Consider the following 72,089-nt stretch of genomic DNA (forward strand, 5'->3'; position numbering starts at 1 on the left):
ATTGATTTTGTATGAATGTCTAGGAGGATATTCTGCCATTGTGCCTATAGAGCATTCTATGTGTAGGTAGGAGTGAAAACTATGGGAACAAATGATATTTTAAGAATAATAAAGACAAGAGCCTAAGCTATTTCATAATTTTGCAGAGAGCACATTCTAATTAAGGAATCTACCTTTGTTACATGTTGGTCATCCATGACATAAATAGTGTCTCCAGCTGTTGCTTGGCTGACACAAATTCACCTGCCTCTCCTTCTAAAAGTCCATGAAGAAAAAAAGAGCTAATACATCACTTAACTACTCAAAAAAAAAGTTCAATGGAAAAATCCTTTTATGAGGCTTAAGACATTCCATCTCTGTGGGTCCAGACTCTACTAAAATGTTTCTTATAAGACATCTTAAAAATAATTTATACAAACTATAAAGTTTAGGGAAGAAGCAAAAATAAGAAAAAGATGTTTATTGTCAAATGCTCCATAGAGGCTTGTTTTTTTTCAGTGACATGTAAAACCTGTTTTGGAAATGTATATTTTGCTATGAATTCAGATTTCAAACAACTGTTTTATGTTAACTGTAAAGATCTTTTTTTTTCTTACTCTTTCACCTGGGGAATAAGTAAAACTGGGCATCATAAAAGTAACAGGAGCATTTGACTTTTATTTTGTTTCCTAATTTCTATTTTCCAGTAAATGCATCTGACTACAATTTATTATAGTGATAGAGCGAGGAGAAGGCTGTGGTGTATGGCACAGGAGCAGGTCGGATGGATAGACACAGGGGCATTTCAAGTCTCCAATATCTTTCTGCAGTAGTAGAATTAGGTCCATTTCTATTCTGGTTTTGTCACAACTAGCTGCATGATATTATTAGTAAAGTTACCTAATTTCTCTAAATCTCACTCGCTTTATCTGTAAAATCAAGGATTGGACTAAAAAGTCCCTTCCAGCTTTATGCTATGTAATTTTAATTTATAATATTTTCTTTGAGGCTTATGTAAATATTGCAGAAATTTGGTTCAGAAAAGAATTTGATTTAAAAAACATACTTAATATTAAGAAGAAGAAATCTTCCCAATTCCTAACATCTTCAGTCAGAACACAGAGCTCTTCCCTACTTAAAACTATGGATTGCATATTTTTTCATATACTAATACTATTAATCTAAAGTACTAGTGACATTCAAAATACCCATCCATTTGCATTTATTCTTAAGCTTCAATGAGCATATTTCTGATGATTATAATTCTTGAAACAGGTGTCTTTCTTAAGCCAGCTATAAAGGTTTTTACAAAGTATTTGGCTATTTTTCCCACCTCTGCCATTAATTCTAATTCTAGTTAAATTAAAACAAACTGATTTACTGTCTGATTCCTAATCTTATCTTAAAATTTCCTTGGTTTACCTTTTGATAGCACCAAGAATCATAACTCTAGCATTAGAAAGTATTACAGACCCATCTCCAAGGGTTTCTTTTTTCTTTTTCTGTTCTCTGTGTACTGCACACTTATTATTTATGGCAGAATGGAAGGCTCACAGTGAAATTCTTGATTGTACTGTATCAATATATAATGGCAGTGAAAATCTGAATGTTCTTAAACTCCTTTGAAATTATGTCTGTCGCATCAAAGGAAAATTACTTGGGAAGACTTCATGGTAGCTATAAATAAGCACCAACATTCGAAGGATTTTACTTCAAAATATCCAAGCAAAATTTGTTCTGATTTTTAATAGCAGAAAATAACTACTGAGTCAGGACAGTGGATGGAGTGGGAAGAAACTCAGTGGGGGAGTGCAAGGAGAGGAAGGGAGAGGAGGAAAATATCTTATAAGTTCTGACTGGCATTTTAACTAGCAAAACAGGTAAAAGTTGGAGAGTTGTGGGAGTGGATTCTGAGAGAAGTGATCATTCTCTTTTCCCAAGAACCCTGGCCAACTGGGTAATAAATGAGTCATTGCTGGTAGCTGGAAGAAATGTTCTCATATATATTTTACTGAGAGAGTTCTGTCTATCTGAGAGAGCATATATTATTGAAAATATTATTTTTATAGAATATGTAGCCCTTACACACATACGTCAATGCTAAGTGGAAAAAAAAAAAAAGAGTCAGTCTTAATCCTGGAAAAGGAAAGACAAAGTAAGAAACAAAATTAAGTTGGAAAAATAATAACTGTCTCTCAGATCACAGTACTTTCCTGTTTTTCTAAGACAGCTTTTACTTGAGGTTAATGGAATTGATTCATGCTCTCTGGTCTGCGAATACTTCTTCCACACAAGCTGAATTTCTCGTTGGTGCTGAACTGCATCAAATATTTAGCCTAAATTCATTTGCTACTTAAGTATCCTCTAGCCACAGTTTTCCTGGACATAATAATGGATGTTGTATACACAGTGGAGATTTTGTAAGGAATTCTTATTCTGAATTTCTATTCTATTTTAGTACCTAATACTCTGTGATTATTTATTTGCTCTTAGTTGGTTGAGAGTTGTTTGAGGGAGGTCCCCTTTCTTAGTCATTCCTTCACCTCCAAGGTCAACCCCAGTGCCTGGCATCTAGGAGAGACTCAGTAGGTGTCAATGCTATTCATGCAATGTAAGAATACTATTCACATCTTTATATTTCTCTCTCTTTCTGTCATGTATAGTATCCATTTATTTCCTTGTATTGGTGACCAAAAATCTATAACTTTGTAGAATTCCCTGAAGAAGTAAAAGAAAGCAAAAAACAGCACCCAAAACATACTGAGCACCTTCTTTGTTAGACTGTGCCAGGTGTTACCAAATAAATAGTTTCTGAAATCCTCACAGCATCCTTGATAGAGAAGTGTTATCAACCCATTTTACAAATGAGGAAAGGTGAATGCTCATAAAGATGGTTTAGCTTGGTCTTTAAATTTGTAAGAGGGCAAATCAAGATACGAATCACATTTGCTTTTCAGACTATGTTGAAGTAGTGTGTGTATATTTAGAGAGACAGAGACAGAGAGAGTACAGCTAAACTTTGTGTAAGTCTTTAAGCAGTTTTGTTCCATGGGGGGCCCATCCCCCAGTGTGTCCTATTACTGATACTCAGCCACTGTGCTTGAAATGAAGTGAGGCCTTTGTAATGTACTTCCAAATAGTCTTTGAGGTCATCTCCTTCTGCTCAATTTCTGTAACACCAGGAAGGAAATGATCAGATGCTACCAGGCAGTGTAGACATGCCTAATAAACAAATGTCTCACTTCCCAGTTAGGGTGTGAGCCCCTCAGCATCAGGGCCATGGTTGTGTAAATTATTTTATACCTATTTTTTCCTCTCCATTTCCCGTAGCCTCAAAGCCCTTCTTTTTGTCCCTTCTAGTATCTTTCTGACATCTGACCTCTTTCCCAACATACACCCAAATACAGACCTAATCATGGCATTATTTTGCCCAAAACACTCACAAGTCTCCTTAGACTGTATGAGAAAATCTGGCCCCTCTAACTTAACATCTGGTTGCATTCAATCCTGCTGTGCCTTCCTCTGCTTTCACATCCACCGCACTTCCTCTAAATCCCACCATAGAGTGCTCCTTACTCAAATCACCCGGTCCCCTCATTGTAGTTCCTTTATTTATGAGTCTTGCTCAACCTGGAATATGTCCTCTTTCCTCCTCATAGTGGAAAAATGCTTACTTATCTTTCAAACTCCACTTTAAATATAACCTTTCCATGATGCCCGTTCCAGCATTCTCATAGAGTTGTTCCCTGAATACTTTATACAGATCTCCACTGTATCACTGATTACATTTACTGAGAATATTTCCTTATTTTTCCCTCTTACTACATGATATCCTGATTTAGTTCTTGACAATATTTATCTGCTCAGTAATGTTTCTGAAAGAAGGAAAAAACCTAAGGAGGACCAGGACCTGATGAGGAATGGTCAGCTGCCAGCATGCCGTTACCTTTTTCCTCAGGTGTGACTAATCCTTATGTAAGTACTCTTCCTTGTTTCTTAAAGAAAAACAGGGAAATAAATATGGAGAATTACAATTCCATTTTCAATGCTAGAAATTAAAGTTTAGATTTTGATATTTGTTTCTTATTCCATGTCTGGAATAAGAAAGGAGCTGAATCAGAGGAGAAATTGTTAATATTAAAGTAAATAGAAGAAAGCGGCTAAAGTGGAATGAGTTCCAGTCCCAGCATCACCATTTAATGCTTTTGAGCCTCTACAGAGTCATTCATAAAAGAAGGAGAATAACAGAAGGACAAAATAATATATTGTCTTTCCAATGGGTTTCAGCCCCAGACAAGTTCACTATAGATTCAGTGTGACCAAAGAAAATGACAGCAAAACGTTCTTGGGGTGAAAGGGTTATACCCAACTTCATTTCCAGGTGGCAGGTCAGTCACTAAAATCCCAGGTGAGAATCCTGGTCACAGAAACTCATTTTATCCACATATATATCTCACTGCAGTGATCAACATTTATGCAAACTACCATATTTAAAAGAGGTTAGCAGAGCATTGGCCTCAAAATTTGAGCTGGATAAATGCTTCTCTTTCCTTTTTTCCTTTCTTTTGATTCATCTCTTCATTCTTTGCCTCAGTTTCTCTGTGATTCTGCTACCCTCTCCTTGTTTAAGTCACAGCTCAAGAATTAACTCCTTCAGAAAGCCTTTCCTATCTGGACAAATAAGGATGGTGTGTTTAAATAGGGATGAGGTGTGTGTGTGTGCTGGGCTTGGGGGAGTTCTCTGTGCTACCATGGACCCTGTGATTCCTTCTATAATAGTATCTTGTGTAATCCTAATAGCATTATATTTTCCCCCAAATCTGTGTATCTTCCTTACTGGAAGTGTAGGGTATGTATCCTAAATGTCTAGCATAGCTCTTAGTGAAAGGTAACTACTTGATATATGTTAGACATAACTAAAATCTGAGCCTCCACAATGTATTTATGTTTATAAGGACATTTACAGACTCTCAATTCCAACCTCTTTTAGGTATCTTGTCCCTCCCCCAGTGCTCCCTGCTTCTTTAGCAAAAGGTTTGTATACAGTAGTTAACTGGACAATGTTTACTGATGGAAAGGAGTCTAAGGACCTATAATAAAATTAGTCAGTTTTTTGAACTACATAACAGATTGCATTAGTAATCATTTTGTGCCATGTCTCTAAATGTTTTCCCATTTTACAAGTAGTAATAGAAGGCTCTGAAAGCCTGCATTTTTCCTCAAAAGGATTGTGATAAACAAGTATGTAAAGATCTTTAGTCCTCCAAACTACATCACATAATTCAACACAAGCACATATTACAGTTACAAGAGGCAATTGCCATTATCCATAATCAAGTATGATTTTAAAGAATTAGGGGTTCTTAACCTAAAATATCAAAAATAAATAATTTATCATAACAGAAACTATTTTTTTCTTCAAAACATCACCTACTGCTTTACTAAGCTTTTATCATGATTAGCATATAATTTTTCTCATATAGATAGTGTGCTGTGATATCCCTCTAATGTCACAATCATTCGCATTTGTGTCCTCAGTTGTCAGCAGAACACTTTTGCATGTATGCAATCTTCGGGGCAAGGCGAGGGATTGCTCTAGCTCCATTTTACAGATGAGGGAAATGAGTCTCAGGTAAAGTTATTTCCAGAAAGTCACAATGAATTTAAAGGGCAAAGTCAGATTGGAAATCTGTCTATAAATAGTCTTGCTGAGGTCACAATTCATTTTGTCAGTAGGTGAGTGCCTGTTGTTTCTTCTGTAGTAATGGGAGCATGGCTTGTGATTTTGAGGTATTTGTCCAGTCTTTCTCTCTGCTTTGGAAGCTTCAAATGTCCTTTTAATGCCTTTACAGAATCATTGGCATATGTGAACAATTAAATTTTTATTTAATCATGCTCTAATACCAGTATTTTATACTCTTATGAAAAAAATTGTTCATATTATAATTATTATATTAACATAATATTCATTTATTTTATAAATATTTAGGTAAAATTTTGCTAATGCAATGCAAATGCAGAGATGAAAATCCAGGGCTATGCTTTCAAGGAAATAAATTGATACCTTGATGGCAAATTGATTTTATCTAGTGTGATCATCTCTCATTATTTAGCAATATCTCCTTTTGCATTGTGTGAAGAATTATGAGGCTGTGTTTAGCCTTGATAAAAAAGGATGTCTGCAGTGGGAAAAGGAGGAGGGATGGTACACTTAATTAAAAAATGACTGGTGTAATGGATAATATTCTCTTGGATTTGTTTACTTAATTTGCTTTGTTTTTCACAATGAAAATGTGTGTACTTTCGATTTTATAAATAAAATGTTTATGGAACAAAATAAAATAATACTGGCCATGTTTAGGAATAAAGTAGAAACATCTTTCTTTGCTTTATGTTGCTTTATTCTGAAATGCTTACCATTGATATTTTGGTTGTCATCCTTACATAGTTCCACATATGTCTATAACATATACACAAATATTTATGCACTATGAGTTTACATAGATGGTATCATACACGTATTTTTGTCTTGGATATAGGCATCTTTAATTAATTAATTTTGTAAGTTTATCGGTTTGTTGAAGCACTACCAACCTCACCACTCCAATACTAAGAGGCTCATATAAGCAAGGTTGATAATATTTATATTTGTCATCACACAAATTTATTACACCCACACATATCTACGCATATACATGGTTTTTGTCATTATTCATTTAAAAAGTGATTGTCTTACACATACTTCCCAAAATCTTGCTTTTTTTTCCATCTACCAAAACAGTCTGGAAATCCCTCCAAGTAAATTGTCCAAGCTGTTTTCTTTAAATGCTTTCCCTAGCTTACAAAGTACTTTGATATCATTTCTAATTCAGTTCCTCTAAGCCACTGAAGTAGTTATACCAGATACTATTTTTTTCATCCTTAAAATGTATAAACTATAGTTCAGAAGATTAAGTGACTTATTCAGTACAGATAAGTATTAAGTAATAAAGAAAAACTTTCACCTGGAACTTCCTATCCCAGACCCAGTGCCCCTCCCACTCTCCTAGTAAGTGCCACGGTTATATGGATTGTCTCTAGGAGGCTTAAAGGAAGGAGGGAAAGGCTCTTCATGAGGAGCGTTACAGTTCACTCATCCAAGGTCACTGTCATGATAAGGTACCTTTAAAGTAGTATCACACCCATTTTTCCAAAGAAGAACGTGAGTTTGAGTTTATAGAACATTCCCAACTTCCCCTGCCTAGACAGAGACAGGAGCCAAGCCCAGTATATGGTAAATGCCAAATCCTATGTTCATTTTTTAAATAATACATTAATTATTATATAATTACAGTTATATTACATATGTTATGAGCATAATGTACTCTTTTTTTAAATTTAAAATTAACCTTCTGAGGACAGTGATTTATCAATCATTATCTCTTTCTAGTAGATGGAGATTTGGGGGACATAAATGCAACAAGAGGAGGGATGTTTCTCTGACTGGCACTTGGTATCAGAGAAACAATAATAAGATTAGGCAGAGTACATCTATCATCACATTGTACCTGTAGTGTATTAATTAAGTAAATATTTTGGGTTTAGAATTTAGACTCTTGTGTCTGAAAAGATTACATTTTATCTGTGGCCTCCTAATGTTCAAGGCAAGGCTGAGTGAGACTGAGGCAAAATCCTTGGGCAATTGCAATCATGTCATCCTTTACAATCTATGAATAATGAAAAAAAGCCACATGTGTTTTATATAATTCTATCCATTACATATGTCAGAGAAAGTGCTACAGGTTTTTCCCAGATAAGTGATACCACTATGTCAGTTTTTCAAGGTCATGTATTTGCATGTGTGTGTGTGTGTGTGTGTGTGTGTGTGTGTGCACGCTTGCTGCGCATTACAAGCTTGGTGTTTGGTTTTGTGTGAGATTTACAAAATCCAGATAAATATTGGATGGGTGGTAAAAATAAATAAGTGCTACTTTGCCAAGAGAAAAAAAATGTTCTGAACCTTAGATATAGATGATAACTTAACATATGTCACTATAAATCTGCATTCTGTTTGACTAGTTGATTTGAGGAGTCATAAGATATTTTAAGACTTACAAAAGCATAAAATGTGCTCATTTGTGTTTACTGCTTACTGTCAACAGAGTACTCTAGTCTGTAAAGAACATAACATTAGAACAAACTGTTCAGGTCTATGCAATACAATGTGAAGCCAGGAATAAGCAACTGTGAACTGTGTTAGGCATTTTGACTGTGAAGTATGTCAACAATATGGTGTCCAAATCTATTGCTTTCTTTACGTATCTATTTGAATATGTAAGCCTATGTCCACAAAAAGATTGAAGGTGGCATGCGTATGTGCATATACTGTTTAAAACAAAGGTTACTCTATTGCTTACTATGTCCGAACCATTTAACTTGGTATTGCCGCATGTAGTATCTCATTCCATGACCATGTTAACTGTATGCAGTGGTCTTTATGACTCTCACATTACCAAAGAGGTAAACTTGCTCTTGCACTAAGTTGTGGCAGTTAGAATAGGAAACCAATTCCATGTGATTGAAAGGCCCATTCTCTGCATTACACCTTAAGCTGCCATTGAAAGAAGTCCTCATTACCACATAACTGTTGATGTGAAATTTTCATGAATTATTCTAAACTATGGGTGGGTCAGCACTCTTTTGATAGAAGTGTACTATAAGTTGCAATTGGTTACACTAGTAGGTCTGATGCTTTATACAACTCATTAGACATAAGAGTCCACAATTACTGGAAAAATTCCAACATGACCCTCATATACTGCTATGTAGAATCAAATTATAAATAATTTTGTACAATTCTGCACAGAAGCTAACATAAGTTGAATCATTGCAGTGTATGGAGTGGTCCAAGTATGTACTCCATGCCTTGAAACATTTTCTTCAATATAGTTTATAAACAATTATCCAAGATCCAGGGATTTAAAAAAAAATTCTATTAGATTTTTCATTAAACCTAATTGATGATGCTAATTAAAAAGGTATCACTTGTTGAACAATTAAAATGTGTTAAATATTACTGTAGTAGATGGATGAGTATGAATTTTTATAATCTTCATACTTACTGCTCAGTGCTGTTGTGTATTATTCACATTTTATAGCTGAGAAGCTTTTGTTGAGAGAAGTTAAGTACTTTCTCCAAGGAAACATACCAATAAATGGCATAGCCTGGATCAGAACTCAGTTTTTTCAGTTCCAAATTCTTGTCTATAGTTCAACAAACTTTGCAACACCTTCCTTTACAATACCAAAATTTGAACTTGATGAAGATAGTCCAAAATGTCCGATGAAGACATTTCTTCCACATAATATGTGTGTGTTTGAAGTGGGGGATTGGGTTGGATTTCATCTCGGTTGCTTAATGGTCTTTTAAATCCTTCACTTCAAAGTGATTACATGGTCAGTACTCTCACTCTGTCATGTCAGAATGTGATTGAAATTTGATATACACCCATAAATAGAAATAAAGCCTGTTTCTTAGTTGCATGATCCATTGCTAACTGTATCTTTCACTAAGATGCATACTCAGTTGTAGAGATAGAATGGAGGTCTTGGCTTCTTTATACTGATCTTTTTGTTGCAGAACTTCACCTCAATGCATTTTAAATTTGGTTAGTCAACCACTTAACTATATATACTTTTCAATATTACTAACATGATGGTTATTGCTAGCCATATGAATATATCTCTTACTTAGTTATTCTGGGACCAAAGTTACAACTTCTAAGGGTTGAACTATTCCTAGATTCTCAGAACCCTGGGGCTGGGAGCAAAATTATGACTATGTACAAACTACACATTTGACACATGAGGAAAATTTAAGCACTTTCAGGATACATTTAGACTCTTCAACATTTCGCTCATGATCTGACCCTGACAATGTTTCTAGTTTCATCTCCCCCACTTCATCATTCCTACCACTTAATTCTGAAATATCAAACTGCATAAAGTCTTTCTGCAAGGCCTTTTTCCACCAGGCTGTCTCTCTCTCCCCCTTACCAGTACTTAGCCCACTTCTCTCTCTTTGGAAATTTCCCTTGGCTGTCCCAGAGCCCCACCTCCATCTATTTCTCCAAGTTGCCATGCTTTCCCTTAACACCTTGTACTAGGCACCTTATAATTATCACAGCTGCCATCATAATACCTTTCAGGCAGTTTGCAGTTTCTAATTACATAGTTTATTTCCTGACACATATATGTCTGTATCTTTTACAGATTGTTATCCCAGCCCAAACACAATGCAACTAATGAACTAATATTAGATAAATATATAGCTCTATCCCAGAATATCACAAATGAGGCAATAAAAGTACGGGGAAGATGTATTAATTTCCTCTAGGGCCTCTAAAACAAAATAACACAGACTTGGTGGCTTAAATTAACAAAAATTTATTGTCCCATAGTTTAGGAGACCAGAAACCCAAAATCAACATGTTGGCAAAGTTCATTCCTATTGAAGATTCTGAGAGAGAAGGTGTCCCATGCCTCCCCCCGCCAGCTTCTGATGGTGGCCAACAATCTTTGGTGTTCCTTGACTTCTAAATGTGTCACTCCTATTTCTGCCTCTGTATTCATATAGCTTTCTCCTCTGCATCTCTTTGTGTCCCCTCTTCTTCTTATAAGGATGCCAATCATGAGTTTAGGGCCCACCCTAATCCTGAATGATTTCATCTCAGGATCCTAAGCTAATTACCTCAGCAAAGACTATTTCCAAATAAGACCATATTCTAAGGTTCTGGGTGTACATGAATGTTGGGGTATACTATTCAACACACTACAGAAGGCCAAATGGTTTCCTTAGTCATTTTTTTTTAATGGCAAAGCAGAGACCAGAGATCCCTATTTCCATAGAACACACTGTCTCTTAAATAATTCATATATTTGATTTAGTAGCTAAAAAACTACCAACCTGTTCACTTTACTTCAGAGATTTGAAAGACAGAGATTTTCTTCCACAAATATTCTACTTTTTAAAAAGAATATAATGGAATTAATTTCCCATGCCTCTATTTTTGTGTTCAGTTCTCAAGACAGGAAAGTTTGTAATTAACCAGGCATATTAGGAGAAAGATGAGTTGAGGTGGAGATGAATCATGCTCTGGAGGTTGTAGATAGCTGTATGTACCTGTTAATGCTGCTAATTCCCTAGGGTGTAATTATCTCAAAATAGGTAAAATTATTTTTTGGAAACATTTTTTTTTCTTTCCTGCTAGAAGCTTTTCTTTCTCCAGACTCTTTGCTAAGCCATGAGACTTGGTATCAGCTCTAATGTCTCCTTTCCTCTCTTTTCCTCTTCTCTTTTGTAACCAGAGTGTAGGAATTGAGTCAGTCTTGCAGTCATTCTCTTATCCTTAAAGAAAAAAAAACTTTTTCAGAAAAAAAACAACTCAACATATCAATAAGACATCTCAAATCAGAATACTTTCTAATGTTTACTCTTGATTCCTTTGTTTTCTGTCATAGAATTTTTTCTCCCTGTGTTCTGGTCACTTTGAATTCTCATTTACATTAGCTTTATTACGTGCCAGCAACATATATATTATCATGTCCATTTTACAGAGGAGAAAAGTGAGATTCAGAGAGTTATCCTCTTGATTCAGAATTGCATAGCTAGGAGGTAGCCGTGCTGGGTTTCCAACAAGTTCCTCTGCTTGCTAGTTCCAAGCTCCTGATCCCCTGTGTCTATGTTGAGCTCGTCTCATTTAGAAGCTACGTTGAGAAGCCTCAATCCTTCTAAATGTTTTATATTAACACATACCCAAGAACAATAGTGAAGAGGTCAGAGTTGGTCTTGGGATGTTCCTGCTGCTTCACTCCTGGACTTTAGGCTTTTCCTTAACCTGATGTAAGAATTATTGATAACAGTAATTAAATGACTGATATGCTTTCAGTGGGCAGCCAGAGAAAGATTCCATGATTTCTTGAGACAAATTCGTTATTGAGAAGAAAATTATGTCAGTCACTTGTACTGGATTAAAAATTTAAGCAAAATATGTCCCTTGCATTTGGATTGAAATTTTTGTTAAAAAAAAAAAAGAGCACGTTTTTTGGCATCATACTCCTGTGAAGTAGGTATAGATGAGTATAATTTTTAGATGAGTAAACTTAGTGTTTCCCTTCTGAAATATTTTTCATTTGAAATAAATTTAGTATTCAGGTAGAAGTCTCTGTATTCTGATACATGAATTCCATTCATTGGTGAACACCTGTAGGAAGGATTTAACAAGTATGAAAGCCCCTAAAATGATAAGAAGTTGGAGCTGCCTATATAATCTATTTTTGTGGCTTCTGTTTATATTGTTAGTAGAATTTTTAAGAAAGAGGAAAGGAAAGAGAAAAAAATGAACCAACAGATGTGAAAATTAAGCTTCACAAAGTAAGTCATTTGTTTGACATGTGTTTATCATTATCTAACTGTATGTCAGATACTGGGTTAGGAACTTGTGTTGCAATGAGTAACAAGATTTTGTTTCTCCTTACACTCTAGGGGGAAATAGAAATACTTTTAACAGTGTATGTGAAAGGATCACAAAGAAAGAAATACATGGACCAGTGGAAATCCTTAGCTGGATATTCAACCCAGACTTGGGAAGTGAGGAGTTATCCCTCCTTTTACAGATGAGGAAATTGTGTTGTAGAGAACAAGGCATTTAGAGAGCTTATCAACAGCATACAATGTCCAGTATTTATGATATTCGACTGTGAACTATATAGATGTTAGAGCTGGAATTTGCACTTACTGTGTATAACTTTTCCTCTGGTGCTTGAAAGTGCAGATCTTACTTCAAGAACATAGTGCAACACTTAAAATTTCTGAGAAATCCCATTAGACTAGCTCTGCTATGACATGCTTTGTTCTCTAAATTCTGACCCTGGTTTAATAAATGTAGAAATACTGGACAAAGCCAGATTACAATTCTAGGTCTTTTTTCTCCCAGACTACTCTCTCTTTTAACTCTATTTCTTCTAACACAGTGATTCTCAACTGGAAGTGATTTTGATGCCCCCCTACCTTCCTCAGCCTGGGAATTTTGACAATGTCTGGTGACACTTTTAATTGTCACAACACTGGGTCAGAATACCTCTGATATGTAGTGGACAGAAGCTAGGGACACTGTCAAACATGCTGCAATGCACAGGACAGCCCCCACAGCAAAGATTTACCAGCCCCAAACAATATAGTTTGTGAAAAGAAATGTAGAAGTTCTACTTGATTAATGTGTATTTTATGACAAGAGCATTTTACCATTTTTTGAATTACATATCTGTTGGAAGATTTAAGAGAAAGCTATTATAGTACTATTTTATATATATGGATTTTGTTTTAATTGTTTTTTTTTCCCTTTTTTTCTCTTACAATATGTATATCCATGGCCAAGCACAATGGCCAGCACTTAGGAGGTACTAATAAATATTTGTTAAATTAAAATAGTATTTTTGGATGGTTGATTAATACTAATTATTATTGAGTGCTAATTATCTTCAGACAATATATACATACTCTCTAACCTTAGAAATAATCCTTTAAAAAAGATGTTATCTCTACATTTTAGATTTAGTTTCATATCCCTAAAAATGTCTAAGTTGTACCTGGAATTCCTCCAAAGCTATGGAAACTGATAAAAGAGTCCCTGCTGATTTCCTGGAAGCTTATTTTGTGTACTTAACCGTTATAAAAATAAGTTGCTATTCCCACAGAACCTAGAAAGGAATGCAACATTGGTAATTTTGTTTTTTACTAAAATATGAGTTTACTGCCATATAAACATTTGTACCTTTTAAAATTTACATTAAATTGAACTTTCACGACACTTACTCTTATTTGGAGATTGTCTCATTGTGATTTGGGCTTCGAGCCTGCCCTAATGAGGATTGTTAAAAAATAAACAGACAAGCAAAACTGCTACAGTTTCTGACCCTTCTTTTTTGAAATACCTTCCTCATTTGCCAAATTTTTATTTATTTAATATTTAGCTTTCTCTTTTTCAAATTAGATGCAAAACATGAATATAATAGGACAATTTAGCTTCAGATTACAGAATCACCTTGGTAAATTGGGTAAATTATGCATGTGTGTGTGTGTGTGTGTGATGTATGTGTATATATATACACACACATATGCTCAAAAAACGTTTATTTGAACAATGCTCTGTTGTGTTTTAAAATATTAAAGGAGGATGTTATTCGTTTTATTTTAATTGTGAGGAAGGTGGGAGCTAAGTATGGTATTGACATGTATTAAATATCAGTTCTGTATCAGAACTTGTGCTAGATATTTTGGTATATATCTGTTTTCATCATTTTAACAAACAGGTATGAAATATTTCACTGAGCTTTAAAGATGAAGTTAAGAAATGTGATTGGAAAATAAACATGTAAAAGTGTGCTCAACTTCACTAGGAAAAAGGTGAACCCACATTACCATAACAATGAAATAACATTCTATTTTATCCACTGGATTTGGAGAAATTAAAATATCCAACTGTTGGCTGGAATGTGGAGCAACAGGATCTGGTAAAAATGTAAATTAGTATTACCATTCTGGAAGAGAATTAACATTAACTAGGAAAGTGGTTGCTTGCATGGACCTTTTTTTAAATAAGTGATTCATTAATCAATGATTAATCCAATATGAGCACCTAATGTCCATCTATATACTTTTGATCCAGCAATAGTCCTCTAAGAAATTACCCTAGAGACACTCACGTATTCTGGAGATATAGATAAGAATATTCATAGAAGCATTGTTTATAATAGCAAAACAAAACTGGGGAAAACTCCCAAAAGGTTGTTGCTATAAAATGGTATAATAAATTGTCTTACTATAGTTTTATAACAATATTGTACAGTAATGGAAACCACTGACCAACACTTAATGTTTCTAAAGGGATGAATCTCAAACATAAAGTTGGGTGAAGAAAATGATTAACAGAAAAACGCATTCAGTATGATTACATGTATATGAATCTCAAAAACAACGACTGAACAATATGTGTTTAGAGATACACATTTATAGGAAAATTCTAAAGAACCATGGGGGAATGGCTGCTCTAAAAATGCAGGAGCTTCATTATTTCTGAGAGTGAGTAGAGAGAAAAGAATAGGTCCTGAAAGAGACATCCAGAGGTCTCCAAAGATTTTGATTACATTTTGTTTCTAAATGTGGGTATATGTGGAATTATTGTTATTTTTCTTTTTCCTTTCAAATGTATTATATATAGTCTTTTGAATTAATTAAATATTAAACACAAATTATTATTACTAAGGTAAATATTGGAAGGTTTCAATCATCTATCCAAATGTACACACAAGAAGGCCCCATTCAGGACGTGTCATCTGGAGCCCATGCTGTGCCATTTCATTTTTGGCTCTTCTCGAGGTAAAATCCTCCTAGTCTAGGTCCCAGGTAAAAACTGCCTTTCTGATGATCATCTTATTTTATTTTATCAGTGAGGGCTGTGAACCACAAAGTGTCTTCCTTTCTTAACTTAGCTACCAGAAAGTTCATCCTAATGTAAATGTCCACCTACAGTAATTAACTTTTCATAAATACTTAGTCCATATATTTTCCTTCTTATGATTTCTGTTTCTCACCTTTAAAACTGCTTCAAATGCAGCAATCCCATTTCATATATAGTTTAATACTGTAAATGATCCAAAAGTTTTGCTTATGAGTAGTGAATTAGAGGTTTTCATATGAAAATAAATAATTTAGAACCATTACATTTTCTTTAGAGATCTAAATTATAACTTGTAAGGAAGAATCCATTAGGTTCTTTTATTTATTTTTTTCCTCAATCTTCCCAACTTGAGTTTAGCATATCTCTAAAACCAATGAGTTCTAAAACCAAAGGAAACAAACAAGAGATTGAAGAGACAACCTATGAAATAGGAGAAAACAGTTGCAAGCAGTACATCTGATAAGGGGCTAACATCCAAAATATAGAAGGACATTTAACAGCTCAATAAGCAAAACAAAACAACCTGATTAAAAAATGGGCAAAGGACCTGAATTGATGGTTCTCCATGGAGACATACAAATAGCCAATGGGTATAGGAAAGGTGCTCGACATCAGTAATCATCAGAGACGTACAAACCAAAACTACAATTCTCACATCTGTTAGAATGGCTACTATCAAAATGATAAAAGATAAGTGTTAGTGAGGAAGTTGAGAAAAGAGACCCCTTGTACACTGTGAGAATGTAAATTGGTGCAGCCGTTATGGAAAACAGTAGGGAGGTTCCTCAAAAAAATTAAAATAGAACTACCACATTATCCATTAATCCTGCTTCTAGATATATATCCAAAGGAAATAAATCAGTATCTCAAAGAGATATCTGCACTCCCATGTTCACTGTAGCGTTATTCATAACAGCCAAGATATGGAAACAATTTAAGTGTGTTTTAACCTAACTGTTGATAGAAGAATGGGCAAAAAACGGTGGTGTATATGTACAATGGAATATTATTTAGCCTTAGAAATGGAGGAAATCCTGGCATTTGTGACAACATAGATGAAGCTAGAGGACATTATACTAAGTGAAATAAAACAGACACAGAAAAACAAGCACTACATGACCTCATTTACATATGGAATCTACAAAAGTAAAACTCATTAAGTGGAGAATGGCATGGTGGTCACCAAAGGCTAGAGCTTGGGAAAAATGGGGAAATGGCCGAAGGGTACAAAGTTTGAGTTATTCAAATTGAATGAAGTCCGAAGATCTAGTATAGAGCATGGTGACTAAAGTAATAATGTTGTGTAGTATGTTTGAAATTTGTAAAGGGTAGATCTTAAGAGTCCTCAACACACACACACACACACACACACACACACACACACACACACACACACACACACAAGGGGAAAGCTATGCTATGTGCGGTGATGGATGTTAATTAGTTTAATTGTGGTTATCATTTCATAATATATTTTATATCAAAACATGTTGTATACCTTAAATATACACAGTTTTTATTTGTAAATGATATCTCAATAAGGTTGGAAAAACTTTAGCTACTAAAATTTTTAAAAAATGAGTTCACTTTTTAGGATAAAGCAAGTATATAAAGTTGTCCTGGGGAAATGTACATAGTCCAGGTGCAGTTTTCTTTTGGAGAACATGTTAAGTTAGTAATCACAAGAAAGCTTCTCCAGAATAAATCACCTTTTGAAAAATATGTTGATCTATAAAGGGTCCTATAAAAATACATGATTATCTTTCTATATATGGAGGAGGTGGCAGGAGGCTAGGAGTGATGAAAGATAACACTAAGTTATTTTAGGGAGAGCATGTGGCTGTATTTCACCATAGCTCTTCAAAAGTCAACTGAGGCCAATTTGGTGAAACATATATGTGACTGAGTATCAGCTTTTCCCATAGTTTTAATTGTTTGCTTTTTTCCAGCATGAGGGTTGGTAACTCCAGTAATATATCTGACCAATAAACCTTGGTGTCATTAAGAAAGTAGGCATTATTGGTTTAAACATTGTAAATCAAATTTGTATAACTTTCAAAGGCATTTTAAAATCCATGTACAAAGAAAAGATCAAGAAATGAAGAGTCAGAATGACATGGCTTGAATCGGAGCTCTGTCTCTTCATAGGTGCTTACCTTCCAATCTCATCAAATACAACGTCTCTGAGCCTTTGTTTAAAATGTGTGAGATGGGACTAAAACACATATATCACATGACTATTATGAGGATTATATGATTTATTGTGCATAAAAGCATGCCATACTACTTGTCACAGAGTCATATTTGGGTAATGAGTGTTACATCCCTTAGCCACAGTGTGAAATAAACATGAGTTAGTAACTGAATTCAGTTTTTACACACAAGATTGATTAAGTGATTGATTGATATTGACCGATTTCTTTATGCATTTATTTTTTGATTGATTCAGTTATTCATATGACAAACATTTATATAACAATATATAGCAAATATAATTTCATTATGATATATAACAACATAAAACAAGCATTCGCCATCTACTCTATGGGAAATCAACCTGCTTTTTGGGGAAATACTACCTCTCAAAGAGCCATATGCATCGTTTGGAAGAATGTATGAGAAATTAAAGCACTACTTAAATGTCAGCAATATTTTTTATAAGCACTCACAGAGATGAAAACTAGTATATATTAACAATAGGTGAAAAGCCTACTGCAGTCACACAAATCAGACTATATTAGCATTCATGAGTAGTTTTATTGGTGTAACACCAGTTGTACCAGTTTTACACCTGGTTGTACTGCCAGGGCAGAGGAGGGGAAACAGACCCAAAAATTTAATCTTATTTCCATGTCAAATGACAAACCTATCTGTAGGATTAGGTCTTTTCATTTATTTTGGTCATTCAGTCAGTCATTTATTCATCCTCCAATGTACCCATTCTTCCTTTCAACCATCTCTTTCCATCTGCTAACCAATCAACCAATCTATCAAATATTTACTAAACTCTTATTAGTTTCTAGGCACTAAGAATATGATTATAGGTCTATTTCCTCAAGGACTTACTACCTACTCACAGAATGGGATAGGTAATTCTAGAAATTGAGCTAAGTTTTTTTTGGTAATATTTTATATAGGTTTTGGGTCTTGAAGTTGTTGAACTTAAGGGTTTTGGGTCATGAAGACCTAGACTAGAATTCCAGTTCTTCTACACAATAAACTTAAGCAAGCTAACCTTTCTTAGCCACCATTTACTTAGCCATAAACCTGGAAGGCTTATTTCACAGGACTGCTGTGCAATGGAATGAGGTAATGCATGAGAAGTTTGACTGAATATTTGAAATGCCATCATGATGTCTGGTGATATAGAGAAACTAACTTGATCTGAGTGTGGAGATGTCAGAGATCCAGAATGGGCCTGTAGAATTATGTCTTAGAAGGGAGTCAAATATTCTAGGTAGAAACCAGGATATAGGAGGAGATGGCTTGCAGGCAGATGGACAGACATTTGCAAAGGCATTGTGGGTACTAAAGGTTTAGATGTAAAATTCTATTGCCACTCTTGCCATTCATTCTTCAAAGCCATTTACAGAAGAGCATGTGAGGAAAGCAAGTGCCTAAAATAAAACACGGTCCCAAGAGAGACTGCTTTAGCAATAGGAACTTAGAGCTCTTCTGGTTGACTCCAGGTGGTCTTTAGAAGCTTCATAGGTTTTAAAGTTAACTTACATAAATAAATGGCGATTATTAAAAGCAGAATAAAATTTCATTTCAAGCAATGAATTCTCTGATTGCTAAATGTAGCAAGAAAATACTAGCTCTCATTAGAAGTTTTAGTTGGTTTAAATCCTGTAAATTTTATGCCTAAGTACATCAGTACATTTTTTCCCAAATATCTAAGGTTTCTAATATTTAGTGAATTGCAAAGAAAAAGAAGTAAACTCCTTTCTGTGGGATATATTGCATAAAATATATCAGACACAGACAAGCAGAATGTATCATTTGCTATTAGAAAAAGGCTTGCTTGATGGATCATAAAAATATATTTAAAACATGATTAAAAAGAGTGACATCAAATACGTGTACATTTGTTGAGAGCAAATGTCTAATTGTGAATATTTACCACCAAATCTCTATCATAAGGTGATGAAGTCTGTAAATACTCACTGAGTGCTCAACTGTTCTGTTAATTTAAGATTTTAGAGGGTGGGAAATATATTTTGATTTTTAGAGTGTCTGCAACTGTAATAGAAATTTATGAAGTTGTATTTTATAATTATAGGGTTTCTTACTTCTGAAGATACTAACAATGGTTCATGGTCACAGCATGCAACTGAAGAACAATTTGAATTAACCTGGTAGAGTCTCAAACTTACTGGCTCTTGGATTCATTGCAGATTTATTTATATATTTTCATTTAGCAAATACTTGAGTTTCTATTATGTGCCAGGAAACATGTTAAGTACTAATAAAGGTGAAATTCAAATGAGGATATGGGCCCAACTTGAAAGAAGATACAAAACAGGAACACCAGGAAACTGTATTAAAAAGGTGGGAAGTGGTGCTATAAGAGGACCAGATAAAATATTGTGCAGTTCATTTATTCCTTTAACAGTGTTTTCCACTTTTTTAGAACTCATAGACCCTCAACTTTTTTGTCATTGGAGAAATTAAGCTCTAAAGGAATGATAACTAATCAGAGTCTCCTCTCATAGGTAGTCAAATTGGTTAACTCATTTAGCACTGAAAACCTCTTATGTGCCAGTTATCTGTCTAATCCCTTCATGTAAGTTGAAACAACCAATCTTGATTGTTGATTATTCCCATTTATAAATAAGGACACTGAGGCACAGGAAAGTCAAATAATTTGCACAGGTTTTCTCAGATAGTAAAAGATAACAGTAAAAGATAATCTAGCTGAATTGGTTCAAGAGTCAATATTCATATGTATTATGTCACATGATCACTGAAAAAAATGTATTTCTCACACTGGAAGACAGCTATTTTCTGGTCAATCCAATGTGGACATGCTGTCATAGTTGCAAGGACAAGATGCCAGGGAATCTCAAGAGAAGGAAAACCTGATCAGGAATATGTAGGGCCATGGGAGAGAAGGTAAGATCACACCTAAGTTAACCTCCTCGGACAAGAGAAGAACAAAGTGAGGTAGGTAGTAGCATAAACAAAGCTAGTATAACAAAACAAACAAAATCATAGATATGTAACCCCCCCATCCAGGTATTAAAAATTGCATTTCTTAAAACCTTCACAGTTGGGAGATTTGCATCTGGGCAATATCAGAATGAAGGGACCTTGTGATATGTGTATAGATAGAGGTCCTTATGCATAATATTTCTGTTTGTTAAGTAAATGAATAATGACAGTATACCAAATGAAGACTATAGTAATAACATTTTAAAAGTCTTTGAATGATACTAATGAATGAATAATTGATACTTATTTACCATCTCTTACTCGTCACTTGCCAGAATGCCAGAACAATGTCAGATCAGTTTCTCTCCCCGACCTCCTTTTTCTCCAGCCTAGAAAATTCAGGAATGTTGTTCAAAACTACAGATTTAATTTGCCACTGCTTTCTTTATGTTGACTTCATTGAAAAATCCTACTCCTGCTCTATCTTAATGTTGCCTCACGTTCCTATTTCAAATTTTCTCTTCTTTTTCTCTTTTAAAATTTTCTGCAAAAACAGGAATAATTTAGTTGCTTTGTTCTGGAATATAAATACTCAATTACTAAAGCTCTGTTGAAAAGACAATACACTTGTGCTCCCAGTACAAATGAGTCAACTCTTAAATGGGGAGTAGATAACATTACAAATTGCAGTGGTAAAACCATACTAAGTGAAGCAGGAGTGACTCCAAAAAAGATACAGATCTTGAACTCCTAGCTTCAGCACTTAGCAACATTGTAACTGTGGTACCACTACTCTCTCTGAACCTCAGTTTCCTCCTCTATAAAATGGACAGTATTATCTAAATGTATAATACATAAATATAATACATATATAGATGTATAATACATCCATAAAACAATAATACTTCTCACAAAGATTGTGTTCAGTTTTAAAGTCATAATATACAAAAAGGGCTTGGCACAGTGGCTGGCACCTTAAAAGTGGTTACAAAATATTAGTCCGGACAGTTGGAGAAGAGCCAGATCATGGCAGATCTTACATAAGTTGCTACACATTTTAAATTCATCCTGTGAACTCCATGACTCCAACTAAAGAACTGAAATGGTTGAGAGACAGGATCAGATATTTATTTAAAATGTATGACTCTTCCAATTAAGTTGAAGATGGGTTAGAAGTGTGCAAACCAGAAGCAGAAATGGAGAGAAAAACATGCGCCCAGCAGTACATTGAGTGCATTTATACAGGTTGCATATACTCCAGATTATCACCCAAACAATGCCAGTTTATAGTGAAGACTGGAACCCCTCATCCAGGAATTAAAAATTGCATTCCTTAAAAATATTGGAAATTTTAAAATGTCAGGTCCCTATCTTATGAAAGGGCCTCTTTTAGCAGTTACTCTGAAAAAAAAAGGTTTTAATAATTCCATGGATTCCCGTAGGATCACAAGTATGAGGACGTATTTCGTCTGTTAATGGACAAGGTGTTGTTTTAACTGTAGTAAATATAAAATTCTGCCTGTCACTGAAAGTCAAGCTATTATTCTCTAAAGCCATATAGAGATTCTGCCAGGAATTGATATCCTTTTCCCATCCAAGCCCTCCATGCAAGGTTGTACCCCTAATATTTTAATTTGGGGACATGAATCCAAAGAGTTATATATACCAGTGATCTTTTCTCCACAGTAACCCATATGCTTAGGGCATAGCCATCATCACAATTCCTTATGGAAAAAATTCAATGAAATGTATTTATCTTTTGTTATTCAGAGCAGTTAGAAAAACTATAGGTCCCCTTGCCGTTTATAGCTGAGACACAATATGTCATGCTGCCATTCCAGGACCTTGACGTCCATAGACAAGCTGCCTTTTAATTCTGAATTTCACAATGGATGTGAATCTTTGTCTTCATTATTAAACATTTTCCATTTTGTACCACATGATCTAATAATTATAATAAGTATAATTATACAGTAATGATTATATCTGAAGTGCCTTGGGCTGCTAGCAGGAGTTGTTTATGCCCCATGTATAAATTCTTTCAGCAAAGCTCTACCATATTTGATAGGGAGGGTAAAATAAATTATACCTCTTATATAGATAAATATAATATTCAACCTCTTACATATAGATTTTTTTAATGGTAGTTTTGGAGAATTTAAGTAATGTGCTTAAAGTCATCTTGGTAGAAGTTCGAGCTAATAAAGGACACTGTCTGTGTCAGGGCTCTTTCTAATGCATTGTGACTTAATTTTTATTTATTATTTTATTCTTGTCTTTAAAAATCTTTAAAAATTCAAATAAATTTTTAAAATGTCTCCCCATACTCATCCTTACTGCTTAGAAGAGGCCACTTTAATTCTATTGATTTCTCTTACTGTTTCTTTTGGCCATTAATTTCACATCACCAAATGGAATAAGTATACTGCTAATTCTTTAACTATAAACTTTAGATATTATTTATTGACGTGTGCTGTGAGAGATGAGGACTTACCACATTTATCCCACCCCCTCCTCCTGAGGTTAAGGAGGTTCCCTTGAAGAACAAGATGGTCCAGCATCCCTGACTTGGTCTCTTATCCCTACTTTGTCACTCTCCTTTTTGAATTCTTAGTGAAGTATTAATTTCTTTGATCTTCACTTTCCGTATCAATGAATGAGGCTAATCCTACATGGTTGTATCTCACAGTACTTGAAATTTTTCTGAATCCTAGGTCCTAGAAGGAGTACAGAATCATGTATAACCTTCCCATATCGAAGTCTTGTCACTTTTATCCTGATCCACAAAAGGCTGGGCATTGCCTGGGGCTTAGAAGAACACCTTCTATCTTCACTCTGGACTCCACTCTCACAATGCTCTGCCCTTAATGGTGAAGGCACCTCCTCAGTAGAAAACAAGTGAGAGAGATAGTCTCTGTTTACTGCCCTCCACTCTTTCTTTCAACTCCACACCCTCAGCTCTTTGATGGGCATGGTACTGATTCTCTGGAATTCTCAGGGGGATTCAACTACGTATTATCAGTGAAAAGTGCTTAAGCTGAGAAGTTATCCACTATATGCAGGTAATGATGGAGCTGTTAGTATTGTTAATATCATTGTTTGGTCCCAAATTTCTCTGCATATATCTTAAAATTAAAAGCTCACACTCCAGCATTGGAACAAATCCTTATACTTTACTGAGGGCCAGGATTCTCACAGTACATTAAAGCCAATTTCATGACAACTTTAGATTTTCTACCCCAGGTTAAAATTATGTATTATGTATTTTCTATCTCTTGAAGACTCAGTAGCATGATGTGTCTCTATCTTTTCATATCATTATCAGGAAAGAGGATTTGATAACATCTTCAATAAGTCAGTATTGGCTGTTTTATATCATCCAATCTTCCCCTTAGCAATGGTGTGATTTCCTGGAGGGAAATACATGAGTATTTGCCTGTTTTGCTTTTAAATGATTCAAAGGCTTATTCTAAATAAATCTCTCTGGAGAAAAATTCAACTTGAAATCTTACTACCACTGGTTGAATTTGCTGGGGTTTTTTGGTTTTGTTTTTTTCCTGAAATACCCATTTACAAAAAGTAAATGCAATGCCACAGAATTTTGAAGAATGACTGGGGAATTCCTGTTGTTATTGTTCAGTTCTTATAATCCTCAAATCTCTGGTTTTCTGTCTGTCTCATATTCTCAGTGGCTGGGTCAGTCACTGCTGCTCACAAATGGCCTACACTCTTGGCAAAGCCCTGGGATGCCAGCTCCGCTTCTGAGCTGCCGTCAGCCTCTTTCCACCAAGGGGCCTGTGCTGCCCAAGTCCCCACAAGCATTAGATGGGGGCCAGAACCTCAGGGAGATGGTGCAGGTCCCCTCCCGTGCAGGAAAGCTTATCAGCACTACCTACCTTCTTATGTATTCTGCCAAGGAGGAGTACTCTGCTTTCTTCCACAATTTCCATGGAGAAGTGTGCACTTTTGTCTTGTAATTATGAAAATAATCATTATGAATACCATTTTTGTGACTAGTTTATTTTCTAGGCACTGTTATATGATTTATGTGCATTATCTCTAGCCCTCATAATAATTACTATTGCCATCTACAGAAGAAAAAAAAATAACTCACATTGGTAAAATAACTTGCCCAAGATCACAAAGTTAGTACGTGAGAGAACTGGTCTTTGAGAGTGTGTCTCTCTGGTCTCACATGCTGTCTTTCATCCACAGATACTAGAAATCTCCTTTTTATTTCAATTTGTTTAAGGGAAAAGTGGTGCAGGACAGGGGACATTTGCTATCACTTGAGAGTTAATAGTATTTCAGAAAGAGTTTAGAGAAATGTATATTTGCAGTCATTCATCCTTTCCTGGCACCCACAAGTGTCTGTGGTTATAGTAGATGCTGATGATGTAAAATTGAATCAGCCATGACTTTTGCCCTTAAGAAGCTCATAGTTGAATTAGGGCGGGAGTGGGGTCCATTTTCCTACTAAATTATTTGTGTTAGTCAGGATAGGCTAACTGCTATTATAGATTACTTCTCAGACCCCAATTACTTAATGAAATGAAAGCTAATAGCTCAAATCAGAGTCTAATGTGTGTGCTGGATGGGGGCAGAGGCTCTGCTCTAATCAGTCCTTCCAGGGCCCAGCTTTCTTTCATCTTATGGCTACACCCTTTTGTAGATCCCCAGATTCCACTAAATGAAGAATGAAGTTTTACATGGGGAATTTATATGGTTTAGGACAAGCCTAGGTGCTCAATGTCGTGTCTGTACATGTTACAGTGGGCAGAATAATCCTTACATGACCATATCTAACTGCAAGGGAGGCTGGGAAATGTAGTCTAGCTTTGTTGCCCGGAAAAGAATATAAATGTTGGATGAGCACCAGTAATCTGTCACATCCTTTAATAATCTATTACAATGAAAATTAAAAGGTGGATATTAGTTGGCCAATAACAAGAAGTAAAGGTAATTCATCAGAGGGAGCATTCATTTATTCATTCGTTAAACACACAGTTGAAGCACTTAATATTTTCCAGGTAATTCTGTAGATACCAGGAATTGCATGACTGAACAAGATAGGTTCACTATTGTTAGGGAATTGATATTTTGGCAGAAGGGGATAAAACAGCAAATAAGCAAAAACATATCAGTTGGAGATACATGTTGTAAAGGAAATAAAAACAGTAATGTAATGGGATGTCTGAAGGGCTACTTTTTTTTTAGACTGACTGGTCAGGGAGTAACACATGCAAAGTGAGGGTGAAGGTGAGATGAGTGTATGTCTCAGGTTCAGAGAAGTCAGATGTGACTGGAACTTAGAGGTGATAGGAAACTGACTGTACAGGTAGGTTAGATCTGATTGTAAAGGAGCATACATGATAGGTTAAAGTTCTCTTTCTTTGTTTTTTTCTAATTTATCTTCCAGTCAACAAGAATCCACTGCTGCAGGGAGCAACACAATCAGAGTTCGAAAGGCATCAACAGTTTCAAAGCGACAGAAGGAGGAAGGCTAAGCTAGTAAATAGGAGCCGACACGCTGAAATGAGGGAGACGCAGTGTGGGTTTAGGAAGGTGAGGGTTAGGGAGGGCAAACTGCAGAGACAGGTTTGGCATAATGTGGGCAGGACTTGTTGATTGACAATCAGACTACAAAGCAAACACGTCTTAGATTTCTAGTTTGAGTGATGTCTCCTGTTAACCAGGTGGGCAGTACACAGTCAGAGCGAGCGGGGCTGTTGGGGATACAGCAGTGGGCGTCTGAGCTTGCTGTGCACTCTTGTCATTTTTACATAGAGGGTGAAAATTCCTAAGAGCATTGCAGCTAGAAATACATGTCCCATTTTTATTGAGATATTGTGTTCAGTGGCTTTTAATACTCTTTCCATTCTCAGTGTCCTGGAGAAAGAGAGGGGACAGAAGTAATAGTGTAATATTTACTGTGTGTATTGTTTACTTTGAATGCACGCTCTCATTTTGTCCTCATTATAAACTTTTGAAGTTGGTAATATGTTTGTTTGTTTGCTTTAGAAATTGGGAAACTGAAGCCCAGAAAAACCCTTTTCTTAAATCCCACAGTAAGAGACAGGTCATGTGAAAGGAGGGAGTACTGTCATTTGTAGCACTACATACAAAGACATCAGACAATTTGCCTGTTAGCGGAGAAAGCATCAGATCAAGAATTCAGAACTGATTTCCAGGCTCCTTGTGTCTGTCCTCTCTCCCTTGTATGACATTTTAAATACTCAATGGAAACAAACTATAACACATCAATGGACCCTGAGCTCATAGGTATTTGGTTTTCATCCCTCACTGTCATTACAGAACACCAAATGCCACAAAGATAATTTTTATTCCTTATTTAAAAGGTTCTTGCTTTAAATAAAAGCACTATTTAGCTACTTATGAATTTAATGCTCTTCTTTCTATTTTTCAAATTGTTCTCAAACTGAGAATTCTACTACATATAAAGAAATCTGATAGCCTTGCAGGAAACAGAACTTAGACCCAGAAATTATTTTTAGTAGCAAATCAATTTTGTAAATCAAATTTTGGCTGGCCTTAAAAATAGTAAAGATACATAGTTAAATATATAAAGAATACAGTTGTACAGACTATCAGAAAGAGCACTTGAATGAGAATCAGTAATCTAGGACTATAGGGATGGCTCTCCACTATTTATTTCACTCATGTGTTTATTCATTATGTCATTACTTGAATACATATTCATTATCCAGGCATTATAGCAGGTCCTGGAGTAATAAAAGGATGAAAGATTTAGATAACCTAGAGATTTTCACAATTTAATGTAGGCTCTAATACCATCAATACACTAAAATCACTAATTTGTTCATTCTTTTCTATTTTAATTCAACAAATATTGATTGAGCACCAAATATTTTTCAGGTGCTGTTCTAGCCTCTGGGGATACAATGATATCCAAGAAAAATAGTGCCTTGTCCTCACTGAGCACACATTTTTGAGGTAATGATGGACAATAAATAAGTAATCAATCAATAGATACATAATCTAAGTTCAAAGAGTAACAAAATTATATGAACAAAAATAGTGGGCTGCTGTTTTAGAGAAAGTGGTGTGATGGTTAATTTTATGTGCTTGACTTGGTCGTGGGGTGCCAGATATTGGTCAGATGTCATTCTGAATGTGTGTGGGTGAGAGTGTTTCTTGATGAGATTAACATCTGAATTGGTACTCAGTGAAGCACATTGACCTCCCTAGTGTGGGTGCACCTCTTCCATTCTATTGGGGACCTGAATATAACAAAATTGATGAAAGACAATTAGCTCTCTCTGCTTGTCTTCAAGCTGAGACATCAGTCTTCCCTTAATTTGGTCTTAAACTTTGAATGGAATTTACATCATTATCTTTCCTGCTTCTCAGACCTTCAGGCTCAGACTGGAACTATATCATTGGCTTTTCTGGACCTTCAACTTGCTGGCTGACTGCAAATTCTTGGGAGAACTGAAGTCGGTTGCCATTTACAAATGTGTGACCTTATACAAGTCATTTGATTTTTCTGCCAATTAATACATACTTTAATGTTTTTTTTCTGAATGTTCAGTGTAACATATATAAAGAGATTACCTGGTAGATGGTAGATATTCAATTAATAATGACTGTTAGTGCAGTGGAAAATAATGTGTTTATATTACCAGAGGAATTTGCCTTTTTTTCCCCCAGATAATAACATCAACAGATAGAAACTAAAATTTGAAGCATACATTTTTAGGGTGTAATTTCAGGCATCTGAATAGTGCCAATGGGAGAATTTGGAGGTTCGGTTCAGACCAATAGGCATCTGTTGCATATTGTCTATGTTACAAAAACAGTGCTTTGGATCAGATACACAGAGACAAGGGAACACTCTTAATCTAAAAATATTTTCCAGTCTAGTGAATAAGAGATAAAAAAACAAGTTAATTGTTCTACGGTATGAAATAAGATATGACAGAAGTAAATACAGGGTGCTATGAAGTCAAAATCGATGTTTACCTAACTCATTGTTGTTTATGGTGACAATATAAATGAATAATAGGAATTAACCAGAAAAACAGAAAAACTTGCAAGGCATTTTATAATCCAAAATTCTTTCTTGTTATTTCTGTTGCCATTAATTTATTTTCCCCATATCCACTGATTGTGAGTCACTTTATCTTTTCTTAAAATCTCTCTTGCTTTGTTCCCATCTTCTCAGAATAAAAGAACCCTGTAGATATAAGTAATTCTATTGTCATCTAAAATGTCAATTAAGGTGGAGGTCATTGTTTAAGAAGTGCCTACAAGATCTGATTTCTATACTAAATTCCTAGTATATTTCCTTCTTTTTTTCTGAACATTATTTAAAATGCTTGGATTTCCAGTGGTTAGTTTGCTTCCTCCTTTGCTAATTGTCCTACTTCCACCATCCAGCTATCCAGCTATCTACTCACCTATCTGCTCATATTCGTTCTTGTTCCAGCAAACTAGGTATGGCTTACTTTATGTTAAATCCTTGGGTTTTCTGATCTTACAAGGTGTGATTAGAAAGCGAAGCTGACTAAAAAAGAAATGGGTCATGTCTCATGTGTCCTTCATAGGAGTCCCAAGGCGTCCAGGGTCCCAGACCTTTCTGGACTCCATGCTAGAAACTGCCATTACTGTTTCCTTAGCCTCTGCCCACAAGAACCAGAGAATCAGAATGCTTTCTGTAGAGTTATACCCTATTGGTTTTCACATAATGTTTTTACTTAAATTGAGGAAACCCTGTCATGTTTTTATTTTGAAGATTGAAATTTGTGTACCTACTCTCTTCAAGGTAGGCACTTCCTAATCAACTAAGGCACAGAATCAAATGAACATGAAGAAAATAAGACTTTTGTTTTTATGTCATGTTCATACTATTACTTTTTATAATGCTGAAGAACCTTTTAGTTCAATAAATGCAAGCAACATATTATTAATATTATTACAGCTTCTTTAGTGAATAGAAAAATTGATTCTCCATAACTTTTTTTGGAAGGACATTCACATATTTTGTATTTTCTTAAAATTTTTAGGAAATCATTAACTTTAGTAACCACTTATTATACCAGATTGGTTTTCTCTTCACATATCAAATTCACTATGTATCTTTTCAGTGAATCCTGTGTTATGGCAAACATCATTTCAAGATCTTGAGAGCTGTCAGTTCTGTTCCTTGTTCATAGTAATGGCCATCAACAATCTACAAATACTGTAAAGCTCTCTGAACTAAATGCTCCCCTTAGTCTTCACATTTTCATGAGAAGTCAATAGATCAAAAGTATTTCCAAGATCACAATTGTCTCATCAGTATACACCTACAGAATCATTTTCCTTTCTGAATTACACCTCTCTCTCATTCATCGTCTCATTTATGAACTCTTGGTTTTTTTGTTTTTTTTTGTAGATAATTATTTTTTATTGAAGGGTAATTGACACACAGTATTACATTAGTTTCAGGTGTACAACACAGTGATTCAACATTTATATACATGATAATTCTAGGTACCAGCTATCACCATACCAAGTTGTTACAATATCTTGACTATATTCCTTATGCTATACATTACATCCCGGTTACTTATTTATTTTACAATTGTAAGTGTGTACTTTTTTTTTTTTTTTTGTGAGGGCATCTCTCATATTTATTGATCAAATGGTTGTTAACAATGAACTCTTGGTTTTTTTAAAATTTAGTCACCACATGGCTTTCTCTTATCAATATCCTCTATTCCTAAGGGAAATAATTCTAGTAACAGTGATAGTAATAGTAAGGATTACATATATATCAAAAGTTATATGTGAATCAGATCCTATGTCAGATGCTCTGCCCACATAATTGCTGAGCTTCAAACATCTATTAAGAGTTTATAATTCCCATTATATATATTAAGAAAATGAGATTCAAAGATATTAAATAACTTTCCCAAGGTAACAGTAAGTGACTGAGATCAAGTCTGTATCTGCGACATGTATACCATGCCCATAGCATTCGCAGGCCTTGTAATTCATTCAGTAAAATATGCCCAATGTATCTCAGCCATTACTCAGGCACTAGAAATAAAACAGTAAAAGACTAAAAATGTGCAGGGTCAAGAAGCTGCGACCTTGGCATGCCTTAGGAGTAAGATGATATAGGCACCAAGTAAATAAAATGGGTGAGGTAATTTTAGATAGTGATGAATACCTGGATTAAAATAAAACAGGTTGGAAATCTAGAATGTCTGAATATAATATCTAAAGCAGCCAAGGAACACCAGTGTAATAAAGTGAACCTGACTGAGTTAAGCAAGTCATGTGGACATTAGGGGACAGAGAGAACAGCAAGGACAAAAGCCCTAGAAAAGAAAGATTGGGGAGTGATCGAGGAAAAGGAGGAGGAAGAATGGGGGCCAATGTGGATGGAGTATAGCAAGGAATGGTGATTGTAATTGTTATAAATGGCAGTGATGCTTGAAATAGGATGGCAGTAGTGGAGATAGAGTACAGGGGATATGTCAGGAAAAGTTTTGAAGGCTCTCAACTCAATTCAAAGTGTAGCATCCTAATTATAGCATTTACCTGTCAGGCACTCTAATTTTTAATAGGCCAGATAACTTGCCAAGCCCGCAGTGTCCTTACGCTTTCCACAGTCCATTTGTTCTTAAGGTCTAGTTCCCTGGTTCCAGATCTTTCTCTGGGATGCTTCCACTTCTCAGTTAATTCACAAATTATAAGATATATGTATTGTGAAGTCTTTCCCCACCTCTCCTTTCTCTAATCAGAATGAGCCACTTCTTTTCTCGTTTGTCTTGTTTTATGACAGTCTGAATGGTTTCATTACTCAAGCCTTATACTTTAATTTCTCCCCTGCTAGACCAAACTTATTGAGGGAAAAATCATCTCATACATCTTTCCAAACTAGCACTGTGCATACAGAAGAACGCAAGAATGGTGTTTTGAATTAAATTAGGTGTTTTTGTAATAAGGAAGGACTTCACTAATAGTCTTGGACTTCTGTACTCCATTCCTTCATATCCCTCTGATAATAATCCTTTATCTCCTGACTTTTTCAGTCATGACTTTTTAAAATCTACTCTTCATAAAGTCATTAGTGTTCTCAAAATAAGCATACTGTGTTCATTACCTATTGATTCTGTAATAAATTAACTGGAGTTGAGTGACTTAAAATGACACAAATTTATTATCTTACACTTTTGGAATTCAGAAGTCCTGAAGTCTAACGTTTGGCCGGGTGGGTTCCTTCTGGAGTCTCTGGGCGGAAAATTGTTTCCCTGCCTTTCCCAGCTTCTAGAGGCTGCCTGCATTCCTTGATGTGTGGCTCCATATTACACCACCTCCTCTGCCTTTGCTTCACTTGTTACATTACCTTCTTCTCTGATTTGACCCTCTGGATTCACTGGATTCACACAGATAATCCAGCATAATCTCCCCATCTCAAGTTACTTAGTTAATTCACTAAAATGCCCAGTCTCTTTTACCATGTAAGGCAGCATATTTATAGGTCCCAGAGATTAGGATGTAGACATCTCTGAAGTGTCATTATTTAGCCTACCACATATGTCTGCTGGTGTATCATCAGTCTTCCATCTCACTGAAATATTTAATTAGGAAACATCACCCCCTACTTTGTGGCAGTCACTCTTCTGCTGGCCTTTGTGACATAGCCCAGATCTTCTTAGTTGATTGTTTCTTCCTGGGCCTTTGTCAATTCTTTTACATCCTCTAGCATGGTAAAGGTCAATTTTCATCAAATTATCTCTATCAACTACAATAAAGATAATTCCAATAAATATTTGACAATAATGATAATAATAACCAACTCTTATTGAGCATTTAGTGAGGGTCAGGTACTATTCTATGTTTCACATTATCTGATTGCACTCAATTCATGCAGTAATCCCGAGTAAGGTTCTGTTATTAATTGCATTTACCTGCTGAAGAAACAGACACAGGGAGGTTATGTAACTTTCCCAAAGTCAAGAGTTAACAAATGGAAATACTAGATCCTAACCCAGGAGTCTGATTCCAGAGCCTGGATTCCAAATTGTTGTGCCGTACTTCCTCCCTGCATGAACGGAGAGGCGTCTTTATGACATTGCCTGAATATCTGTACTTCTACTCTGTCTCCATCTCCTGATTCCCATACCCACTCTACTACTATCTATCTTCAATATTTGTGTTTGGATACTCCTTCAAATCAAATTGTACAATAATTATCATGACATAATAAAGTTGAAAATAGTTACATTTATTATACTTCTACTTTTTCAAGTTTTATAGTACGTTCTGTATGTAAATATATTACCTGCCTCCCCCCACCTCCTTCCATTTAGTTTCTGCAATTACTTGGTAAGGTGACTGACTGAGTTGAGTGACTTAAAACAACACAAATTTATTATCTCATACTTGGACAGAAGTTATGGTTATTGTTCCTACTTGACATCCAAGGAGACTGAAACCTAGACAATTTAAGCAACTTATTACCCAGCATACAAACGGCAGATTCAAAGTTTATGTTCTTTCATTTATACCTAGCAACTTCATCTATAATCTATTCAAAATAATTCCTCAATTTCACTGTCCTATTTCTATTTTCTGGCACTCAGAAAAATAGAATAGTGAGTTCTGTTGCTCAAAAGTTCACAGTCATGTTTGCTTTTTCCTTCTTTATGGCACAAATATTTATTCCCATTAAAGTAATGTTTCACCTGCAATATTGCTCATATGAGTGTTTATCTCCTTGCTTCACATCTTCATAGTCAAGCACCTACTGAAGACTCTATTTATGTCTCATCTATCTTCTCTAATACTTTCTAACTAGTGTCAACTTCTGTTCTCTTGCCTTCCTTCAAAATGCCATCCTTTGATTCACTCCTAAGTTTATTTTCCTAAGGCATAAATCCATGTTTTAACTTGACAGTTAAAAAGTACTAGAGTCAGAAAGTACTTTTTGCTTTAATCCAATAAATTACTTGCAAAAAAAAAAAGTACTAGGGTTCATTTGATATTCCTATGGGTAAATGTCTGGCCAAATTGGGTTTATCAAAGTGGATTAATAGATGCCTTTGGTTCTTTTACCACTTTTATTCTTTTTCTCATTTAATTCCTTTCTCCTGGTTAACTGAACCTCTGTATTTGTTGTTCTCCTGTATCTGATGTCCTTTGGGACCAGAGCATGCCATCTGTGACTGCTCCTTACACTGGGAGTTGCATCAAAGTACTGGTGATGGTGATGATAATAATAGTGGTAATATTTTGTTAGCAAAATGCTCTGCACGTACTTTATATGAGACATCTCCTCATGTTCACAATCACCCTCTAAGGCATAAACCTAAAGGGTCAAATTAACTAATCATGGCTTATAAAAAAAGGTAGTATTTTGAAAAGATCCAGGTCTGTTGATTTCAAAGCATCCCTTTCCCAGTTAACTAACTATGTAATGCTTCCCTCTGTAATCTCAGAGGTAGGAATCTTGATAGGCTGTCTATTCAGTATGGCCAGAGGCAGTTCAGTTAATGGCATATATTCTCATTGAGAGAGAAGGAAGCAAAATATATTGCTAGGAAAACAGTACCAGACATTAGATTTGAGGAGACATAATTACCAGAAAGGCTTAACATTTTCACAAGTCTGATTGTGTACACTGTTCTAATACTTAATGTGTATTAATTCAATCTCTCTGAAACAAACCTATGAAATATGTGCTGTTATCATCCCCATTTTATAGATGAAGAAATCGAGGCACAGAAAGATAAGGTAATTTACCCAATATTTGTTCCTATGTGGTCTGGAACCAGAGCCTACACTTAGGCCCACTAGGCTATCCTGCCTTTTATTTAAAGTTAGTTTGAACACAAAAGCACAAATAATGAGACCAAACGCTGGGCAAGTGGGAGCAATCTGAGTTACAAGATGGGAATTTGGTCATGGAATATGGTTCATTACTTAATCTGGTGTTGGTGAAGAAATGGAGGCCTGTTTTCCTATGATTCCTTTTATGAAATGTAGAGGGTGGTTTGAGAGCTTAAGAACCCCTGTGGGAATGCACAATATTTGATTTTCAACCCCCTTCTCAAACTCTGTTAAATCTATGAAGTTATGTCTGATGCCCTAAACAGAATATAATTTATTCTTGCTTTGATCCCTCACTGCCCTTTCTTAGTGGTTGGAAACAGAGTCTCCCCAGTCAGACCTGGTTGAAGTTAGATAAAGCAGGCCATCCTGGTTCTATATCATCTCTCTCTCTGTCACTAAGGATGTCACTAGACATGTCTCTGAGATCCTGCAAAAGTTTTCAAGGTCCCAGTTAATCAAGTCTGAGTAGTGGTCCAGTAATACAAGGGAATCAGGGAATTGGTGAATTTGAGGGATACAAGACCTGAACAAGACTGGAATTTAAAGGGGCAATTTCAGTTTAATCAGTGTTCATATATCCAGATCTCAAGCTGAAAACCATGCCAATGTATAAGCCAGTAAGATTAATATAAGATCCTCCTTTTGCTGAGATGAGGCTGCAATTTGCAAGTGTTATCTTATGAAAAGTTTACAAGTACCCAATTTAAAAATGGACAAAAGATTTTAATAGACATTTCACCAAAGATGCAAAAATGGCTCTTAATCACATTGAAAGAGCTCAACATCATTAATCATCAGGGAAATGCAAATCAAAACCACAATAAGATATCACTTAACACCACAAGGATGGCTATCATTAAGAAGTCAGATAGTAAGTGTTGATGATGTGGAAAAACTGGTGCCTACCTACATTGGTGGGCATGTAAATGCTGCAGCTGCTTTGGAATCCTTTGTCAGTATCCTAAAAAGTTAAATATAAATTTACTGTATGACCCTGCAATTCCACTCCTCGAAATCTACCCAAGTGAAAACATACATATACACACACAAACACGTGTGTAAATGTTCAAAGAAACATCATTCGTAGTAATCAAAAACTGATGACAACCCAGGTGCCTATCAAGTGGTAAGTAAACACTGTGTGTCATGTCATGCAATGGAATATTATTCATCAAGAAAAAGGAAATAGTGATGCATGTCAAAACATGGATGAACTTCAACAATATCACTTAGCAAGGGAGGCTCGACACACTAGAGTATATGCTACACAATTCCATTTATATGAAAGGTCTAAAATGTCAAATCTATAAAAATTGAATGTAGATTCATGTTTGCCTGTGTCTGGAGATGGGAACAAGAGGGGATACAAAGTGCAAGAGGGATTTTGTTTGTTTGTTTGTTTTTGGAGTGTTGGCAATGTCCTACGATTATGTTCTTGGTTACAAAAGTGAATTTACCAAAAAGTAATTTTATTGTATGGTTAAAATGTGTGAATTTTATGATATGGAAATTATCAATAAAGTATATAGTTATCTTTTTTCTTCAATAATGTGAATTTTGCAGATAATCAGTACAGGATGAGGACTCATGGTGCTGGATGCAAATTCCAGATTCTATAAATAAAAGTGGAATCCCATTATATGCACCTTTAACTTATGCAAAATCATGTCACATGGTCAAGACATCCAACAGACATATATATAAAACAGAGGGAGTGATATGATCTTTTGAATTACTCCATCACTCTTCCAGACCTTGTCTCCCACCATACTGGGGGCTGTGAGCAGGCAGGGGTGACTCCCACTCAAATTCTAGAAAAAGCAAAGCAACTTAAACTCTTTTCAAGAATAATTTTGATTATGTAGTATTTTCACTTTATGTCTGAATTTCGAACTTAACACATGTGTACATGTGATTTCACTGTACTAAAAACTCTTCAAATCTTGGGACAAACTTATGACAACCATGAACTTTAAGATATAAAAAGTTCATTTAGTAGCTTCCAGTGATAGAATACATATGCTATGGAACACTAAATATAGCTCACCTAAACTATTTCTCCTTCTGTAAACAAAAGAAATGTGCTTTTAAATGTTGTCGATACCTGTTGTACAAAAATAATGGTTTTCTAAAGATGTCCACATCGAATCCCTGGAACCTGTGAATATGTTACCTCACATGGCAAACAGGGCTTTTCAGATAGGATTAAGTGAAGGATCTTGAGATGAGCAGATTATAATGGCAAGAGTCTTTAGGAAAGATGAGAGGCAGGGGATTTAGAGACTGGAAAGGAGATAGGAGAGAAGCACAGGCCATAAAGAGGGAAAGAGATTTGAAGGTGCTGCACTGCTAGCTTTAGAGATGCAGGAAGGGCTGTGAGTTAAGGAGTGCCAGATCACCTTGTGTAGTCCAGTTAATTCAACCGTGCCCTGAATTGGGGGAGAGGGGAAGGGCAAGAAGTGACCTTGTCTGGATTCTGTATAAATGCCAGGTGTAGAGCCTTGGTCTGTCCTTGAAGGTCTGCCTGGCCAGGTGAAAACCCAGAGAGGGGGAATGGAAAGCACACAGATGCGGCTCTCTGATTTCCCACATGTTTCCTGGACTCCTTTTCACTATCACTAACCAGGAAAGGTATGGACTTACATTTTACTTCCTCTATATTCTCTAACATTAAAACAGTGATATCTACAGCTTTGCTATCATAAGCAAAAGTGAAATACTTTCTATAATTTATAGGCTGAATTTCTAGAATAATTTAAAGATTTTGCATTGGATATATTAAAGTAATTTAGGAAAAATACTCTCTGAAGATGGTGCCCTCATTGTCAAAGCTATTTTGCATGTCGAAGAATGTTTTCTTATTCTTCCCTTTCACTTTTTTTTGTTAAAGTAAAAAACACAAGCAAAACAAAACAAAATGAACAAAAAAAACCAAAACAAAGAATCTTCCCATCAGCTTTAGCACAGTAATACATTTCAGATATTATTGTTTAGAAAGAAAAGATCTGCCACATTGAACTAAATTCCTTTTTACCACTTCTTTGTTTATAATGTTAACGCTGTGAAAGAGAAGGCCCTGGAGCTCCATGCAGTTATCCAAATTATAGTATTAGTGTGAGCAGCCTGAAAATATTTGGGAGAAAAATGTAAAAATGTATGTCTTTAAAAACCCAAATTTTCCCAAATATGAAGCATCTCTTTTTCAAGTAACTCTGTCTATAGAAAAGCATATTTTAAACAAAAATTTCTAAAATATCCCTTTTTCACAATGGAACTTAAAAGTAGGTCAGCATGAAGTAAAGTCAGTTTTATCAATGTTTCTTTTTCTTTTTCCCTAGATCTCCACAATAGGGGGTTAGATAATAAAACCTAATGTTGTTAAAGCCTATCCCTAAAATATCTCATTTTTAGGCATAGAAAAAAAATGTTACACATAAGTGCAAAGATGTTTCTTGTTCATTTTCCCACCTAGGCAGCTAGGTAACTATCAGAGTGTGAAAAGTTCATGCTTATCAAAGAACATTCATGACAATTACTGAAAAATGATTTTTCCAGAAATTAAAACAAAATGGTTATTCTTCCCCTATTCTCCCCCAACTGACAATCATGTGTGACAGTTACTCCTGTCAAAAAATATTTTCTCACCAGACAGAAAACGGTATAGAGGATTTGCCATTTTCCCTTTGTTCTCTGTTTATAGTTATGAGAGAAAAATGATTTATGATTACTATAATTATATCTCTCCTTAGGAGAGCTGTACTAATTACATATTTTTTTTAGCCATTTTTCTTTTTACAAGCTCTTAGTTAATCTAAATTGAAGTGTATTTAGCCATTTTGTACCATTACTTTTCAAACCCCTGTGTGGGTCACAAATTGAATGGTTTAGGATCACTTAACACATTGAATCTGCTCATCATGTGCACAAAGCTCCAGGGCCTACATATTCACAACTGTGATATAAGGAGTTTCCCTCAATAGATAGGATCTTCATAAATGTTTTGAAAGAGTCTACAGGAAATGAGTTTTGGGCAAAATGTTTTGTAATCTGTAGTTACACCATAATGGCAATGAACCTTAGGAGTCAGCCTGGGATGTATTAGCTGAGTTAATATTACGAGCAAGCTATCCCTTTCATTTTATGACTCTGGGTTCACGTTTATAACTCTGGGTTTCTCTATTGTCTTTTGTGTATTCATCTTTTTTTATGGTTCCATTCTACTATTTATCCTTGGCTGCAAAAACTGCTAATGGCCATAGAGATAATAGAATACTCTTTCAAATTTAGTATTTCCTTGAAATGAAATTTCTGTTTACTCTAAATAATATGTATTTTTTAAGTATTGCTTTTTTAAGATACTTTTATTTAGGCATCAGAGCAATTGCATCCAGAAATTTAAAATTCTCAGTGTAATAGATAATGTTGGGGTAAAAAACATAATTCCATCACCCCACATACCTCCAAAGATAAGAAATTGCCCTTATTGAAGGAAGTGAATTGATGTTTTCTAAATGCTGTCCATTACCTAGTATTTAATCATGTTATACTCTCAGCAAACATTTAAGTGCCTTCTCTGTCATCCTACCGACTCTTCCCAACTGTGAAGTGGTGTGGCTCGACAAGGATGGGTTTCCCTGCTCCAGGCAAGTTCACTATGAATTTGGTGAGACCGAATAATGACAATGGGATGTTGGGGGTAAAAAGGGACTCATACCAAGCTTTATTCTCATGAGCAGTAGGTTGAGTGCTAGAGCCCTGTCTGCCTGTCTCAGTCTCTGCCTCCGCTGGTCCTCCTGCTCACCACCAGGGGGCTCTCCCTCTCCACTTCCTCTTGCTCCCCAGCGCTGGGCTCCATGGCTCCTCTGCTTCCTAGCATGGGGCGGAACTCTGTGGGCGGGCCTCTTAGTGACTGGCGTACGCCTTACCCAATTATATCCAAGTATTGTGTTTCCTCTCCACCCCTCCACCCAGCTGATTCCTCTGTGACTGAAAATTCCTTTCAGGCAGCTCTGTGGGTAAAGGACCAGCTCCGAATGGGTATGCAAGGAGGCTTGTATGTATACAGTGGGCGATAGAAGAATCAGGTGAGAATCCTGGCCATAAAATGTCCATTTTCCCTACAAGCCGATACTGTGATTTTCACTTTAAATATGGGAAACTGAGGCCCAGAGAAGTAGATGACCTTCCCAGGAGCCAAACAGCTGTTAAGTGGAAGAAGCATTTCAACTGACGTCTCTTTGCCTCTGCAAATCTCCAGTTCTTTCCTTTAATCCTCCTAAGATTTGTATGAAGTTGGTGTCTTCCATTTACAGATTAGGAAAATTGGTGTAGAGAGAGTAAGTTAAATGCCAGCAAACAGCAGAACCCATACATGTAACCTCCTTTTTTCCAATAAATGAGAGTAACCTTCATTAAAATATACTTGAAAGAAAATTCCCATGTGTGTTCTTTCTATAAAAAAAACAAAATCAACCCATTAGAAAATTTCCGAAGAATTCTGTCCCAGCAGAGACCCAGCATTTTAGCTAATTTAGTGAATGGTTAAAAGAAAGAGGAGAGAGGGAGGTGAGCTTGGAATATTACAAATATATAAATTGTTTCATGTGCTCAAAGTAAAAAACAAACAAACAACAAAAGAAAACTAGAGGATAGGTCCACAACTAGGTCCAACTGTTGTCAAATCAAACAATAACAGCCAAAGTGAATTGATTCCTCATGTTGTCTAAAATAAATTACCATGCCACCTGGACTGACTCATTTGAGAATAACAAAATCACATGCTCATGACTATATTCATCCATATGAATTAAATGTTGAAAAGTACTAAGCCTATCATAGTATTTCATGCTAACAAACAATGAGAAAAATCAACTAGTTTGTCTTTTTTCTGTTTTTTACATTAACTTTCTCTCTTATTATTTGTACTAGCTAATGACCTTGTGGATCACACTGAATAAATGTATTGGAATGCTAATATAGCTTTTATTTGAGATTGGGAGGGCTGGTGGGAGCTGGACCAGTGAGGTATTTTACATTTTATCTAGCATCACATAGCAAGAGCTTTTATACACAATAGTTATTTCACACATTTTTCGTATATACAGAAGTTATCTCTCACATTTGTTTTATAAGAAGCTCAACAGAAAGCACTTTGTTTAACACAGTTTTAATTGCAAATAATGATTTTGACTACTCATGTTGGAAAAGGGTAAAAGGACATTTGACATGTACAGAAAGAAATTGAAAAAAAGAATAAGGAAATGGGTTAATAACTGGGAAAGAATTCTAAAATTTGTGAAAAAAATATTCTTACACATATGTGTTAACACAGTTATTTAAAGTAAAGAATTTAGAAAAAGTAGTAATTCAATTCCGTTTCACATAAATTGAGCTCCCAAAACAAGTAAAATTTTATTATAGGCATTAGTGAAATGCTCTGTGGAAAGGAATAAAGGAGAAAGAACAAGCATGGAAAAAAAAAACATGGCAGTGATTCTCAAGTAATTTACAATCTAGTGAGGCAACTATAATATTCTTCAAAATAATTTAAACATATATATCACTTAACCTTTCAAAATTACTTTCTCATTTGTCATGTTGTATTATTGCCATCTCAGCAACCCTGAATGACACGCAAGAAACTTGCCATTTTCCCCCTAGTTAATATATAAAAAGGGGATGGTTATGCTAAGAAAAATTAAATGACTTGCTTAAGTCACTCACCAGGACCACAGGATGATCTAAGGACTTATATTACCTCTTCTCGTTCCAAAGTTTATAGAATGTTGTAGAGGAAGTTAGCATATCTGGACTCTTCGCATTCTCAAACTCTCCTCGCTCTCGCGTAAGACAAACCTACCATCTTTCCTGTATTCTCTCCCCCAGCATGCAGGCTCTTCAGAGAAGCATATGTATAACTGGGTCAGAGTGGAAATCACTTTCTTTGACTGATGAAACTGATGAGAAAATATTTGGAAAAACATTGAAAGCTGAGTAAAAAGAGAAAGTTTGATTATTGATCAAGTCAACACCATTCAGGTTATAATTTACTAGAGTCGTCAGTGAATCGTAAAGTGGAAATGCCCTGTTGGGAAGTTAGCTAAGGGTCCACATGATAAAAGGTGTGGAGTTGGAAGAACATCCTCCCCAGATGTCTATCTACCTGGAACCCCATAATGGGGTATTATTTGGAAATACGATCTTTGTAGATACATGATTACTTATGGTGAGGTTATTTTGGTAGGAGGCACCTGAAATCTAATGATTGGTGTCATTATGAGAGGGGAAGAAGACATACAGAGACACGCACAGGGATACAGGCCATGTCAGGATGCAGGCAAAGATGGGAGGGAACCAGCTACAAGACAAAGGATACCAAGGATTGCTGGGAGCTATCAGGAACTTGATCAAGAGGCAGGGAAGGATTCTTCCCTAGAGTTTTCAGAGGAAGCATGGCCCTGCTTAATTCAGGCATCTACTCTCCAGAACTGTGAGAGAAACATTTGCATTGTTTTAAGCAATCTATTTTCTGACATGCCTTAATAAGCCCCTGGAAACTAATAGACATGGAAACCTAGGAAGAAGCAAAGCAGCAGTATATTCCCCACCCCCTTACCTCAGGGAAAGTGTTGGGGGAGATGAGTGTGTGATAGGAGCTGGGGAGGAGGTGGTGGGTATGGAGGGCGGTCAAGGAGAGAAATTTTACTTATCAAGTGACCATAATATCCCACGCTCTGTATCTTTCAGTATACATGTGTTTTATCCCTTGATTTTTACCAAATCCTGTGCTGTAAGTTGTGATGTAGCAAATCCTGTGATGTAACACCATTTTGTAAATCTAGGCTTAGATAGCCTAGGTTTCTGGCTCAAAGTCACAAACTTATGAATAATAGAATCAGAAACTAAATCCATATTTCCTGATTCCTAGGTAGGTGTTCCTTTAATTAAATGACCCTTCAAGAATATAGTAAGTGTTTCTTCCCTTGAGAATTTTAAAACTAGTCAGGACACAGTAATAGATAACTCTCAGGAGAAATAGTCCTCTCCAGGCAGAGAGATGAAATTGGATATCCTAATAGGCCTTTTCCAAGTCTAATTACTCTCACTCTGTGTAAGACGTCGACTAAATGCAAGTTCATTATCATTTTATTCTAAGTTAACTAAAAAACAAGATTGATTGACATTTTGGAGGTATTCAACATTTATATGCAGGAAATTTAGAAGACTTTAAACACATTCAAAAAAGCTTTTCTTAAGATAGCTTGTACTTTTTTTTTTTTTTTACAGTGAAATGCTCTGCACGAAAACAGATGCTTTCTAAAATTTCATACTGCTGCTCTTGTCAAGCTGATGACCTTGGTATACTAAGGACCATGTGGGCAATGTGTGGTCTTCCTCACCTGGAGGAGAAAAGAAATACTGTGCTGCTTACCTAAATTCCTCTGTGTTCACATACAAATTCTGGCTCGTTTGGTTTACTTTCCGGATGTACTCACTCGGGCCTCTGTGTTCACTGAACTTATAGTAAGAATACTCTAAGTTACGATTATAATTGAAAATATCTTCATGTCCTTTTTTCATCTGACACACACTATAGCATGTAGACCTCGCACTTCAAAAAAGGAGGAATATCTGACAACGGAAGTGTGCTTTGCACAAAAGCTCAGGTGATGAGGGTCAGGGTGGAAGTCATAGCTTTGTAATGTTATTTCAGTCCTTTAAAAAAAATTGTCCCTCAATTTTAATCAGGGTAAGCTTAATGTTTACATTGGCTGTTTCTATGCCAAAAAAGAAAAACTTGAAAGAATTATGAAGGTTGCAAATGGTGTTTCATATCCCTCCTAAGCATATAGAGTTCCTGGAAGAGGAAACACATGCCAACAGGAATAGGTACTGTTAAGACTTATCTCCCTAAAGGAGAGAGATATCTCTCACCTATTCATCAGGATAATGCTGTTTGCAGAAATGAGTTTTGTTTATAGATTAAATGCTTCTCCTTAATCAGTATCATTAATTCCTGAATAATACTTGAAGTCAATTTTCTTCTTAGGACTTTTTAAAGTCAATAAAATAAATTGTAAAGTTGACATCTTTCACTGCTCATCCCCTTGACATATGGAAAAAATCTAAAATTAATATGTGGGTATATTTCAAGTGTGGTTTGGACCCTAACTTCTGATTCCCACCCAGCAGATCAGGGAGCCCTTCCTTAGGAGTGAGTAGGGCACTTGCCATGTTGACCCTACAAATCCCGGGACAAAGGAAGATCAAACCCTTACCCCAGGAGCAGTGCTTTTCTCCCCTATGCCTTCCAACACTAAATCATTAAGCCCTATCTTTTCAATTCCTATGTCCGTTATACTGGTTCTGCCCAACTCCTCTGCCTCCACTCTCATTCATGCCACTGTCTCTCACACCATTGAAACTTGATTCTAGACCCTCTGTTTTTCACCTGGTCTCCACGGTGCTGTCAGGACAGTGTCTCAAAAGCTTGAATCATATCACTCCACTGGTTAAAGCCCTTCGATAGCTTGCATGTGCTCTCAGGAGAAAGTGCATACTCCTGAACACATGTGCAGGTCCTTCGTGATATGTCCCAGACCCACCTCCGTCGTTCCCATTCCCTCTTGTGTGTCTCTTTCCCCTCCTCCTTCCCACATGTGTACTATAACCACACATTGCTCTTATCATACTGAACTATTTTTCAGTTCACAGAAGGCTGTCAACACTGTTTGAAATAGTCCATCTGAAGGTGCTGGAGATGAGTTGGGCTGCTTCGGCCCCAGGGAGTTCTGTGTTCCTAGTGACTTCTGCGTCACTCCGTCCCTCTTCCTGCCCCACACATCCCTCTGTGAAGATGTCCACATATTCCCTTGGTGCCCCACCTAGACCTTTCCAGGAATCTCCTGGGACAAGCCCAGCTTATGAAAACCTTAACTTCTCAATCTGAGGAAAGGTCATGAGGAAAGAAGTCTGCCAGAGATTAAAAACTTGTTTTTGCCCAGTGTTTCTAGGCTGAGGAGCCAAGAATTGAACAAGAGAAAACCCACAACATGAATGAAACAATCTTTGCATTATCATTTTATGAACTCATTCAAAATGCCTGTAATAGGTGCCTACTCTCTCTCAGACTCCAGGATAGACACTATGATGACAGAGAAGTATGAGACACAGTCCCTTCCATTGAGATCTCACAGTCTGGGTGGGGCTGGAGTAGGCAGGCAAGTGATGAAAAACTAACAAACAGCATAAGTGATGACAATGACTGGCACTAGCTTATTCATTTTATCTGTGAGCATTTCCTCAGCATCTACTAGGGTCTGGGCTCTTTGTTGGATAGTGGTATGTAAAGATTATACATACAACATTTATGCCCTCGAGGGACTTTCAACTCTCATTGAAGAAAGTCAATAAGATAAAAAGTGATACTACAAGGAGAAATATACTATGAAGGAAGGGATTCTAGAGTACCTGTTGCTGATCCATCTTATCTCTGAGATAGTGATCCCCTTATACACATTAAAATGATAAGATGACTCTCCTCATTGATGAGCCGTATTTCACTCCTACCATCTACAGGCAAAGGAAAAAAAGGAAAAGGTAAAAAATATGGACTGGATCTCAGGCATACTGGATTACACTTTTCATTTGTTCCCTAAGCACCTGTGTGGCTTTGAGAGCAACTTCAATGGAGATCACTTTAATGTCTGTGGGGCTGCTGTTCAGAGGCAGAATGTCATTCATTCCCTGGAGGGAACTGGTGAGAATAAGCCATTGTGTCTGCCTTGCCAGAACTAGGTTGTGGTTATGGCATCACTTACCCAAGGGAGTCCAGGACCCAGCTGCAGATCACATTCACCAGACAGCTCCTGAGAAGCATAGGTGCTGTGTATACCCTGGGAATACTGGTTAAAGCACCTGAGGTGAGACCAAGAACCTGTATTGAGTATATTTCTCAGGTAGTCCTGCTGTACCATTTGCTTGGAATCATCAACCTTCAGTTTTAACACCAAACTCTGGCATGGCATTTAAGGCCCGTCACAATCTTGCCCTAACCTAGCTCCTCTAGAGAAACTCTTTCACAGCCATGCCATCGTTCCAGTCCAGCAATCATAAATGACCTGTACTCCGGGCTTACTTGTGCTTTCCACACTTTTTATACATGCTGTTTACTCTCTTCTTTTTTTGTGACACATAAACTATTTCTCCTCCTTTCAAGGCATAACCCACATTTCTCTTGCCTGACAAGTCGTTCCTGACTTCATGAGACAGACTTAGCTGCTTCCTTCTCTATGCTCAGAAAGCACACTTATTTACCCCTGGATTGTAAATATATATTTCTCCCAACTAGATCAGAAGCACTTTAGCTATTTTCATTTATCTTTATACGAAAATGCCAAATAATTTTTCTAGTAAAATAACAGATATTAAATAAGTGATTATTAAGTACATATATAGAACTTGGGAGAAGGTGAGCAGTTGTCAAAATTAGGGCATGGCATCCCTGTAGGAATTGTGTCATGGTTCTGCTCTAGTACTAGTCTTGAGGAAGCTTGGAGTTGGATAGTGTATTCAGACAAGATCAAACTAATTATGAACTGAGTCTTCTATTAATATGTAATCAAAGATTTAATAAAAAGTTGGATCTGATGTTGAGCTATCCCAACCCAACTAATGCATTACAAGCATATAACCTATTCTGTGTAGGATTGTTCTATATGCTGGCATAGTCTAGGTGTGCAGGTCTTAGTTAAATGGCCCCAGGAAGTGAAAGTATTGAGGACAGGAAGAAGTTTAGGTCATTAAATGGAAAATGTGTCATCTGTATTTGTAAGTTTGCCCAAGTTCTTACTGAATACTTTCCCTCATCTCGTTTTTCAACCAGAATAAGGTTGGGTGCTTTCCCTATATAAGGCATCTCCTAACACTGTGATAAATATAAAATTGGCCATAGCTCTTTGCCATGAGAATCTTATGTCCAGGTAATTGTGGACTCCATGGTGTTCCTAGAATGATACATAGTGAAGAACAGATATTAGCTTTATGCAGATATTAAGTCTTTTCTTTTTTCAGTATTTCATTCAGAAAGGTTAAGAGGAAGTGTTGTATGGAATGGACTGATTAATACCCAGAGCTAAAAGGATTTTAGTGATAAGGGAAATCTTCAGTAGAACCATCCCCAGAATCACAGAACCATATTTTTCTCATAATACATGCTTAAATAGCACATTCACTCTAGGCATGTGCAATCATATGGACATATTAAATATAGAAGGACTGCCTGGGAGGCAGGGAGTCTAGGTCTTTAGACAAAAGTAAGCTCTCTGACAGATATATTGACAGGTTGTGTATAGGTAACTTTAGCTCTTTTTTCTCTTGACATCAGTGCAGGTGTCCATTTGTTACAGAATAAATGCAGAGTCCACTTAGAATTCCTTCTCTTTTCATTTAGAATAAATTATTATATCCATAAGCCTATGTGGGTAGATACATTTCATTTCATAGTTAGTTATGACCAGTTTATGGTTCAGACTTTGTGTTGAAAGGTTGTAAGGTGGGCTCAGAGGGAGACTTACAATTGATCAGGACTGTCTGGCCTGTGTGCAAGAGGTGAGGAATGATGTTCTAGATACTTGCCACCTGTGACCAAACCTACCCACAACACACTCTTTTTATGTGTATTACTGTATAGTAGCATAAACCCTTGTTACAAGGAATCACTAAATTCAGTTTTTTGAACCAAAATCACAGACTGGGAAAATCACATTTAGCCTTCTACTAATTGCTCTTGTACTCAAAAGGGTACCACCTACCACCCCCACACCCCAAAAAAGAAGACTTTGATTCAATCAAGCATTTGATGTGGGTATAAGTGAAACATGCAATTTTATGAAATCTTAAAAATCAGATAGTACATGAAGACAAGTTTCACATTTCCAAGTGCATTATGAAGGTAATGGGAGCTTGCGGTACTTCTAAAAGAAAAGAATGAGTCAAAAGAGAATTTTTTTACAATAAAATGATGAAATGGAAGGTTTTTTTATTTGAACCATAGCATTTTCTACTAAAACAGATAAAATAAGCACAGAATCTTGATGCAATCAAGTGACAGCTTTTATGAGCATACTTCAAAAAAATCATTATGTTGTATTCTAGTAATTTTTCAAGACCATTATCAGTAAACAATAGTGATCCTTTATTCTTGCAGAGCAGCACATTCTAATTAGAATTAATGTAGGTAGTGAATTAATTACTTCAAAAATGAAAACACCACCCATAAGCATGCATTGGTAAGATTATTTAAAATGATTTCAAAGTAATCATGGGCTTATTCACTCACTTATTCCTTTTATAATATGCATAGACATGGTGAATTTCAGCATTTGATTGAAAATATTTCTATTTATGTTATTTTTTTTTAACAATGGAAACTAGATATCTTTGAAGCTAGATATTAGGGTTTCACCCATTTTACAGATGAGTAAAATAGTAGATTCTAAAACATTCTAAGATCACCCAGCAAATGTACGTCGTGAGAATTTACCCACACCCTTTGATCTGAAGTCCAGATGTCATCTATTTCAAAATTGCTCTTCAGAATGTTTTATCCAGACACATATCTCAGGGAGTAGATTTTCCTAACATAAAACCCTAGAAAATACATCTTAAATCATTTTTGGTTGACACTTCTGTAAGATACCATTAAGTTGTACTGTTCATCTTCAACAATTGAAACAGTAGAATTGAAGATGGGTAAAACTTATATTAAATGTCTCTTGTTAATGCATAAAAAGTTAAAGTGAATGGAAGTACACAATTTGATTCAAGTAAGATTTTTCCATAGTTTTATCTTATAAATAATGTGTGTCTAAAATATTTCTATCAAGCCCTCCCCTATCTCCCAGTCCTTGAAGCTGTGTTCCCCAGCACACGGCCAGCTAATGCCCCCTCCGTGTTTAGCACCAGTCCTCTCTCGTGAACCAATCTTGTCCTTGGTTTGGAAATTAAAACAGCCCTAGTAGAGTAATTCTGATAATGTAGTATTAGGTCATCCTTTTAGAAGGGAAATGGCATGTGTGTTAGCACCTAATAAACTTGGGTTTAAATGCCAACTTGCCACTTAGAAACTATGCATCGTTGGGCAAGTTATTTTTATCTCATCCACTGTATTTTCCTCTGATCTCACTCATATGTAAAATTAAGAAGACATAAGACATCAAGTAGGAATAATGTTAGTTGTCTTCCCTAGGTCTGCACCATGGTTTTCAAACAAAATCAAGTGTTATCATAAAGTCATCTTATCCCATAGTTACTTTCTAGATGGTCTGCTTAGTACCCCTTGATGACCCCACATTTGGAATCTAAAGAAGCCTCCATAGAATATTTCAGAGCAGAGCTCCCCAGAACTTCTGCATGGAGCGTGTGCCCCGCTGTCTCCTGTACATCCCAGCTGTGTTCTGCCTGGCACTCTGCCAGTAAGCTGCCTCCTTGTCTTCACACCGTATGCAGGACCTGAGGAAAGAAAATTGCTGAGAAGCTTCCTTCCTCTGAAGGGAAGCCCATGTCGGGGGAGCATAATGAGTGAGTGGGAGAGTACCTCAGGATGAGGCTAGGCGAGTTGGTGGGAGCGAGGTCATACGGCCGGTCACGGAAAGCAATTGAGATTTCATTCTGACAGCAGTGGGAAGTCATGGTAGGTTTTAAGAGAGACAAGATATGATGAAATTCTTCCTCTGCCCTTTGTGGTCATATGATTTGAGTCAATTCATTCAAATGCTTCAAGCCTCAGTATCGTGAAAGACAGATGCTGACACCCCAGCAATTTAAACAGCAAGGTGATAGTAAGAATCACATCAGAGAATATACACAGAAAACTTTTGCAGCTTTTAAAGTCATACAAGCAATGTCATAATGGCAGTAGTTACTAGAAGCCATGTCCTGGCAAAATGTGCACACTTGAAAGTAGGGATGGAAAATGAACTCCTCGATTGTCTTCATGTCACTTTCTTCTACATCACATGGAGTTGGGGGATTTCAGTACTCCATAGCCGTGGCTGGAAGTGGAACAGAGGGCAGACTCACCCAGAGCAAACAGGTGATTAGGGATAGTGGACCCAGGACCCAGGGGGCTTTGTAACATGTCAAAATGGCCATTTCTCTGAAGCTACTGAAAGAATAGTTGCTGCACTAACTTGGAGATAAAACAGATGAGAGATTTCTCCAACAACACCTGTGGCTTTCTCTCTAATCATCCATTCATGTATTCATGTGTGCCTTCCTGCCACACACTCACTGAGAATCTAGGTGCTATCTCATACCCTCCGATTTATCATATATAAAAGGAGCACTAATAATGATAGATCATATTTATATGCACATTTAAGATATTCCAGGAAATATATTAATACATGTATTAGTGTAATGTCCTTGGATGTAGGTAGACATTGTAATTACATACCTTTTACATGTAAGCAATATGAAGGTCATGGACCAGCCCAGGTAATACAACTAAAAGGTACCAAAGCTGAACTTGAACTCAGCTCACTCTGACTTGAAAGTCAAAGCTCTGAACATCACACCAACTGTAGTTCAAGCGAAACTGAGAAGTGAGAGCATGTGTCTAATGTCCTAACAGCATGGGGTGTGGTTTCCGGCCCCTCCAGCTTCTCGGATGGTGTCTTCTGCCCCTTGACTTTTCCTGATTCCTACAGTCAGGCACAGACAGCTTAGTTCTCTAGTTGCTTTTTTTTTTTATGGTGTAAGAACATTTAATAAGCAAGCTATAAATAGATAGGATAATTCCCAATTCCATGGTATCCAATCAGTTAAGCTTGAATTCATAAAAGGCATATAGTGTGCTGGTAGAGAGAAGGGTCTGCGGCCAGACTCTACTATTAAATCCTGACTCCATGTCTTAGTAGCTATGTGATTTTATTTAAAATCTCTTTACCCAGGGATAACAATAAGAGTATCTATCACATGGAGTTGTGAGGATTCAACATTCTTAGTATAGTGATTGACATATAGATATTTCTCAATAAATGTTCACTAGTAACATAGCTATTATTTATGTGATACAATTTCTGTTCTAGCAGTTCCAGTCTCAGGTTTGAAAGCAATAAATAATTTATTCCAGTTGCTGTCTTTACCCATGGCTAGTCTTCAATACCCTAACCTTGAAATCCCACCAGTTGAATTGCCATCCTTCTATAACCCAAATTTGCATGCTGTCCAGCCAGGTGATCAGTAATTATTCAGTAAATATTGATTTTACATACCAGAGTGCCTGGAAGGTGCTACAAATATAAAAGAGGGGGAAATCTCTGCTTCCAAGAGGTGTAGGGTTTAATGAATGTTGGGTGGCCATTTAGTCATTTGTCAACCTTTGTGGAAAGGCAAGGAGATTGTGACACTGAGAGTCCGTTGTAGTAGTTGACCTTCAGACTCTATACTGGAGAGTCCCTTTTCTATCTTTCTCCATCTCAGGCTATCTGACAGGTTGGGTCAAGCATATAATAAATGAAAGTCTTTTTTTATTAATGCCGTAGACAGGCAGCTTGATAACATGGGAAGAGACCAGGCTTTCATGTTAGAGATCTGAGTTCAAGTTGTAGGTCTCATCTTGAGGAGCAGTAAACTTGGATCAATTATTTAGCTTCTTTGAGTCGTTATCATCTAGAAAGGGAAGACTTTATAAAATGGGAAAACTAACAAGCAGAGATTTTGTGGAGATAAGTCATGGCACATGCGAAGCACCTAGTATGTCCACGGCACCAAGTGGGCGCTCAGCCCCTGCCAGCTGGGGGTGGTAGGCAGCAGCAAGATGCACCGATGGTGCCACTGGAAGGAGTGGCTGTGGCTACAGCTGCAGATGTGGCAGCAACTTTCTTCTGTTTGTTCAGATGCCGCCTTTAGAATGGTAATGGATTATTTTAAAATTCTAAGTCCATTCTGGAGATAAAGAAAAATGATAGTGGGTTTCCCTGTAATTAATGGCATTTTTTAGCAATTCAGTCTGATTACAAATAGAATAGGAGATGCCTTCTGTGGTGAATAACATGTCTTTCTAGTTTTCTAGATTTATGAATTTTGCCCATATGAAATTAATTATTATGGGTGTATTACATGGATGTGAAACATCTGGAATAATAGGATTTTATTATTAATAGACCTCTCAGGAGCTCATGACAAACATCCTTATAATAGCAACATATGCTGCTAGTTTAATGAGAACAATCACTGACAATTAATGGTTCTTGTGTTTTCAGTAAATTATACATTTTCAAATTTTATATTTTTTATTTTCATCTTTATGGTTTCTGTTTGTGACTTGTGTGAAATTAAAGCCAGAGTTCCTTATAGGGGAAAGAAATATTTATTGAATGTGTACTGTGTGCTGAGCATTGCCATTTTATGTTTTATGTCTATGACTATACATGAACATGTATTTGTTTTGAACCTCAGAGAATTAGGCATCACTTTATTCACAAACAAGAAAACTGAGGCATGGTGAGATAAGTAACTTATCTATCATTGTTGGTGCTCAAGCTAGAATTTAAGGTTTAGTTTGTCCTTTCGTTCATTAGAAGAAGAGAAATTAGAGTATTGAGAAAATATTTCATTTCTATAAATTAAATCCCTGCTTTCACAAGGCTCTTCCCCTTTATATACAATAATCAGGTGTTCTCTGAATCATATTGGGCTTAAGCTGATGTATGTGAGGAATTTATAAAGAATTTCAAGTTTTGACGTATTTTGAAATCTAATTTGTGCATGAAGCAAGGTCAAGAGACATGGGTATATCCAGTAGCATTATATACTGTTCTTCCTTGTTCTCCTGGTGCAGGGAAAAGGAAATTTTATTGAGCACCAGCTAGGCACAAGCCATATTTTGGCACTGGATAACCTAATACTCTGAAGAGGAAGAGGAAGGTTCTCCCTGGACCCTGAAGCTCATCCTGTGTCTCTTGGCCCATTTGCTCATTTCAGCTATATTGCTCATTTCAAACACATTGCTGATGAAAATTAAATGTTACTGATATATTTTAGGCAAATACCATTACTTTTTAGTTACTTATTTTTTTTGCGTGTAGGGAGGTTAACAGCAAGAGACATAGAAGCCAAATCAGAAAAGGTGATTAGGGAAAAGCAAATAGACAGACCATTATATCTAAAAAGCAGAATTAGTTCCCTTCATGTTTCATTAATCTGTATTTAGTCGTAATTGCCTTTGTATAGGTATTGAGGTCAAATTTTTATCACAGCACATCTCATTATCTCCAAGGCATGCATACATTTTGAAGTTATGCTATTTGACTCGTGATTATTACTTCCTCCCCTCCCAGAATAGGAGTCCCATGAAAGCAGGTAACTCTTCTGCCTTGTTTTCTGTGTACCCAAAGACTAGAGTAGTGCAACCACATAGTTGACACTCAGCGAACATTTACTGAACAAATAAATGAATAGCTACCTTTATTGCTACACAGGCTAATTCAAGTTTATTTCATATTCATTCACCATCATTTAAAGAGCATATGCTGTGTGCCAGGAAAGGCACATCTAGATAATATATGCACATATGCATGCACACACAAGGGGCAAAATTGTGTAACATGCAAGTTTATAAACTCAACATGGTGTCCGGACCCATTTTCACATGAACTCAGGAAGTCCTCCGAAGTCCCTGAGTGTCCTTTATCTTGTCTACAAACCACTGCTAATATATGCCAGCTAGATCCTGCGTCCATAGCAAAATGCAGTCTACTGTTTCTGCACTGACTCATCCCTGAGCCTCTGAGAACCTTGCCTCTGAAACCCTCTGAGAAGGATAGGTGATACTCTTCTACTAAAACATGACATCTAGATATAATCTGTCTATTGCACACCAGCCATTCATGAGCACGTTTTAGAGCACAACTGAACACTTTGAGGAGTCCTAGGATATGGTAGTTACCAGTCCACCACCAGGTATGATTGCGCTTCCAGATGGGCTGCTGTTAGGGCCTCAGGTTCTGCCTCCGGTTCCCACTGAGAAAGGACCCTGATACTAAGCCCCTCGCCCGTCATGGGCCTGGCACCCTTACTTGGTCTTCAGACCCTTGCCTGGAGGGTCTCTGTTTTCCAGATGTTACCTCAGGATCTCCCAGTTTTATCACTTGGCCAAACTCCAGATATGTCCAGTCATCTCCAACTGACACCTTACAACCTATACGTTAGATGTTGCTATCTGAAGTCACACTCAAGTTTATTCGTCAACTCTACTGAATCTCCCAAATTGAATAACTAGTTCCTCTCTGTCTTAACTAATTCAGTGACTTTTGCTCAGTTACCATGCTGTACTCACTACTGATTCAGTAATAAGGGGAAAAGATGGTTGTAAAGTGTGTAACTTCCAGTTTCTGTTTGAGTGTATTCAAGTCGAATCTAACAGTAACCATTGAACATCCTTGCAAAATCAGTTCACCTCGAGATGTGAAGAGCATAATTTGCAAGGTTAGTTGCAAACAGTTTTTATCAATCATGAAAAATAAGGTATCTTCATACCCCAAGTAGGTATTTTCTGCTTTTTTAACTTAAGCTAAATACAGTAAACTGTAGGTAGATCCTTTCACTAGTGATAGAAATTAAACAGAACTTTAGCTCAAGATATTCCTACATATCAAGACTAGCATCACATTATAAAGCTGTTCTGGATTCTATATTGAGAGATTCCTTAAGAGTTGGCATGGTAAAGATGCCTAATATAATACCAAGTCTGCTAAATATGTTTCACAATACTGACCACTTTCCAAAAAGAAGAGAATAATACTTTTGAACTGAATAAAACCAGATTATATTCATCTTGTTACTTTTTGAGGGAATAAATCCTTGACATGTTCCTACAGCCCAGCACCACACCTGGAACCTGGCAAGTGCTCAGTAAATGTTGGTTGAATGAAAGACTGTCAGCCACTGGCCTTTTTCCTCATGGGTCATGGTTGCTGAGAAAGTCCTAGGCCAGAGATAATGAGACTTCACAACCTCATGGCCACAGTGAAAATTATGGAAGTGCTTTATGAGTGAGTTATTTGAAGCTCAGTGGGGAAAGATTCTTCATCTTCCCAGATCTCTGCTGTCACTTTACAAAAAGAAATAAAAACTTGTCTTGATGACAAGGGACATTTGGGGATAAAGATGCCAAATACAGTCCGAGTCTGGTGCTGCCAGTGGGCAGTGGACAAAACAGTTTGAATAACAGAAGAGTCAATCTTTAGAATCCTCCACAGAGGCTCAGAAAGATGTGTAAAACACGTGGGATTTTATTTTACTTTTCAGGGTTTTCTGTTCTGTTCTTGTATTTGCTGTCACTGAGTCTGAAAGAATGTTCAGGTTTTTGTTTTTTTTTAAGGAAAGGAAGAAGGTCATGGAAGTCTTGTGAGGAAGATGCCTTTTTTTTCTGGTAAAAATATTTCTAAAACATTTGGAAATGGAGGGTTGAACCTTCTCATCTTCCTTGGGGAACATAAAATGTACAGAGAATTTAAAGATTTCTTTGGGTATCTGAGCAAGGGAAGAAGTCACCTCTCTTTGTAATCTATGAAATTAATTCCTCATCCTCTTATTCTCCTATGCCTTATAATAGGTAGCTTATAAAAATTATTAATGACACAACCCTTACCCTTTAAAGGAAATGGAAAAGAGGCAGTATTTACTTATCCACCATCTATTCCACACTATGATAAACATGTGATAGTCCTATCTCATTTAGTAGTTAAAAACACCCCGTGAAGCAGATACAATTCTTCAGTTATACAATGAAATTTTACAAACAATGAAATGGAGACTCAAGAAGCTGAAGATGCTTGTTTTTTGTCTGTGTCTATCCCTTATAATCCACCAGAAGCACTGATTCTTCTAGATGTTTCCTTTTCCTTCCTCTTAACCCTTCCGGCTAACCCTTCCATCCTGTGTCATCTCTAAACTTTGTACATGCTTTCAATGTCGTATCTCTGTATGTGAATCAATTTCTTTTCAAGTTTTATTCCCCTTTAGTGGAGTATAAACCTCTCTATAGTCAGGATTACAGTTTTCCACTCTGTATGCTTTGCACTGGCAACAGAAACGTTTAGTTTTCTGAAGTAAATGACGTACATCCAGTTAGGCATCACGTCAGTTAGGCATGGAGTCAGACTTTTAAGTTGAACATCTTTTTGATTTTGAAAGCTTATGCGTTTTTCACTATACTATGATGCCAAAACGTGAAGACAAACAGAAAGATTAACAAAATTGTATTATTAAAAAATGTGTTTAAGTAATACAATTACATACAATTTAAATACTTAAAATAAATATGCCAGGGTTAAGGAATAGGTAGGCAATTCATGGATAATGCAAATCCCGAAAATGTGAAGCCCAAAGAGAGTGTACAGCTCATGTGTTGAGTCTAAGAATGTTCCTTTTGATTGCCCAATTTAATACAATTATTGTTCAGCTACTACACAATAGGCCCTGTGGGAGGTAGGAAGTGAAAGCAACAGGAACCTAGCCCTTCATAAATTTCCAGGTAAGGTGGTACAAGGGACTAGGCACATGCTGCAGTGTATTTTGTTGTGAATTAGTTATCTTTCTGAGTCAATTTAGATATGAGCCATATTTGCCTCATATCTAAATTGGTGCTAAAAATACCCCCCAGAATCATCATTGAAAATTAAAACAGATAACAAATGTTACTTTGCCTAGTGCCTAACATAGATGAAGATCAATCAGTCAATGTTATACTTGGACTCAAATGTAGATGTGAATATGAATATGGATATAGACTTAAATCAGAGGTTCTCAGTGTGAAGGAGAAGGAGATTTCTTTCCCCAGGGACATCTGGCAATTTCTGGAGATGTTTTTGGTTGTCACAATGGTGGTGTGCTACTGACATCTAGTAAATATAAGCCAAGGATATTGTTCAGCAGAACAATGCACAGAACAGTTAGTCCCCCACAACAGAGAATTAAAGAATGATCTGGCCCGAATGTCATGGGATATAAGTGCAGATACAGATACAGATGCAGATATAAAAGGTACTAAGTGTCACAAGTACCAAGTCTACTTCGGTGAGAGCATAGAGATGGCAGAGGGATGATTCCTGTCTCAGATTCTGAGGAGAATTTATGAAGAAGTTAGGATTTATCTAGGCTTTGGGATATAGCCAGGCAGAGATAAAGCAAATGGAATTTTAGGAGGAGCTTGATTAATGGGTATGAGTCTTTTGGACATCAGAGTCAACAAAAGGATTTTCCAATCATGCAGTGACATCTGGAAGAATAAGTGGGGACTTAGCGGGACTATATGATAAAGATGATGGCATAGGAGGCAAGATGTGTAGAGGAATAAAATGAGGACCACGGTATGTGCGAGGAAAAGGATCATAGCCAAGGAGTATGTAAACAGCGTACATTGCATTCATCCACTCACTGAAAAAGATCGACTGTCCTATGTATTCCAGGAATTATCTACACAGTGGAAAGAAAAACATAAGTAATGCAGTTTCTAAATTCATGAAAGGAAAACTTGTAAAACTTGGCAGTAGAATGTATTATACTGAATAAAAGACAAGTTGGAGATGGAAGATGAAAAAGAACTCATCTTTGATATTAGAGAAAATTACGGTTCAATTAATTCATGATATTCCTTTCTCCTCAATACGATTTCCTATAATAAGTGAGAGGAGCTGGATTGCTGTATCGAAAGTAGGCCACTAATCTACTGTGCAAACCTGGGCAAGGGCCTTAACCTCTCAAATTCTCATGTGGGTGGTTGTAAAATATAGGTACCCATGCTTCCTCTGAGAATTAAACAGCCTTAGTGGTACAAATATATACAAATACATAAAAGGAATTATCGTTACTATTGTTCATATTTTAGACTGATAGCAACTTTAATAAAGGATTTCAGTGATGCAATTTTTAAGAATTTCTTGTGTTTTTAAGCCATGGCTACATATAAAATAGTGATTTTTTTTAAACAACCTTTTACTGATATCAAAAATTTCTTGATATTAAAGTGAAACTAGGTTAATATGCTTCTAATATCCATATTTAGTCATTATCAATTAACATATTTTACTAAGTGGCCATTAAGTTGATGGTTTTGGGGATACCAGAGGCTGAGGGTATAAAAAACTAACCCTTGTCCTGTAGGGGTTTCTAATCTAAAATGTCAAAAGGGAGATCTGTTCCCCTAAGTATACTAGAACACTGCAATGTAAGTAATAACATGTATCTGTAATTTATATAATACTTTTATGTAATTTATCTATTTGCTCTTTACAACCATCCTGAGGAAGGATCATTTTAATTATTACTATCCCTATTTTCTTGTTAAAGAAACAGGGGAGCAAGAATCTCTTAGTCTTTGAGTAAACAGAATTGAATAAGACAAGGTCATTGTTTCTAGAAGTTTCTAATCTACCAAGGAGACAGAAATCTCCAGAGAAAAAAGAATAATTGCTATGTCATACACATCTCTACAATAGCAGCAACATCAGGTCTGGTGTGATCAATGTTATTTCTTCATCACAATCATGGAGAAGTTGAATTCTGGAATTGCCAGCGTATCACCTGTGTGACCTAACAGTGTCTTTTGCATATGAACTGGCATATTTTGTAATGTTTTGTCTGCAGAGGTCAACAAGTGGTAAATATTAAAAAGACCCAAAAGATAGTATAATTCAACAGTCTCCATTTAGTGGAGATTGAGACTCAGAGAGATCAAATGATTTATCTAGGAACTTATCTTATATCCAGGCCTGAGGAGTAACTCCAGTTGAGCATGGCCCTGAGGGATCTTTTTCTTCCTGACAACATCCCGGGTTACCTCTCCATCTTCTTAGTGGTAGGAAGAGACTTAGTCAAACAGGAAGGGTGTACTTTACTTCAAAAGGTTTACACTTGGAGGTGGTAAAAACACAAAAACACTCATGGCAAAAAATGATGCTCCATTCACAAACAGTTCCAGTTCTCCAGTTCCCTTTCCACATGTGTTTGGAAATAGGACTGGCTCCACAGGAATTCATAAAGACCCTGGTTTCTTGGACAATATAAGGTGTGAATATGGTGTTGGGCATGGTTCTCTAGGCAGATGGGAGCTTGAATAATTAATTTGAATGAGAACGAATTTTAACTTAACTTGTATTCCAAGCCAGTGATGTTATCCCAATATACAGGTGAGAACACAGTGTCGGTGTCCTAAATAATAATTACCATTTTGTGCGCCTCTACCATGTGCTAGGAGACTTCTAAGAATTGTTTGATAGATTTTTTTCTCATTTAACCCTCAGAATAGATGCACAATGCAGGTGTTATCTCCATTATAGAGATTAGAAAGAGGTTGAAAGGTGAAATGACTTGCTGTAGGGCACAGAACCAGTAAATGGCACATTATGGTTTTTAATGTTATCTTCCAGTTTGCAGTCCTTTGTATACTTCATGCATCATCTCATAGTTTCCTCCTACTTTCCTTTTCTGGATTCCTGTGGTAAAGGAGGCTTCTGGCCAGGGTAAGGAACATGTTGTGGCTGGTGTGAGTCATTAGGTAGAGTGAGTGATGCATTACTTTCTGAAGAATGTTTTCTTTATAATGCATTGCCTTCTGAAGAATGAAAAAAAATAATAGAGAAGTGGAAAATGTATGGAAATGATATTTTGCTTGAAAGGAAATAATAATTTGGCCAATTGAAACCATTCAATGGTGGAAAGACTATCTTTGACATGGTGAGCTCGGTGTCTCTGGAAGCATTCAAGTTTAACTGAGATTATATATGATGGTGGTGCCATAGAAACAATTCTTAGCCTTAGTGAGATGTTAGAATACTGAGTTCCACATTTCCTTCCAATGAAATAGTACTATTCTAGGAATCTAAAAATAATTTGGGAAGGTACTACATACCAGTTTCCAAGAAGAATTTCATTCCCATTCCTGTTGTGAAGAGGACTGATACTTTGAGAATGAAGGGTTTGAAAGCATAGGTCATTGATGTTGAGTCACTGTAATTCTTCAGAACTATAATTATTTGTGATAGTAGTTATGTACATCCTACGTTATTAATAGAACAAATAGATAAGAGTTCTGTACCTTGCAGGATGGATTAGTCAGGGATTTCTTCTATCTGTTGGTCCTACCACTGGAGTAGCAAAGCTATAAATAGGACCAGTCTGCACTCAGATACAGAGAAGTATATAGGTGGTATGTCAAAGTATATTACACAGAAGAATATTGGGTTTGGAAAGAGACTGAAGCCAGGAACCATATCAAAATAGGGCATGTCAGATAGCCCAGGATCCAAGGAATGACCAGAAATCAGAATGGACGTGGATTTATGAGACCAACTCAACTCAACAAATACGTCTTGACAGCATCTGATATCTTGAGCACCATGCCAGGTGCTGGGGAAGTATAAGAAAACAAAGATTGATTTAAGATGGATTTGTCCTCAAAGAACTAATAGTCTAGTGGGAAGATATACATGTAAAAATAATAAAAATAAATAGCAATGAAAATGACACCATACTATAGGTTACTGTTACTGCTTGCTTTTTCATTCAACATCATGTTGCTAAACTTCATCTGTGGTGTTGCATGTGAAGCTTACTCATTCACACTACCAAATAATTACACATTATCTGATTCTACTACAAGTTTAAATCTAAAAATTAACTCAAAATAAGTGGTATATTGCTGAAGAATAAAAGAACACATACTTATTACAAAACACAATACAGAGGATTATTAACACAATTTCGGGATAGTGATACCTCCAGGATAAGACATAAGCCAGAGATGCCGCACATATATAAATACAGTATTAATGGTAATGTTCTAGTTCTTAAGTATGTTTGTGGGTTCATAACTATTGCTTTTATTATAATGCTTCAGAATATATGTGTATATTCATACACACACATATACATGAACATATATGCACACACATAAGTATATGTATGCATGTGTATATATCCATATATACAACATATTTTTATATTATGTAATAAATCATTAAATTTTTTTTAAGCTTTAATTTGTGTTGTACATATACACATGTGTTTCCATATACACATGGAATGCAGTAGCCCAAGAGAAGGAAGAGGAGTCACTTATCTTGGTTGAATGAATGGCCAATGAAAATTTTAGAGTATGTTTTATCAGTTTCTTTTTTTTAAGCTGGCTTTTTGAGTAATGTGTACATCTTTATGTCATTCAGAGAGAAAGGGCATTCCAAGCAGAAGAAAATGAATGCCCACCCTCTAAGTCTTTTTGTGTATTTTTGTATCATATATCCCTAAAGCGCAATATATGTATGTAACGATATATAATTAAATAAATGCAGGATTGATAGAATATAGTGTGTGGATGTATGCATGCATGGGACTCATAGGAAAAAAGGTTGGACAAGCAGAAAGGAGCTGCCTAAGGAGTTTTGATTGCTGTGCAAAGGATTTTGGGAAAGCAATATGGTGTTTTAAGGGCAGTGACAAATTTGGGTTTGCAAGATAGATCACTCTGGCTGCAAAGTGAAGAATGGCTTGGAGGTGGGGTATGAGACCCTTTATTAGAAAGAGGGAGATGATTAACTGCTCCCAGTGGTAAAGTGGAGCAGGGATGACAGCCGTGGGAATGGCCAGGAGGGAATTTTCAGATTGTTAAGGAGCTGGGCAAGGAGACATTTCATTGCTATGAGTCTAGAAAAAAATTGCCAATATTTATAGCTTATTTCTGTTGGTCTCAAAGAGGTGCACATCCTACTTCAGTGTCTCACAAAGATGATATTTTCTATCAACTTATTAGATTTTAGCTTTGTTGGACATAGAATACTTATTTAGACAACCTATTTAAAAGGACTTATAAAATCATAGATCAGAATGTTGAAGTGTGTTTTACTTTTTTTTAATTAGTTCTTTTTTTTTTTTTTTGCACACAGGATAAAGCAATCATCCCCCAAAATGAAGGCATGAACTAAACTTTTTGGTTCTCTTTTTCAACCCTAGCACAATACCAGCACATATTCTTTTGTACCGTAAATGTTTGCTATTTGCTCCAGTGGAAGCCGTGGGGGCACTCACCCCTTCACGATGGAGGCGCTCATCCCCCCGTGCACTGAGAGTGGTGGCAGGTGATGTTCTCAGCGGAATCCCTCTTTCAAAACTGCCTTCAGCTGAGATACCCACTTTGCTCAGCTCACACCCATTCCCAGTGAACAGCTTACATTAATGGCTGGCTGGTGAATCAGCTACATTCATCCATTTGCCTCAAAGTGGGATAACTCTGAAAAGCTTTCAATTCCAGAATTCCCCATGGGAAGGAGCGAGGCCTTTTGAACAACCATCACAATCTAACTCCCCTTTCAGCTCTGTCCAGCTTTCCTGGCTCGCTCCCAGTATTGATCACTCTCCCGGCCCTGTCCTACACACAGATTCCCATCTCAGAGTTTGTTTCTCGTGGAGCTCAAATGAAGTCTCCTGCCAAGTGCCTGGCACAGGGAAGATAATGACTCTGGAGACACTGAACAGGTGCAAAGATAAAAGTTAAAGCAAGAGGAACATTTAAGGATGTGTGAGGACAGATGACTGTGTTTGAGTGGTAGGTTGGAATCCTTGAGAAGATGATTGCTAACATCCAAGAAGTTATAATCTTTTTAAGTCATTGGGGGTAGTACACTATTATTTCTTTAAGAACAAGAGGGATATGCTATGAGGATTAGCAACATTTTCTGTCCCCAGAATTGGGTACAGTTTCAGTTACCCCTCTATAGAGGATATACTGTACCTCAAGGCTTTAATCTTAGAGAACACTGATTTAATCCTTAAAAATTTTAAAGGCTTCTGCTGAGATTCAGGCTGAGGGGAGTTTTAACTTTGCATTAAGACATTTCACCTGTCCTGCCTTTATGCACATGGCAGTGAAGGCAGTGATTAAAAGATGGCCAAGTTCAAGGTTTCAGGATTTGAGGGTCACTTTGTTTTCATATACTCAGCCAAAAAACAAAATAGGATAAAGAATCCTATTTGTTGTAAAAACTGTGTTTGGCTTTTTCATCCTAAATTGGGTAGACAACATTCTTGCTCACAGAATTCTAGATGGAAACTTAAATTCTAACACAAATTCATGCCAATGAAAAATTTAAATATAAATATAATATTTGAAACTGCCCTTTCTTGCCAACATACACACACTCACCAATGTTTAGAAGTAACAAAAAAGGAGTTTTCCTAGCTTCTCTTTTGTTCATAACTCTTTAAATGTCAAAGGTGTAAAAATGAAGCTCAGCCCCTAAAATGAGATTCCAGTCTACCTATTGTACAGCTGAACAACAAAGGGCGTTGTTTTGTGTTAGCTTAAATGAAGAACAAAACACAGGAAAGCATGTAGTTAAAGACAGATGTGGATTGCTGCTACCATCCTCAATTTATTAGATGAGTGTATTTGGGTAAATTACTTAGCTTAATCTCAGTTTTCTCATCTTTAAAAGGGAATAATAAACATTTTCTACTGAGTTGTGTGTTAATCATGTAAGTTAATGGGTGTAAAGTTTGTAGAAAGTGGAAAAGCACATAGAAGGTTCTCAAATATGATTATCTTGAGTAGATTCTTAAGATACTTTAAAGTATATGTGCAGAAATAAATTCAAGATCAGATGTACAAACATAAAATTCCCTCTAAACTTTAGAGGGAGGGTACTGGGAAAGACCTGTGGCTTCTACTTTTTGGCTGGTGCTTAAACTTTCACCACCATTAGAGCTTTATCATTTTAATCCCAGAATCCTTAGTTGCAGCCTGAAAGCATCAGGTGCTGGGATGTGATCATGGCCAAGTAATACAAACTTTTTGGCCTCACTCTGATTATTTGTAAAGTGGAATATCAATGATACCTACCTGAACATTTTGAAGATAGGATTCTCGGGTCTAGAATCTCATTCTTAGAAGTCCTTATCACTATAAAGAAAATATAGTTGAGTTTTAATTATTACCCCATAACACCAAATGTAACTATCAAGTGTAACTTTCCCAGTACTATCCTTCTGACGGCTTAAGATTATTTCATCATCCTTTGTTAATTACAATTCAACCACTTTTTGCCGGTTTGCTTCTTTAGAAACTTAAAGGGAAAAGAACAGGCACTGGAAAATATAACTATACCCAACTTCCAACATAAATGCCAGGTTTTGACTTATAAAATGAAAAGATTTGTCTTTTTATTTTTTTCTTCCACCATCTTTCTTTTAGTAGAGGTTAAACATGATATATTTTGCAATTGAAAGTGATCTCCTCCTCCATCGCTGAGGGGAACCCAGAGCTGCTGGTGAATGACAGCACCACTAAAGCTTTGAGCCCCAACAAGATAAATCCTGGCGCACCACTTGCTAACAAGCTGAAGTGAGGAGATAAAGGTGTCAGTAAACAGACACCAGGAAAATGTATATTGCTTTTGGGGAAAGTTTGCAGTAGTCAGCATATCTGCAATACTTTCCTTGGTTTGCTTTCTTTTTCTAAATCATCCTTAGAAACATGGGTTCAAAACAGGCATTCCCAAAATGCATGAAGTAGAACTAAGAGCACGTGCTGTGATTCCATTTCCTCTTTCTCTGTTCTGTTTGCTAAATAGAGGAAGTAGAAGGAAGAGATGTGTCTGCCAGTGTCCTAGGAGATCTTTCTTAGTTCTGGCTGGCGTAACAAAATACCATAGACTGGGTGGCTTAAACAACAGAAATTAATTTTTTCACAGTTCTGGAGGTTGGAAGTCCAAGATCAAGTGCCAACGTAGGCAGGTTCTGGTGAGATTCTCTTCCTGGCTCTAGATGACCGCCTTTTTGTGTTGTCCTCACATGGCCAGGAGATAGCAAGAGAGACCAATCTCTCCTGTGTCGAATAAAGACACTAATCCCATGCTGAGGACCTCACCCTCATGATGTCCTGCAAACCTGATGATCTCCTGAAGGCTCCTTCTCCAAATCCAATCACATTAAGTATTAGAGCTTCAACATACGAATTTTAGGGAGACATAGTTCAGTCTATGACAATGTGATGCTGAATTTAAAGTTTACACATGGCTTTCTGTCTCCTATATTGTATTTTGTATTTTACATCAAGTTTTGGTTAATGTTTTATTTGTCCTAATGACTCACTGAATTATGATTACTATTTTTAAAAATTCCTCTTTTCATATAAGTGAAATCTGGGCAGTTCAGTGGTTGAAATTTGAGTGTCCTGGATTGAGAAGCAATATTTGATTTCTGGAGAAAACATTTATTTTTCTTTCCAGAGAATGTTATATTTGAATGTGCTTCTCTACTAGTTTGTGGACAGTGTAAAAATGAATAAAAGCTAATTCCTTCGAAAAAAAGTATGATAAAGCATAAATTTTAGAGCCATACAGAATTTGCTTTAAGTTGCACCTTTATTGCTTTCTAAGAGGATTTTAAACAAATTTCTTGACCTCTGAACTCAAGTTCTTCATCCATAATAAGAGCTAATGATACCAGATTAGTATGTCATTTTGTAGATTTAGTAAGTATACAAATACAGAGAACCAAATACAGTCTCTGAAAAGTAGTAGACATTTAAAAATCTCATTTCTTTTCGTTATTTGCAGTCAAGACAAAATTTTCAGTTATAAGATGAGTAAGGACATAGATTTTCAGTTATAAGATGAGTAAGTTCTAAAGATCTAATGTATAGCATAGCAACTATAGTTAATACTATTTTGTACACTTGAAAAGTCCTGAGAGATCTTAAACATTCTCACCTCAAAGAAGTTAACTATGTGAGATATTGGATATGTTAATTAACTTGACTGTGGAAATTATTCCACAACATATGTCAAGTCATCACCTTGCACACTTTAAATATCTACAATTGTATTTTTTAATTATTTATTAATAAAGCTGGAAAAAATAAAATAAAACATGATTTTTATAAAGATGCCCTGCTAAAATAAGGCTTTCCTAGTTCATGGCAACTAGCATTGTTACTGACTACCCCAAGATTTCTAATAGGAATTATTCTTGAGAGTTGTAAATCTAGTTGATTTCATGACTGATGATCTTGCCACTAAGACTATTGAAACAATTAAGTATGTTTTTGGCTGAAAGTAATAGGTAGTTAAACTAAAAAAGGCTTAAACCAACAGGGATTTGTCTTTTTAATATAACAAGAAATCTGGATATAGGGAACCTGGGGCTGATGCAGGGGTTCCATTAAATGCCCAGATTATTTTATTATTTCTACTCCACTATTCATAACCTATTAGTGAATTGTCTCACATTTACTAGCTAGCTTTCCCAGCAAGAGGCATCATTTCTGTGTTGAAAGCAAGAGGGCAATAAAGGATACTTCCAGCATGTCTGTCCCTGTATTCAGGTAAACAGAAGTGTTCCAGAAACTCCCTAACCAACATTACTTATGTGTCATTAACTAAATTGAACCATGGCCCACACTAACTGCAGGAGATGTTGGTAAAGGATTAGTTAGCTTTTCCTTTGTTTTGGTCTTTGAGGTTAGCCAATGAGTAGTGTCAGTTGTATTTGGTTAAATCTAGTTTTCAGCTCAAAAACATTAACTGAGAATCTACTGAGTGTCAGACGCTATGCTAGATGTTCAGGCAGCTGAAAATAAAACCAAGACAAAAGACAAATTGCAGTCCCTCTTCATGAAGAGCTCAGTCACATGAGAAAGAGAAATAACCAACTAGTAATCTCTAGATAAATTGTAGGGTCACAATTCCAAACACCAAATCAATGACTTTCAAAGGTCATTTTGGTGTTACCAAGGTTATTACATGCTATCCCTCTATCATATTGCTAGGTCTTTCCATGTATGAGCAGAACAGTGTATATCTATCTTGATCATGATGACCTTGAAATGTTCTCTGAATAATCAAAGCTTCACTTCTGTTTCAGAGTTGAGTTTTTATTGTTGTTAAATTGTATCCCTTGTCTTTGAAAATTGTTAAATTAGGTTCAAGAGTTATAGTAAGTCAATTACCCAGAGCAAAAAAATTCTCACATTGTTTTTAATGAACACAGTGAGTTCCTAATGTCTCAGAAACTTACCAGAAAAGAGTTGTATTAACCAGCCACAGTTGGATGCACTGCCATAGTTTGGATCCTATTTATTCTCTTTATCACAATGCAGGGTCTGGCAGTTTGTCTGCAAAAGGCCAGATAATAAGGCTTTCCAAGCCATGTGGTGTCTGCAGCAATTATTCAGTTCTGCCACTGTCCTGCAGAAGATGCCATAGGCAGTGTGTAATTCAATGAGCATTGCTGTATTCCAATAAAATGTTTTTATAAAAACAGGCGGCAAGCTAAATTTGGCACATGGACCATGGTTTGCTGATCTCTGTCAGGATGGTACCAAAAATATTTACATTCTTTTGATTGTGTAATAGTAGATGTAGTTATCAACTGTAATACATATTCAAAGATGTTGAAAAATTTTTCTATTGTTTTTTTAAGTTAAATTTCTTCATTCCTAGCTTTTTAAGGAAAAATGGAGAACAAGACAGTAACAATAGTATTGCATATTACTGAAAACAAAATACATAACTGTGCTCTATTCAATTATTTTAATATGAAAATATAGGCTATATATTTTATGTCCAGAGCATTAATATTGTGCTTAATTCGGGGGAGGGGAGCCCTCAGTGGGCTCATGCGTATCTTGTTGAACTCATAGGGGATGATATATTCAAGTTCTCAGCACTGACATGGGAGTAGAAGCTTTGAAAATTATAGAAACTCAAAATGGACCAAAGACAAGAGAAGAATATAGTCAAGGGCTCAAACAGCAAGAATCATCAAGCCTGTGGGTGAAAATCAGAAAGAGAGGAAATGAGTTGGTGAAGAAGCAAGGTCCAGCAAAGGGCGCCCATTCATTCAGCGCATATAGTCAAAGTGTAATACCTGTCCTGGCAGGTCACCTGAAGGGCTGGAGAGCTTCTCCCTAAGAGGGGATGGTGACAGTGTTCTGAGCTTAGGGATAGGAGCTCTGGAGCCAGCCTCTGAAGTGTGGCAATGAGAGAGATGGGTTATGCCGCCTCAAAGTGATCTACAAAGCTAATGTTCTGTGAAGTCTGCTGCTGTCGTGGCTATCCTGGGTCACCATCTCCAGAGGAAGCCTGATACCTAACAGCCAGCCGTACTCTGAGTCAACACGGTCACCTCCATGCCTTCACGAGCTGCCTTTTGGTCCATGAACTCCATCTGTGGTCATCGTCAGTGTGTTCCAGTCAGAGCAGAAATCAACCCCAGAGCCTGACTCTAAACTGCCTGCCTAAAGGACTTGCCTGTCTCCTGTGGGCCAGGGAAGAAACCCTGCTTCATAATCTCTTTCCCTCTCTTTTCCTTAGAACTGAGGATGGCATAGCCCTTCCCTCCACCCACATTGTACTTCCAGTGTATTAAAAAAGGCCCGAAAGGGAATACAACGTCACAAAACAATCTACCTGGAAATTAATGATCATAAAATCCATGTGAGGCCTATGGCAAGTCCTAAGATACCCAAGTTACAGAGGGTGTATAACTTTTATAAAATCTTACTGTGGTGAAGCCTGTACCCAACTTCAGGGCTTTTGATGCTAACAGATATACCGTACTGAATAAATCATTGAAAAATTGATAAATAGCTAAGAGAAATAACTGAATATATTCAATAATTTTAAATCATTTTTGAAAATCTGATTTTGGCTAAGAGGTCTTTTTTTTTTATGTCTCAGAGTGATAGGTATATTTGGCACATTATGTCATTCATTTGTCACAGTCACAGTAGGTATCACTATTGTCATCACTGGACAAAGAAGGAAACTGACATTTAAAGAGGCTGAGTAAATTACCAAAGGTCATGTAGCTGGTAAGAGGGAAAACTATTCTTGTTTTATCCAGTGGACCTATATCATCACACTTTTTCAATATCTGCCTTGGAAAATATTTCTGGATATTTTTTCAAGACCTTTCAATCTTCTATATGAAATTCATTTCTGAATCCTCAGTGGACTGAGTTTAATGCACATAATTGCAGTAAAAGTGGGGAGAAAGGAAGAATTAACTGCAAATACAGAAGCCATGGCTGGCTTCACTCTTTAAAGACCATCATAGCCTCTGTCTTGACAGAGAGTTAGCAATGACAGGAAGCACCATATCGTGTTGTAAGAAACCTATAAGCATGGAATAATTCACATAGTCATATGAACACACACACACACACACACACACACACACACACACACACACACACATACAGCCAGAACAAGGCCTGCAGAGACAAAGGTCTCTCTCCTATTCCGACCTGGTCTTTGTGAGAAGGAAGCCTCCTTCTAAGTTTAGGTTATTTACTCTTTTTATGTTCTGAGGTCAGGAACTCAACAGCACCATAGCATCATAGTATCTTGTCTATTGCTAACGTTAATCTGGAGGAGACAGATTGTTCTGTAGTGATAACAGAGATAAAGAGCATTGTGTAAATAAACCACCTACCTGTAACTACACCTGTCTCTCATCATCTAACATTTTGCCTTTCTTCTTTCTTAATAAATGGCTTCCTGAAGAGAAGTCAAATGCCAGAAAATTTATACAGTGCTTACTTCATATAAATAAAATTTAGGCAACATAGCATATACTGGCATCATATTCCATGGGGATTATGTGCATCTAAAATGAGTTGAGAGATACTGAAGCATATTAGGAGAGAGGTTGGGCCCTAAGACCCAGGCTTATTTGGGTTAGAATCTCAGTCCAGCCATTTATTTCTTTTGTGACTAGCGAGACAATCATTCTTTGTAACCTTAGGAAGTTCTGTTAACTGGGAGTAATATACTCAGTCCTAAAGGATCGCTGTGACCTTCTCTAAGGAAATGCCCTTATAGCACCACCAGGCAGGACCTGGAACATAGTTTCCAACAAGTGGGAGATAGTGTTACACCCCCACAACAAATAGGCTTCCTCATATGATGACAGGGGAAGGGAAGCATTTCTTTTTGGAAAAGGGTTTTCAGTGTATTTTAAAAACATGAGAGGCATCACATTTGTCTCAGTAATTCAGCTTGTAGGAATCTTACCTTATGGAAATTTCACAGTATCACTTTCTGACCTAAAACATCTCAAATGGTGTGCATCTATGTGGACATTTGCCCTCTGGGTGAGGGTTAATATCTCAAACAAATCTTTAACTTACTCTTAAGATCCTGTGATGTCAATTCCTTAGCCTTCTCACTTTCATTTCTCACCTTGAAATCTCAGCTGCAGACATAACAGTCTTTCAGATCCCCAGCAGAGCCATGCACACACCATTGTAGCTGTCTAAACTAGCCTTCCTTTCCCTGTTTACCTAAATTCTTATCTTTCAATGCCACTTACCACATGAAGCCTGATGATTAACTTCATCTGTGAGTTAGTTGTCCCTCTTTGCACTCCTGAAGAAACCTCTACATTTCTATTTTTATGCTTTTTTACTAGAGGCTGTTCCTTGGTTGATATACACCACAGATGTAAGCTTTATATGAATATAAATGTGGCTTTTTATTTCTTATTGTATCACCAATGGCCAACATAGCCCTGCTTACAATAGATGCTCCACATTTGTTTACTGAAAGAATGCAGGAAATAAATCCAGAACTAAAGGAAAGGAGCTCTGGATACTGAGACACTCATCACTGTATTAATTAAAAGAGTGAAAAATGAAAAGAAAATATCAATACATTTTCCAAATAGAAAATGTATGAAACAATGATAGTCCCGTATTATGGACTATAAAGCCAGTGCATTTTATCCAAGAAGAGTTTATAATAGCAAATGAAAAGAATACGATCTATAATTAAGTTAAAGCAAAAAGAAATAAAGTTATATGTTCAATTATCTCAATTATAAAAAAATACATATAAAAGAAATAGACTGGAAGAAATATTCTAAAATATTTTTGACCTTGGCTCTGGGTAGCAAGATTATGAGTTTTACTTTTTCTTTATGTTTTCTATATTTTCCAAGTATTCTAAATGATCATGCACTTGTAAGTTTTTGTTTGTGTGGACTTATAATACATACTAACATTTTATTTAAAAGAATAAGAGATATTCAACACCTAGCAGTGGGAATGTTCCCTGGGGCTGATGGGTGAGGATCTTAAATTGTGAGCTGGCAGCAAAGGCTGGTCAGCAGCAGAGCAGATTAGTGTTTTTATTTATAAAGCTGCAATTTCCCCAAACAAGAAGGGCACATCCACTTGCTGATTTATATTCCTTGTCAAGGGAAGCCAAAGAACGATAATTCTCTGGTGCTAAGCCTTCCTGTTGGATGATGTTTAGTCACTTCACTCCCAAAATAGTTGATCAATTATATGGTACCTGTTGACACCCTAGAACACATTTAAAATGAATGTTTTCCATTTAGGAAAGCTCCACAAATCCAGTGATAGATACACTTTCTCTCCAGGTTCAAAAACCCTCTGACCTGCACAGTGGCCTCTGCCCTTTGGCTTTGCGTCAGTGTGCTTCCTGGGTGAATCATGGAGCTGGGGAGCCTTAACTGAGGTCTTGCATGCTGCCTGCCCTGTGTGATCGTGGGCAGGACACGTATCCTTGCTCAGCCTCAGACTGTTTACTTGTAAAATGGAAGTCATTAATTACATTAAGTAACACCATATTATTTGACTGAGATGTGATATTGGCCATTATAATACATTTTACATTATGAATTATTACACAAAAAGTTCACTTTCTGAGAGCAGTTCTTGCTCTTCCTTGCATCTGGCTCTGATTCTAACTAATCCATAAAGTCCTTGGGAACAGAGCAGCATCTTCTGCTTTGTCTCTGGAGGGCATAACCAAGTGTTTGTTGCATGGACAATGTTCAAAATATCCTTATCAAACTGACTCTCCTTTGCTGTCAACCAATTAATGGCACAAGCACCAAAGGATCATTTAATTCCAAAAATGAACCAGTCACTGTACTGATTCCAAGGTGAGTAAGAATAGGTTCTGTCCTCACAACGTATAGACCATCAAGGGAACTGATACTGGACAAACATCAAGGGAACTGATACAGAATCACAGGGACATTTCCTTTAGACTTGGTTGGAGAGAGTCAAACAGTGTTTTCCTATGGAGATGACTTTTAAACTGAGTCCTGAAAGATGAAATGGAATTCACCAGAGGAATGGAGGCAGATGGAATGATATGTTTGAAAGCCCTGATACAAAGCTTCATCACTAGTGTTTCAGGAGTAGGTGACTAGACTTGAACTTCTCAACCAGAGACCATTTCCTCTTTGTCTCTGTGTTTCTAATATGGGCAGAGAGAAGGGCAGTCGGCAGAGTGAAGCAGTTTTATAACTCCTTATAACATGTTGTCAGTGGTCTCTGATGTATACTAGAATACCCTCTCCGTCTCCAAATGCAAACCTAGGAAAATGGGCATCTGGATTCAGAAATCTCATCATCTAGCAACCTTGAACTCTCTTCTTGCTGAAATCCTGACTGAAATAGTAAACAGGTGATCAAAATAGCCAGGGAGGCTGCAGTTTAACCCTTTTTCTGTGTATTGTTCTCTGCTTGAATTAAGTTGATTATCAGAAAACAGT

This window comes from Manis pentadactyla, chromosome 9 (genome assembly GCF_030020395.1).
Source record: "Manis pentadactyla isolate mManPen7 chromosome 9, mManPen7.hap1, whole genome shotgun sequence".
Lineage (NCBI taxonomy): Eukaryota > Metazoa > Chordata > Mammalia > Pholidota > Manidae > Manis > Manis pentadactyla.